Source organism: Diabrotica virgifera, chromosome 5, assembly GCF_917563875.1.
Source record: "Diabrotica virgifera virgifera chromosome 5, PGI_DIABVI_V3a".
Classification (NCBI taxonomy): Eukaryota; Metazoa; Arthropoda; class Insecta; order Coleoptera; family Chrysomelidae; genus Diabrotica; species Diabrotica virgifera.
The window spans coordinates 89,658,043-89,730,131 of record NC_065447.1 but is presented as its reverse complement, the minus strand read 5'-3'; the positions used below and the strand labels follow the sequence as shown (position 1 = coordinate 89,730,131).

The following is a 72,089-nucleotide window of genomic DNA, read 5'->3' as shown; positions in this document are numbered from 1 at the left end:
AGCAAACAGTAGCGATCAACAGGTAGCAACAAACCCGAATATGTGTGCCAAATATTCGTAATATAATAAAGAATGGCGGTACAGAGCCCAATTTCAGAAATATGTTAGTATGTGGAAATTACTCTATAACTAAATAAAATATTGAAAAAAGGAGCCTGTACCACCATTAAGAAAGACAAAAAAATACACTTTCTTCAAATAAACGTTTTTATCCCGTGCCTAGATTTTGTGTCACATTGGAACTATTAAAAATCGATTTTTTTATAACAAGAAATCAAACTTCAGTGACTCGGCAACATTTCGCGCCTATGTGTATTAAAATTATTGTTTTTGATAGTATAAACATCACTATCAGTGTCGAATTACCAATGCACTGTTGCCTCACTTTTGAAAGTTCGCAGAACTTTTGCAATCTTGGACCGTGTTTGTTGCTACCTGTTGATCGCTACTGTGTGCTCTTAAGTTTAAGCATTCCCCTTTCCCCGTAAAGTTATCAGAGTTGTTATTTATTCTTAATAAATGTGTAAAAAAATATATCTTATTTTAGGTTGTTCTTTGGGATAAAATTATTCTTAGAGGAGAAAATGCAGTATTAGACTTTAAAAGTATGAACACCAAATATTACTTCTGGGATGATGGTAATGGCCTTAAGTAAGTATTCTTTTTGGCATGATCACCAACAGAATGAAGAAATTCTTCATTCTGCCGGTTCAGATATCAGATGGTAGGTTTTTTAAACTTACCATGATCAAAATTATTTTAACATGTTTTTGGAAAAATCCTTTGTGCTGTCCTGGATGCTTTTTAATTTTTATAACTACTACCTACATTTATATTGAAATGTTCAATCTCCGACCAAGTTTTTATAAAAGAACTAGGTACATATAAGTAATCTTTTAAAATTCTAATGGGATCCTTTATGTTTGGCGACCCACCCTATGATCTTTTTTCATATTCGCGACCCATCCCTCACCCATGATGATACGCTATTCTGTACTCTGAACGCCACTCAGCTACTGTAAGAGCCACGCCGCAACCCACCTGAAATCTGTCCGTGCCCACTAGTGGGTCGCGATCCATCGGTTGGGAAACGCTGCTTTTGAGTTATTCGTGGTTGAAAATTTTCATTTAACAATGTCACCTTTTCCAACGGTTTTTTAATACCTTAAAAATTATGCAACTAACGGAAAAAACTATATAAAAAATATTTTGTAGCTTGTCTACATGTACATGTCTTCCACTACAGGAAGAAATAAAACGTAGATGTGATCTAGCAAAAGTTGCCACAGCAAAAATGACCACAATATGGAAGGACTGCCAAATTTCAAGAGCGTTAAAGATGAGGTTAATCAACTGCTTAATATTCCCAATACTGACCTGTGGATGTGAATTTTGGACCCTGAGAAAATCGGAAAGAAGAAAGATAAACGCCACTGAAATGTTCTGGTGGAGACGAATGCTACAAATTCCTTGGATCGACCATAGGACAAATAATTCAATTTTAAGAGAGCTAAAAGTTAGCCAACGGCTCTCCAGTAAAGTCCATCTCCAACAATTAAAATACTTTGGACATGTTATGAGAGCAAACGCAGAAAGCATGGAAAGGCTCATTATACAAGGAAAGATGGAAGGCCGAAGATCACGAGAAAGATCCCCAACAAGATGGATCGATCAAATTACAGGAATATGCAAAAGACCTATGCATGAGCTAATAGAAATGACCAGAGACAGAGATCTTTGGAGACGGACAATACACGACATCACGTCGACCACTACACTCCCTCCGGTGGGTCAGGATTGAAGAGAGAGAAATGAAATAAATCTTAGGAATTTATGTGAAACCCTCTCAATAGCTTGAATATGAACATTCTTGTGGTGGGACCAGACACTAGAACATTACTATAAGTGAGGCCTCACTAGTGAACAATATAATAATTTAATGGAAGGGATATTAATAAAATATTTAGCACAGCGTTTGATAAAATCCAACATTTGAAGTGACTTTGAAATAGTCACTGATATGCGTGGTATGAATGATAAAGTAGAATCAAGGACAACACCTAAATCTTTAATTTGGATTACAGACTCTAAAGGACAATAAAGGACTCTAAAGGATAATAGATCTGGTTGGTGGGGCTTCTGTTACGACTAAAGACCATTAACTGACACTTTTTAATGTTGAGTTCCATACCATTTATTTCACACCAGTGGCTCAATCGGTTCAAATCCGCTTGTAGTGGACCAAGAGCTAGCAACGTCGGGAAAACAGTGATTTTAAGACACTTGGTTTTTTAATATATATTATTCCCTATGCTTCCACACTTTACCGGCCATCTGGCTACTGAGACAGGTTGCGTTCATTACTGCGCAGCGCACCTATACAGGTAAATATATCGAATTTAAAATTATTTTAAGACGAAAAATTTTTTTGCCATTACTTTTTAAACATTATTAGAAATATGAATTATAATTGCCAGATATTTCTGTGGTTGCTAAATATGCGCCAGACGCTATTTTTTATAAATAATAATTGAAAAATCTAAATCATTTTAGTATGTCTGAAATTTTAATATTATATTATTTACACATAAATAAATGCAAAATTAATTTGCCAGGCATTAATCCGGTTGCATTCACCAGCAAGATGGATTTAAAATCATAACAATAATGTGTATTTTCAGCAAAACGATCGCTGGTTGGGTTAAGAAACTAGACAAACAAAAGATACGACAATTTCGGGGGTGAATGTTGTCCGCACATGTTATTAAGATGGGTCAGTCACAATAAATTCACAGTTTGTTAACGATTCTTGTCGAGTTTCTATTTAGTTAAAAGTAATTGTGATACAATATATGTAATGGCAAATAAAATACAATGTGTGTTTTGCAAGGAAAAAAACGAGAATGTGATAACTTTTGTGGAGGAAAAACTGTTAAAGTGTAAAGACGTTTTGAGTGCCCGTATTAAATACAATTTAAAATATAATAATGTACGTACAGTTACCGGACCAAGTGAATACCACTGATGGATACCATAAAAAATGTTACAATTCTTTTGCAGCCTTAATGGCTAATGGTAGGGGAGCCCAAGCGGGGATTTTTGCAGTTACTCGAGCGCGTCAGATTATCATATGGAGAGAAACCTGGTATCCTGCAGATGTACCTCTACCATATATTGGCTCTTAACACAGGGGAGTTCGTTAAGGGGGGCCCGAAAAAAAAAATCTATCCTTAAAAAAGCTCGAAATTGTCAGATTAAGGTAAGGTAAGTTAAGTACATGCAAAAGAGTGTATATTTCAAAAATCTGACGATATGAGCCGGGCGTAAGGAAATGGGTGAGTCCCAAAATTTCACAAGAAAAAAGCGAATATTTCGCGAAATGAATGACAGATCGAAAAACTAAAAAATATGCGCTCAATATTTTTTAAAAATCTATCGAATGATACCAAACACGACTTCCCACGGAGAGGGGTGGGGGGTAAATTTAATATTTTAAATACGAATCCCGCGATATTTCGCGAAATGAACATCAGATCGAAAAACTGTAAAATACACTTTTTTATTATTTTTAAAAAATCTATCGAATGGCACCAAACACGACCCCCTACGGAGGTGGGGTGGGGGGTTACTTTAAAATCTTAAATAGGAGCCCCTATTTTTTATTGCAGATTTGGATTCCTCACGAAAAAATAAGTAACTTTTATTGGAAACATTTTTTCGAATTATGAATAGATGGCGTTATAATCGGAAAAAACGATTGTTGGAAATGGAAAATTAAATTTAAAAATGTCAAGCGCCCACTAAAATGGAAAATTTTACTTAACTTTTTTTGGTTTTAGGACCTACTCCTCACAACCCACTAGGTCTCCAAAGCGCTCGAGTGACTGCACATTTAGCATACTTTGCTCCCCTACCATAAGTATCGTAACATATCTGACATTAATTCAGTTTTGTCAAATCTTCGTCATACATCAAGTTCTTCGCTGTCAAGTGTGAGTGACACAAGTTATATTATATAATATATATCATATTCATAAATACAAGTATAAATTTTGATACGACTTCAATTTCATTTTATCCTTTTTTTTTCTATGATTATTTAATTTGAAAACATTAATTCAAACAATTTAAATGAAAAAAATGATTCCCAGAATAAACAATATTATTTTTTATTATGTTGTTGAAAATTTCGACAATAATTTTTATGTATTAACATTTTGCATATTTAATTCTGTCATTATTAGCTAGGTTGAGATAAATAAAAATTTCTTTAAATACCGAAGGTAAATTTATTCCTGTCTCTTTCCGCCAGTCTATTCTACCGCTATCTTTCTGTAATAACTAATATATTACTGGAATACCCTACAACTTTAATTTGATCTGGCTGATGACTTCAACCGAGTTAATGTCTGGCAAATTAAATTTGCATTTATTTGTGTGTTAATAATATAATATTAAAATTACAGACATACTAAAATTATGTAAACTTTTTTATTATTATTTATAATAAATAGCGTCTGGCGCGCATTTGGCAACCACAGAAATGTCTGGCAATTAAAATTCATGTTTCTAATGATGTTTAAAAAATGACAAAAAAAATTTTCGTCTTAAACTAATTTCAAAAATATTTACCTGTATCTTTTGTTTGTCTTATTTTTTAACATAGCCAGCGTACGTTTTGCTGAAAATATATATCATTTTAAACGATTTTAAATCCATCTGACTGGTGACTGTAACCGAGTTAATGTCTGGCAAATTAATTTTGCATTTATTTATGTGTTAATAATATAATATACAAAACTACATAATACATAAAAACATGAAATCAACAGAATTCGAAACAACTGAAGGACTAAGGCAAGGAGATGTCATGAGCCCAACCCTCTTCAACATCTTTATGGACAAAATCATGATAGAGTGCACACCACAACTAAAGAAATTGCATGTAGGGTACAGGAATCTCCATAGCGTAACCATTTCGGAATGTGCATTCGCAGATGATGTAGTAGTTATCTAAGAAAAAGAAGAAGACCTGCAAAATAACCTGCAAGCATGGAATCACGCATTATGTAAACAGAGTATGAAGATAAATACACATAAGACGAACACCATGGTAATATCTCAAGAACCAGTCGTAATAAATATGCAAATTAATGAGGAGGCAATAGAACATTTCCAATACTTCGGCGTTACAATCGAAAATAATGGAAGGCAGGACAAAGATGTTGAAGAGAGGATAAGTAAAACATCAAATCTATTTCATGCAATAAAAAATAACTTCTTAAACAAAAAGGAGATCACAAGAAAAACCAAACTAACTGGATACAAGCCCTAGAAATGAAGTATTTACGAAGAGTTAGAGGAGTGACAATGAGAGACAGAATAAGAAACACAGATATACGCACAGATCTTAAGACGAAATCTGTACTTGAGTATATTGAAGAAAAACGACTAAGTTGGTGGGGACACATGAAAAGAATGAAAGACAACATACCGGTGAAGAAAATATGGGAAGCCAGGATACAAAAGAAAAGAAGTAGAGGAAGACCTAGAGAAGATTGGGATACAGTAGTCGCTAAAATCATCCAAAGGAAGGGGAAAACAATAGCAGAAGCAAGCCGATTAGCATACAGTAAGAAACAATGGTCAACATTTGTACACACGTGAAAGGATGTGCCAGTCCCGACACTGAAAAGTAAAAGGGACTCAAAAGACTATATATACAGGGTGAGGCAAATAAAGGGCCTATTAGAAATATCTCGAGAACTAAAGGCAACAGAATCATGAAAATTGAAATAAAGGGGTTTTGAAGGATGATCTATTAAATGAAAATATTTTCATCTCTTTGCAACTTCCGGTTATATCGGAAGTTGCTTATAACTTCGTTTTTGTAAATGGGACGCCCTGTATATTTATACATTTTTGGATTCTCTTCGATGTCTTCTTTCTTAAAATATGAGGTTTTGTAATATTATACAGGGTATTTTAAAAGATAATTACGTTTTTTTATTAATTGCGTAGCAAAAGTAACACCCTGTAGAATTGTAGTAGTTTGACATCTAAAACTCTACTTACTTTCAAATGATTTTTAATATACTCTACTATTGTTAAGCATCATTAGTGTAGCTAAATTTTTAATTTTAGTATACAGGGTTGGTCGAAACTCGGAAGGAGTATTTTCTTAGTTTTCTTAAATGGAACACCCTGTATTTTAGTATTGTAATGAAATGATATTTTATGGTACTTTTTTATTTCTTAAGCATTCCCTATACCTAACCGCTTTAATTTGTGCTTAATTGTTAATCGCACCAACAATCTTAACTACGTAGGTATTTTGATAGCTAAACCATTATTGGTAATTTTAAGGAGCAGTCTGGATTAATATGTATTTACTTCTGAAAAATTATTTGGGATTGAGTATTTTCACGGCCAACCTAATAAAATTCTACTTATTTTTTGTTGCAATTAATGTTTAGCTTTAATCACCAAAAGCTCACAAATTAAAGCAGTTAGGTATAGGGAATGTTTAAGAAATAAAAAAGTACTATAAAATATCATTTCACTACAATATAAAAATACAGGGTGTTCTATTTAAAAAAGCTCCGAAAATACTCATTCCAAGTTTCGACCAACCCTGTATACTAAAATTAAAAATTTAGCTATACTAACGATTCTTAACAATAGAAGAATATATTAAAAATCATTTGAAGGTAAGTAGAGTTTTAGATGTCAAACTACTACAATTCTACAGGGTGTGAATATTGCTACGAAATTAATAAAAAAACGTAGTTATCTTTTAAAATACCCTGTATAATATTACAAAACCTCATATTTTAAGAAAGAAGACGTCGAAGAGAATACAAAAATGTAAAAATATACAGGGTGTCCCATTTAAAAAAAGGAAGTTATAAGTAACTTCCGGTATAACCGGAAGTTGCAAAGAGATGAAAATATTTTCATTTAATAGATCATCCTTTATAACCCCTTTAGTCCAATTTTCATGATTCTGTTGCCTTTAGTTCTCGAGATATTTCTAATAGGCCCGTTATCTGCCTCACCCTATATATAATATAATATTAAAATTACAGACATACTAAAATGATTTAAATTTTTCTATTATTATTTATAATAAATAGCGTCCGGCGCACATTTAGCAACCACAGAAATGTCTGGCAATTGTAATTCATGTTTCTGATAATGTTTAAAAAGTAATGACAAAAAAAATTTCGTCTTAAACTAATTTCAAATATATTTAACTGTATCTTTTGTTTGTCTTATTTCTTAACCCAACCAGCGATGTTTTGCTGAAAATACACATTATTTTTATGATTTTAAATCCATCTGGCTGGTGAATGCAACCGAATTAATGTCTGGCAAATTAATTTTGCATTTATTTATGTGTTAATAATATAATATTAAAATTACAGACATACTAAAATGATTTAAAGTTTTCTATTATTATTTATAATAAATAGCGTCTGGCGCGCATTTAGCAACCACAGAAATGTCTTTCAATTGTAATTCATGTTTCTGATAATGTTTAAAAAGTTAAAAAGTAATGGCAAAAAAATTTTCGTCTTAAAATAATTTTAAATTCGATATATTTACCTGTACAGGTGTGCTGCGCGGTAATGAACGCAACCTGTTTCAGTAGCCAGATGGCCGGGAAGGTGTTCGAGGATTCATAGGGAATAATATATTAAAGAATCAGCTGTCTTAAAATAGTTGCTCGAAAACATTGATAGCCATTTAGACTATAGCGTCTGGCACGTATTTGGCAACCACAGAAATGTCTGGCAATTATAATTCATATTTCTAAGAATGTTTTACAAGCAATGGCAAAAAAATTTTTCGTCTTAAAATAATTTTAAATTCGATATATTTACCTGTACAGGTGCGCTGCGCAGTAATGAACGCAACCTGTCTCAGTAGCCAGATGGCCGGTAAGGTGTTCTAGGATGCATAGGGAATAATATATTAAAGAATCAGCTGTCTTAAAATAGTTGCTCGAAAACGTTGCTAGCTCTTAGACCATAGGACGTGGTGATAGATGTTAATGATCTTTGTATATCATTCACATAGATGTTAAAGAGAAGAGGACCTAGGTGGAACCTTGAGGTACACCAGATGGTACCTCAATCTCATTTGATTGGAAGCCTTGAATAGGCACTATTTGTAATCTTTCTGTCTAATTTTAATAAAATAAATTTCTGTTTTAGGGGCAACCAGAATATCACATTGACTCTATCCTATAATATAATTCCAAATGCTGGACTTTTACCAAACGTTTTTGCTAATGGAAACTACCTATTCAAATTCCCCGCTGAATACACAACTTCTAGGGTATAATTATTTGTATTTAAGTTTATGTACCTCTTTTTATAAATAAAAAGTGTGCACACTTAAAAAGAAGTATGTTTATTTGAATCCCTGGCAATTTTCTTTTGTTGGCATATCAATAATAAAATAAGAAAATCTACGGTTTCATTTTGATTTAAATCTGACTCCCTCCATCCTCCGATAGTACTATTTCTAGGTCTACCTGTTGTCAAGGAGGCTCTGAGGAAGACAAATTTACACCATCACGGCCGTAGTTTCTCGATATAACTTAAAACAATTTATATCGCAGTATGGTTGATGATGATGATGATGGTGATGTTTGGCATGGAAACTAGTCCATTTGCCACAGATTTTTGCATATTAATATAATCTTATTATAAGTTATTAATTATAGTATATTTACGAACTGAAACTTGACTGTTACAAATCTAAATTATATATCCGGAAGCGTCTATAGATGATTGCATACGAGTTCAAATATTGATTTCTGATTGAGTGACAGCAGATGGGTTATGTTTACTGGAAGTTGTACCTTACTTTTTACAAGGTTTTCAGAAAATATATCTGAAAGCGTTTTATTCTTAAAACATCCAAAAAGGATGTGATTAATATCACACTGGGAAATATTATCACATGAGCACTTTCCTGATTCGATAATGTTGAATCTAGCCAGGTGAGCTGGAACAGCACCGTGACTAGTTTTAGTCTAATGATAGTTGCAGCTGATCGTTTAGTTATGTTATATTGAAATATATGTGGTAATTCTTTTAAGGATGGTAACACAGGATGAATCTTATAATAATGATTATTTGAAGTATTCGCCAATACTTTCCATCTGTCTTTCCAGTTATAGTTTATTTTTTCATTATGAAATTTGGTTAGATCCGTAACAGTGAAAATATATTCTTGTATACCAGAATGCGTGGAATTCTTAGCAAGCTCGTCTACTATTTCATTACCTTTTATCCCGCTGTGACTTTTTGCCCAAATAAATGTTACATTTTTGTTTCTAATTTTATGTTTAATTTCACATATCAGCTCACAGGTCTTACGATTTAATTCAATATTATTAAGTCCGCTAAGAACTGACTTAGAGTCCGAAATAATCACTCCATCTTGTATACCCGCGTGCTCCAGCCAATCCAGAGCTTTCCCAATAGCTACTGCTTCTGCGGTGTAAATAGAGCAATGCGAATGAAGTTTTATTTTAAATGACTTGTTTTTGGAAGGAATATACACTGCAGACCCTACCTTTCCATCGTTAAGTTTAGAGCCGTCTGTGTAGATTATGGTTTTATTAGTGTATTCACTCAATATGGATTTCAATAAAGTGTTATTTATTTTAGATGATTCTGAATATTTCGGAAATATAATATTTAGTTTTTTGTAAATCGTGTCAAAATCTAATTTATAAAGTGGCTTGACATAGTTTGTTGCTAATGTAACCGGTAAATCATTGGTTTCCAGAAAAGTATCCGCTAACGGTGGAGAATTTTTAATTCTTCAGTAATTATTTACTAAATTTTGAATATATAACTCATACAGCATACTCAGTAAGTCACTTGTTCTTGCTCTCAATTATAGAACATATTTGGTTGCCAATAAATTTCTACGATTTTTTAAAGGCAGTTCATTACTTTCAGCAAGCAGCAGCGGACATGGTGTAGATTTCATAGCACCCAGAGTTATTCTCAAACTTTTAAACTGAATACGATCTATTTTTAGTAGATGCGTATTGCTTGCTGACCCGTATAATATACATCCGTAATCCAGAATCGATCGCACGTAGGTCCTGTAGAACATCAATGCTACTTTAGGATCGGCACCCCACTTTCTACCAGTGAAACATTTTAGAAGATTTATACCTCTTTCACACCTTTTTTTTACATATTGGACGTGTTGCGACCATAGTAATTTAGGGTCTAAGATCATACCAAGATATTTATACTCATGGACAACTGGTATATCATATCCTGACAGGTGTAAACTATCAGGTGTACGTATCCTATGTCTCGTAAATATCATGATGGCAGATTTTTCTGGAGATATTATTAGGTCATGGTTTTTAGTCCAGGTATCCACCAGTTTCACGATGTGTTCCAGAACCCTTACACAATCATCATATGAATCACGGATGGAATAGATGCATATATCATCGGCGTACTGGATACATTTTATGTAATCTGTAAAAATGCCGTGTATACTCGCTGAAAATATGTTGAAGAGAATCGGGCTTAATACGGACCCCTGTGGTAATCCTGTATGAGCTATTCTTGGACCATGTAACTGATTCATATGGTCTCTGATATATAAAGTTCTGTTGCTAAAAATATTTACTATATTAGCAGATAAATTTGTGGACAACCCCAGTTCGCATAACTTTGAATGCATTATTGTTAAATTAACACAGTCGTAAGCGCCTTTAAGATCTACAAAAAACACGCTAAAAATTCATTTTTAGAAAAATTGAGTTGGATATCTGTTGCTAAGTGACTTATTGTATCTAATGTACCAAGACCTGATCGAAATCCGTATTGTGTACTTGGCAAAAGATTATAGTGTTCGACGGTCCAGTTAAGACGATTTTTAATTATTCTTTCGAAAGTTTTTGTTATACACGACAATAGAGAGATGGGTCGATAAGAGGTTAAAAGAGTTTTGTCTTTGTTTGGTTTAATAAAAAGACATATAATTGTTTCTCTCATTTTGTTAATGTAATTTCCTTCCAAAAGCCATTCATTAAATATTTTTATTAAGTACTTTTTAGCCTTGTCGGGAAGGTGGTTAATTATCGTATAAGTAATATAATCTGTTCCGGGTGCAGTAGATTTTGTTGATTTAATAGCTACGTCCAACTTTTGGATGTTTATAGGATTTTCTAGTAATTTGAATTTACTAGGGTTGTATGATTTTACTTGCTTTAATTCGTCTTGGACGTATGGTGGGGCGAACTTATCAAGAAACTCTTCTATTAACTCTTTTGAGATTGGTTGTGTTTTAGAATGATAATTTTTGTTAGCTAATTTATTAACAAATGTCCATATTTTACTGAGAGGTGTATTTTGATTGATGGTATTTACAAAGTTGATCCATGAAGTTTTTTGTTTTTTTTTTTTGTGAATACAACCTTGCATTTAGCTTGTATGTGTTTAAATTTTAGATAATTTTCAAGATTTGAGAAAAGATTGTACTCCCGAAAAGCTTTTTTTCGATGTGCTATTAAATTTTTTACATTCATGGTCCCACCATACTGGAAGACAAGATTTTGGTTGGAATGATTTTTTAATACTCATGGAGGTATCTGCAGCTTCATTTATTGTTATTATTAAGTTATTAAACGTTTCCAGAGATGTAACGTCTATTGATTGAATATCGGGAAGGCATGTTTCTAAGTGATTTTGAAATAGTGACCAGTCCGCTGAAGATTTTTTCCATTTTGTTGAGGAGTGAATTGTTATCGGAGTGTAATTCAAATCTATGGTGATTTGGATAGGGATATGCATTGTACCTAATGAGTCATTAAGGGGGTTCCAGGTGGTAAGACCTGTTCAATGAGGGGATATTAATGTCAAGTCTATCATTGAAGGTCGTTCGTTCGGTCTAGATAATTTGGTAGGTCATTAAGTAGTATTAAATTGGTATTGTCTAAAGCGTCAGCTAGAATGTTTCCCTGTGCACTGTCCTGTACAGAGCCCCATCTACAGTGATGACTATTAAAATCGCCACCAATTAGAACTCTGCCTTTAATTTGACCAAATAAACTTTCCCAATCTTTGGATAAGACATTTATTTTAGGAGGTTTGTAAACGCACACTATTGATAATTTTACTTGTTCTATAAAAACTCCGCAAACCTCTATGCTTGGATTATAATTAGTTTTGAATTTTATATCTGAAAAGGAAATATTATTTGCAACTAAAACAGCAATGCCTCCATAGCCGTCACGTCGATCAAGTCTAACAATATTAAATCCTTTAATATATAAGTTTTTATTTTGTGACAACCAAGTTTCATTAAGAAGAATGATATCAATTGTATGACTTTCTAGAAAATTAAGCAAATTAGTCTTTTGTTTTATAATAGATTGACAGTTCCACTGCAGAATATTAATTGCTCTACGATTCCCCATCACTATCGTTGTCTGACAAACAAGCTAGTATGTTTTTGATTTCATTTTGAGTGACATTTTGTAATTCAGACGAGACTAGTTTGGGGTCAATTTGTTTAATTATTCTTTCTAACACAAAAGGGATTTCTTGAAGAATTTGTAACTGTAATTTTTCTTTATATGCCATAAATTCATCCCGATAAGGGTTAGGAATTATAGGGAGTGGCACTGGTTTTTTGATTGAGAAGATGAGGGAAATTGTAGAGAAGTTTTACATTAAATGGGAGATATGGCTTTTCTTTTATGAGGATTAATACTTTTTTTTAGGTTTTGGGACGTAGGAAAAGTTTCCTGTACTGTCATTTGCGACGGACGGGAGTTGAGGAAAATTATTTAAATTGCTAAGCACTTCAAATTGATTGTGTGTCGTAATTTTGGCATAAGATGGGTTTTTTGCTATAAACTCAGCTTCTTTAAACGTGGTATTCTCAATCGCCATAATTTTTTTAATATTATATTGATGTTGATACGCTGGGCATTGTTTCGTTAAAGATGTGTGTTCGTTTGTTTTACAGTATAGACAATATTTAGGATTACTACAGCTAGAGTTGTCTTCCTGATCTTTGCCACAATTTTTGCACAAGATGGATGTGGCCTTACATTGCCTCATAGTATGACCAAATTTAAAACAATTTAGGCACTGTACCACGGGGTATATATATTGTTCAACTTGAAACCTTACCAAATCTAGTGTAATATATTGAGGAATGATATTTCCTTCGAATGTTAAAATTACCATTTGTCTAGGAACAAAAACAACCTCATTATCTGAGTCGATAATTTTTCTTTTCATACGTCTTACCTCGGTAATTTTTTGATCAGAAATAATATTATCTATCATATATTTTTCGTCTAAGAACGTGTCAATCTGCCTAACGATTCCCTTTCGGTGATTAAAGAACTTTGGAATATACGCAACAAATTTATTAGAAGTAATTATATCGTGATTGACTAGACTATTTGCACATGTATGAGTTTTAAAAATAACTTTAACTTTATTACGGCCTGCCGATTTTAAATCAATTACATCATGTTTAAAAACGCTAGTAATGAATAAATAATGACCTACTCGAACTGGTGATAATTTTTTAATATTCGGATCGATGGATTCGACTAATACAAAATACGGGCCTTTATCGGATGATTTGTACCTATTATTTAGATCGAAACGAGTATTTACAGTATCCATCTTTATCTTTATCAGGGGGTGGCTTTTCGCCACCCGTAGAATCACTCATTTTAAAATATAAAGAACAATCCTACCTTTGTTTTGTAGTTTTAACTATCGAAACAACTTAACTTGGTTTACTTTTTTGTAGAACCTATTAATGAGCACTTAACGATGTGTACACTATCGATGCTAGCACACGAATGGCAGTATGGTTAGAACGCCCTCTAGTACCAATGATAGTTTCTGTGAATATTGTATAAAACTTTGGATATTGTCGATTTTTTGGATGGAAAGAAGAATTAAAAAAAAAATAAAATCTTTAGTGTTAAGTTGGATTTATAGTTTGACGTAGCGTAGACGCAACGGAGACGTAAGAAACGGACTGGAGATGTAAGAAAATAATATGTCAATTTATAATTCGAGTTAGCGGAATGTTTGCGCTTGCGCATGAGTAGAAACAATGACTTAATTCAACAACACACAGCCTATAAATTATACGAACCGTAAACAAACTTTGTGTTTATTTATTTATACTATTATTTATAAAATATTTATCTGTTTTGTGTGTTACAATGGATTAGGCAATAAACGAAGGTATGCTCCTTGCTGTCGTGGAATTTCCAACTATGTTGTTTCATTTCCTGATCTTTAAAATGTTCATTGGATTTAATTATTATCGTATGTGTGTGGATATAACCGATAACCCCGAATTAACAGGCTAATAAACAACTTATATTTATCTCAAATATTGAAATTACACTATTATATATTTTTATTAAATTAATAACTTAACACCCATTGTATTTAACAAATAATTATCAAAATTCTAATATGTTGACAAACAACAATTTTTTACAAAAGGGTTCGGGGGCGGGTCCACTTTGAGTGACAGAACGAAATTCTGCCTCATGATTGGCCCGACAAAAGAATAACGCACTGTAGAAGATGAAAGTTGGTCATCTCTTCCGTTCCGTTACGTTTTTTTTACGTTCCCTCAGGCGCTTGCGTTCATTTATAAACACGAGTACACAAAACTCGGTGTTGATCTTTTCCAGTGCGTCTCCGTTGCATCTACGTCTACGCTACGTCAAACTATAAATCCAACTTTATGCGGTCAGCCTTTATATTACTATACGCTCTGAGCTTCGCTGGTGTCGCTCCTGGCGGATTACTAATTCAACTTTCACCGGTAATTTTTAAATTTATTATTTAATTGTTATTGCTTAATATTTACAACGCTAAAAAGTAATTAAATTGTAATAGATTTTTTTAAGATTTTGCCAATCATTTTGACGTTCTATTGATGAAATATTAATTTCTTACTTCGGACACTTTCACAATTATCGTGTAGATGGCGCTAGTAAATTCAGTATTTAAAACGTAAGTATATTTAAGGTAAAAATATATACCACAGCTTTGACCAACTAATATTTTTTATAATTAATGTTTTTAATTTTAATTTTAAATTAATCACTTTGACATTTATGTCAAATTTCCGGTAAACGTTTACAGATTTGCCACTACTGGCGCTCGCGAATTTATAAATATCCCCTCTACGTACGAGCTCACAGCGTATAGCCAAAAGTGCAACAGTTACAGAAAATCTGATGATTCGTATTTAGCATTAAAAGTGGGGGGAAATTATTGAACGAAAACTATTGACATGCGATTCGAAAAAAATAGAAAAACTTGCCCGTATCTGACTATAAACTTCGGTAAGGAATTAAGATCAACCTAGAACTGCGTAGAACAGAAACGGCTCTTAGTTGCCGGCAGATCTTAGATGATCAAGGGATGCGAAGAATCCCCGGGAGGGGTAGGAATAGTCTAAATATCTTAAATAGGAACTTTAAAATTGCAACATATGGAATGTAAGCAGCCTGTTCTAAACAGGAAAACGCGCACATGCATGCCACGAGATGAAAAGTTTAGGCGTATGTACAGATATTGGGGTTGAGCGAAGTTGGATGGCCATGTTCAGGTAAAACAAAACTTTGTATTACTCTGGTCAAAGAATACATATCTCTCACAAGAACCGACACGGACGGCGATTCTTTTGTTGTTAGCATGTACTTAATTTTAGTATCGAGTTGGCAAGTGTACACGCGAGTACACTGAGAAAAGTCTCGCACATTTCTGGCGTGTATCAATAAAATTTTAGTTGCACTGAGAGAAAGGTTGCATGCAGGGCCGGCTTTTGTTGACATTCTTAATATGGTGGAATTATTTTTGATTTACAAAAGGTTGCAAATACAACACAAAGTAATGGTGAGAATTATATTGATTAAAACCATGGATAAAATACCTTTTTTATCCTGATTTTAGCATTGAAAGACCAATAATAAAATATATTATAGTGGCGTGACATTCACTAATTATTCTTTTTGGCTTATATTGATACAACGATACAAAATATAGTTTGTTGTTTTCACCAATTTTAAAAAAGTGTGAACAAGTTGGTGAGAATTTGAACGACTTGGTGTGACCTAATAGGCTGTCTGTCCGTCCGACCGCGAATATAACTCCTTCAGTCACTATACCAGGTAGAATGACAAATGAGGTGTCAAATGAAAGCTTATAATCCATGGATGGTACTCAAGGTGAGACATTTGACCTAGACTGTCTGTCCGTCCGACCGGAAATGTAACTCCTCCGTCACTATACCAGGTAGAATCACAAATGAGGTGTCGAATGAAAGCTCATAATACATGGATGGTACTAAAGGTGGGAAATTTGACCTAGGACTTCCGGTTTTAGAAATGCGACCGGAAGTACTCTTTTAAAGTCACCGCAATAGCACAAGTGATATATTATTCGACGCGCATTCGCAAGACGAGAACAAATATACAGGGTGCCCCGAAAAGAATGGTCATAAATTATACCACACATTCTGGGGTCAAAAATAGTTCGGTTGAACTTAACTTACCTTAGTACAAATGTGCTCATAAAAAAAGTTACAGCTCTTTGAAGTTACAAAATGAAAATCGATTTTTTTCAATATGTCGAAAACTCTCAAAGATTTTTTATTGAAAACGGGCATGTATCATTCTTATGACAGGCCCACCTTAAAACCAAATTATAGTGAAATTTTTCCACCCCATAAAAAATTTATGGGGATTTTGTTCCCTTGAACCCCCCCAAACTTTTGTGTACGTTCCAATTAATTCATTATTGTGGTACCATTAGTTGAACACAACGTTTTTAAAACTTTTTTGCCTCTTAGTATTTTTTCGATAAGCCAGTTTTTATCGAGATGCGGCTACTTTTTTACTATATTTACATAAAAAATTTATGGGGGTTTTGTTCCTTTAAACCCCCCAAATGTTTGTGTACGTTCCAATTAAACTATTATTGTGGTACCATTAGTTAAACACAGTGTTTTTAAAACTTTTTTGTCTCTTAGTCTTTTTTTGATAAGTCAACTTTTATCGAGATGTGGCTTCTTTTTCAAAATATGCCAACAAATTTAAGTTATAAATAAATTTTCAGATTATTAACAGGTGTCTATAATCATACTTAACCATATACAAATAGGTGGTAGATTCGACAAATATTCAAAATATCTCGATAAACACTGACTTATGAAAAAAGTACTAAGAGGCAAAAAAGTTTTAAAAATATTGTGTTTAACTAATGGTGCCACAATAATAATTTAAATGGAACGTACATAAAAGTTTGGGGGGATTTAAGGGAACAAAACCCCCATAAAATTTTTATGGGGTACACAAATTTCACTATAATTTTTTTTTAAGATGCTGCTACCATAAAGATTCCTCATGTCCATTTTCAATAAAAAACCTCTAGAAGTTTTCGATATATTAAAAAAAAATCGATTTTCATTTTGTAACTTTAAAGGGCTGTAACTTTTTTTGTGTGCACTATTGTATATAGGTAAGTGAGGTTTAATCAACCTATTTTTGACCCCAGAATCTGTTGTATAATTTATGACCAATCTTTTCGGGACACCCTGTATACTTCTGGTTTCATGACTGTCTGTCCGTCCGACCGCGAATACAACTCCTCAGTTACTACCCACATAACAATGATGTTTGTATCATGTTCTAAGCATATACTACCAACATTCGTCGGAGTATATTCTGTTTAGTATATGCGTAGTACAAGCATAGCATGTACCTTAATAAACATTCTAAATTTCATGTTCTTTGCATATACTTTAAAGTATATTCTCGTACCGAATATACTGAGTACATTCGTGTACGTAGTAATGTAGTAACTCGGAATATTCGTAAAAGTTTATTCTTAGAATATACCTTTATCGAATATTCTTAGCACATACTTATAAGTACATTCTTAACACATCCTTATAAGTAGATACTATTCTTAGAATATACCTTTATCGAATATTCTTAGCACATACTTATAAGTACATTCCTTAACACATACTTATAAGTAAATACTTTTAAAATATCTTAAAAATAATATGTATGTATAGTATAGGAAGTATGAATAATATTAGCCTTATAGATTATCAACTTCGTTATATTTTAGAATAATTAATAAAATTGATGTATGTAAGTAGTATTGGACGAATTTCATTTCAAAATTGTTGTATGGTAAAAAAGTTTAAAGATTAATTGTATTAACGTTTACATAGATACTATTAAAAATTCGTTTTCATAATTGAAATGACTTTACCATTTCGAGTTTATCATGAATCATTGAGTATTTTTATATCCTTGGAATTTGAATTTAGGTACATTCAATTCAATATGGGCCATTTCGCAGAACCAAAACGTGCCAAACTGCACAACCAAAGCAACCAAAGGCTTTGGCGTTGCCAACCGTCGAGTAAGCTTTTTCCGTCAACTTACCTTAAAAATTCCCACTTTTATAAAAAAAACTTCCCTCCTGTTTACAAAATCTGAGAAGATATGTTTAATTATTTTCAAATATTTTGATATTTTCTTAATATTTTACAATTTGGAATGGATAAGTTACCTTTTGAGTTAACTTTTTCCCTTTATCACCTTTTATGTTGAAAATTCCTGCAAAAAGGGAAATTTCTCTCCGTTTGGCAACACTGACCACCGATGTTATTCCACAATACATTCCCCCATCTGACCATTTCAATTTCTTACCTGAGTGGATCAGGGATAGGAAAAAACCGTAAAATATGAAAAAGAAAACAGGCATTATTTCATTATTTCTATCATCTATGGATCTATGCAGTGTTGAGGATGAAGACGAATGATATAGTACTAGGACTAAAGAACATACATACAATATCTTTATTGTAATATCTTTATTTTGTTTGCGGTGCTTCAAAATACATAAAATATAATCTATTTTGGTAACTCATTAAATAGGTAAGTACATATAAGTATTATATAAATTAGTTACTTATGCATAGTTTAGTTTAGCTAAATATATAATGATTTATACATATAAATAACTAAAATTTATAAATATGTACTTACTTTTTAAGTAATATTGTAGAATGTAGGTACTATAACTACATTCTCATTTGCAATTAAAATATGTAAATATAATAAGTATTTGGTAGAAACAGTAGAACCTAAGATGAGATTAGGTGATGCTGAAAGCATACTTCTAAGCAATATAGCACTTGATAGCACTTTCTTAGAATATTCTTTAAAATATATATTCTTCCCATACAAAGATGTGCGGTAGTAGGTACGTTCTAAGTATATAAATAGAAGGTTTATAGCACTTCCTTGGAATATTCTAAAAAGTACCTTCTTGGTATAAACTAAAAAGATGTGCGGTAGTATGTTCTTAGTATACACATAGAAGGTTTATAGCACGTCCTTGGAATGTTCTAAAAAGAACATTCTTGGTATATACTGAAAAGAAGTGCGGTAGTACATTCTAAGTATATACATAGAACGTTTAAGTACTGTAATGTAGTATATACTCAGTATGTGCTCTGCACATTCGCAATGGTAATTACGCATATTCTCAGTATATACTTTTTCTGAAAAGTATGTTCTATGAATCTACTAAGAACATGAAATTGTTATGTGGGTAATACAGATAGAATGACAAATGAGGTGTCGAATGAAAGCTTATAACCCATGGATGGTATTAAAGATGAGAAATTTGACATCGGACTTCGGTTTTAGAGTTACAACCGTAGGTGCTGCTTTAAAGTCACTCAAAATATGATATGAATGTAAAGCAAGATGACAAAATTAGTAAAATCGTAGATCAATCGACGCAAAGTTACACGAAGAGTTCCAATATCGACTTCCAGTTCTACTTTCGATTACTTTGGGTGAAAACCTAGGACCAATTACTTGTTTGTCGAGGTATTTCCTAATTCATTATATTCGTTATTTCGTAAAATAATCGAAAAATAACAGCCGTTGTAACCGTCACGGAATCCAATTCTTTTTGGATGACAAATGTTCGTGATCAACAACAAGAAACTGTATGTTAAAATCGAATGTCAATATTTTCAATTTTTATTGTCTTGGAAACCAGCCAAAACATTCCGTACATTCCAGCCAAAACCAGCCAGTACATTCTTTAAAGTCGAATATCGGGGTAAATAAATAAAAAACCAATAAGTATTGTACTATTTTATTTCTATAAATATAAAGATGTAATAACTGAAAAAATATATATAGTATACAATAAAAACTAATAAGCAATCGAGAAAAGAGAAATAGTATATTAAGTATGGAGAACGGTAAGGGTTTTATACCGATCGAAGACAATTGTTTATTATTGTCTGAGATCGGTTACCCTTAACGTTCGACATGCTTATAACGTTTTTTGCACGATTGATACCATTATAAATTATAAAATTAAACATTTTCGTCATATTGACTAGTTTCATTCATTTTATCAAGATAGATACTTTGGTTGTTAGGTAGTAACTAGGGTGCATAACAACAATGGAGAATTGAGTTTTTATTTAGTTGTAAATAATTTTAAGTACAATTTTGATTATTATAAATTAAAATATGAGCGAAAGTGAATTTGAAGAAATTGAACGGGCTTGGGAAGAAGGGTGTTCCGCAATTATTCCCGAAAAATCCAACATCCGTTATCAAAATACCTACCAAAGTTTTAAAAAATGAGAAGTGCGAAGGCAAGAATCTAAGAATCGAAGAAAAGACTCTATTGGCATATTTCGTTCAAAGACATATGCAGTTGAAAGCTCCTGGAAGCCTCTGGGCAGAATATTCAATGATTAAATCCACCGTTTTTCTTTATGATGGCATTGATATTTCCAAGTTTTCAACTTTGATCGCGTATTTGAAGAGAAAAAATGTTGGCTATAGGCCTAAGAAGTTTCAATATTAATAAATAATTCGTTAGTTTTCTTTATTCTTTCAAAAAATAAATTAAAATTAAGAGATTTTTTAACTCGACGGTAAGTGAATTACTTACCGTCGAGTTGGAGTACTTACTGTCGAGTTGGATTACTTACCGTCGAGTTGCTAGTAAATGTCACCTACTGACGTAAAATCTGTCACGGTAAACAGTCAAAAATGATCAATCGTGTAAAAAAGTAATTTTTTTAATTAATATATTAATTAATATATATACGCTGTGAGCTCGTACGTAGAGGGGATATTTACAAATTCGCGAGCGCCAGTAGTGGCAAGTCTGTAAACCTTTACCGGAAATTTGACATAAATATCAAAGTGATTAATTTAAAATTAAAAGTAAAAACATTAATTATAAAAAAGATTAGTTGGTCAAAGCTGTGGTATATATTTTTACCTTAAATATACTTACGTTTTAAATACAGAATTAAAGTTTTTTATTTAATGTTCAGTAATATGTAATTATAAATTAATCTTAGCGCCATCTACACGATAATTGTGAAAGTATCAGAAGTAAGAAATTCATATTTTATCAATAGAACGTCAAAATGATTAGCAAAATCTTAAAAAAATCGATTACAATTTAATTAATTTTTTGCGTTGTAAATATTAACCGATAACATTAAATAATAAATTTAAAAATTACCGGTAAAAGTTGAATTAGTAATCCGCCAGGAGCGCCACCAGCGAAGCTCAGGGTGGATATGGAAACGTTTTGATCATTATGGTCAGAAGCTTATATTCCATATGAAAGCAGCCTTTAGCTTTTTTTGTTGGAACGCAAGTATAATCAAGAGAATGTAAACCTATTATGAAGAGTGTATTGTCAATTATCAAGCATTAAGTTGATGTTGAAACAATTTCAAGTGATATTGGATCAAAATTTTTGAATTAGCTAAATTATATAATGTTACTCCTGAAAATCCTGAATTTCAAGTAGTCGGTCATAAATTGTTTTATATATTTGACCTAAGTTATTGTTTTCTACAAACTACAGAAACAATTTAATGAAACATAGTTTATTAAATTTAATTTAGGTTTGCTGATAAAAGTATTTTATGGAAGTTTTTGTGAGTATTGGATTCTCAACTTTTTAAACACATCACGTGGCTTGTGGAATGAACACATATAAAATATGACTTTGTGCTCTTCCTGCAGATGCATTTGGTACAGTAGAGGTCAAAGAAAGGTTAGAGAATTTGTATGATATTTTAGATTCAAATTCTTTGTGAAATCCCAATAAATACAAAATTTATTTTTTATATGATAGTTTATAGTTCATGAAAAAGCTTAAAATAATTAATTCACATAATCAAGATATCTCAAAAAGATTTGAATTGTATAAATGTTGGAAAATAACAATTAATAGTTGTAGGCTATATAAGAAAATATATATAGAAAATAAGTCTATACAAAATATTATGAGCTACAAACTGATACAAAAACAAAATACTAACGCCAAGCCAAGCCAAACAAACAACTGTGACAACAAACGCCGATCCTGTACAAGACAAATGTCACCAAAATTATTTGCTATTCATACAAATTGAGAAATGGCCGATCTGGCACATGCGCATAAAAATTTAGTTCATAGATAATCCGTTTGTGTCGGTTCTTGTCGTCACCAACACATTTTTCCAATTACCACCTCGAAAGCTGTACACGTGGAAATCCCCTCAAGATAAACCCGGGAGAATTATTAGAAGTCAAATAGATTACATTTTAGTAAACAAAAGATTGCGAAACAGCTTTACATCTGTCAAGACTTATCCTGGAGCAGACTAGAGACGGACCACGTTCCACTGGTGGGAGTATTTCGGGTCAAACTCAAAATAATGCAAAAAAGAAATCACAATCATACGATCTACAGTCCGTCTAATTTACTTACCGTTGCACGTCATTATCTACGTTAGAGATCTAAGTTGACATTGTTGCCCAATTACAAAAAATTCTTGAATTCATTTTAAATCGAATACGTCACACAATTTTTGCGGAAGTGGATTATACAGCAAAACAAATCAATATTCAATGTAAATAAATAAGAACTTTAGAAATATAAAACAAGAATTAAGTTATAATCTTACATTTAAGTACATAATAAAAACAGTAAATATAATAAAACAAATACTTATAGTAAAGAATATAAACAAATATGAAGTGTCATCACCGCACCTCTCAAATAAATGTTACCAATTTATGCCAAAATATCACCTTCGTTCGATTATAGTTACAGTGTATTCCGAACAAACGTGCTTCATAAAAACGCTTTATAATCCATTTATACAAATTAAATGAAACATATTATTGTGTATTTCTTTAAGTTAGCATTAATAGAAATCTTTAAATATTATTTTGTAGAGATATATAGTCTGCGTTAAAATCCTTATTAGGGAATAGACACTGTAATAAAAGAGAAGAAGTTTTTAGTTTTGTAGAAGTAGAGAGATTAAGGTTATGTAACAAGATGGTAAGAATGTTAGACACGAGGTATGAAGAATAAAGACTGTTTTTAGCATGGTATATTTTATTTAATGGTAGAAAGTAGGAAGCCGAGAGATAAACAAGAAGACCAATAAATCCTACAGGTTATGGGTACAGCAGTAATTATTGTCCCGGAGGTGCAGAATATCAGTTATAAATAAAAATATATAGAGGTTACAAGATGTCGCAAGCCGGTAAGAATTATATTATTACACCTTTAAATGGTTCCAACTATCATAATTGGAAGTTCAGGATGGAGTTAATTTTAGCAGAAAATGGTGTACAAGATTTTACAGAAAAAGAACCAGATTTGAGTAAAGCCGACGAAGTAAAAGGTGATAAAAAAGCCATGTGTTTGATAGTACAATGTGTAAATGATAATCAGTTAGAAAGTTTAAGAACATGCGAAACAGCAAGTAAAATGTGGAATGTACTGAAGAGTAAATACGAAAAAGTTGGTCTTCCTGGACAGTTATATCTAAGAAAGAAGTTATTGGGTATGAAATTAAGCGAAAATGATGATTTACTTAAATTTATAGATGAATTTGAAGAAGTAGTACGGCAATTAAAGGCAGCTAAAGCAGAAGTAAAAGATGAAGATTTAATATGTACGTTATTACTAAGTTTACCAAGCACATATGAAACTGTTGTGACAGTAATTGAAAATATTAAAGATGTAACCTATGAAATTGTAAAATCAAAACTACTAGCCGAATATGATAAACGTCAGTTGAGCAGTGCCAGTTCAAATGTAAAAAGTAGAACTCCAACAGCTTTCGCAGTACAAGATAGCTGTTTTGGATGTGGTCAAGCAGGACATTACAAACGGGACTGTACAATGAAAAATCCAAGTCAAGAAGTTTCCAGGCAATACAGAGGTGGCTTTCAAGGGAGTAACAGCGTTAGAGGGCAAGTCGAAGGAAGTTCAAGACCTTACAGAGGAGGTTTTCAACCAAATAACCGTGGTAGAGGATTTAGAAGTTTTAATAGAGGTTATGGTAATTACAGAGGCAGATTTCAAGGTAGGGGTAGATATGTAAATAATAATGTTAATCACGTAGAGGTCACAGGTGACAGTCAAGGTAATGTAGATACTTGTAATAATGATAATGCAAATGAAACATATAGGAGTGTATGTTATATGGGTGATACAACTTTAGACAAAACAAAAAATATTGTTGATGAACATGATTTAATATTTTATATTGACTCAGGGTGTACAGATCACATGGTTAATAAAAAACATTATTTTAAGAATTTAGTAATGCTTAAAGAACCTATAAAAATTGCAGTTGCAAAGGATGACAGTTATTTATTAGCCGTGGGAGTTGGTAATATTGAAGCCATGAGTATGGTGAATGATTGTAAAATTAGAAATAATATTAAAAATGTTTTATATGTACCAGATCTAAGAAAAAATTTGTTATCAGTGAAGAAGTTGGAAGCTTCAAATATTAAAGTATTATTTGATAAAGGTATGGTTAAATTGTTGGATCAGAGTAATGCTATAATTGGTTTAGGAAAAAGAAATAATTTGTATGAAATATATTTTAAAGTAAATGGGTCAGAATATTTAAATGTTCAATTAATTGATAATGATTTCATGAAGTGGCATAAACGATATGGTCATATAGGTTTTTCAGGTTTAAAAGAGATTATTAAATCAAAAATGGTTAAAGGTATAGAAAATGTAGAAGTTCAAGAAGTAGAGTTTTGTGAACCTTGTATAAAAGGTAAAATGTCTAGAATTCCTTTTAGCACTAGGAGAAAGAGTACTAGAATTTTAGAAATTATTCACTCGGATCTATGCGGTCCGATAACTCCAGAATCAATTGGTGGTAATAAATACTTCATAACTTTTATAGATGATTTTTCTAATTTCACTGTAGTTTATTTGTTAAAAATGAAAACTGAAGTTTTTGAAAAGTTTAGAGAATTTGTTAACATGGTTGAGTCAAAATTTAATAATAAAATTTCCAAGTTGCGTTGTGATAATGGATCTGAATATATATCTAATGATATAACTAGGTTATGTAGAGATAAGGGAATCATCTTAGACTATACTGTACCATATACGCCAGAGCAAAATGGTAAGGCTGAAAGAAAAAACCGTAGCTTAGTTGAGAGGAGTAGAGCAATGTTAGAAGATGCAAATATGCCTAAAGAATTTTGGGATGAAGCTATATTAACAGCAAATTATTTGATAAACAGAGGTACTACAGCAAATTTGAAAGGAGTTACACCAGCAGAAGAGTGGTATGGCACCAAGCCTGATGTAAGTAATTTAAGAATTTTTGGATGTAAGGCATATAGTCTTTTACCGAAACAGTTTAGAGGAAAATTTGATTCTAAAACTGAAGACTGTATAATGTTAGGTTATGCTCCTACAGGATACCGATTATGGAATACAAAAAAGCAAAAGATTATAATATCTAGAGATGTCAAGTTTGATGAGAATACCAGTTATTTTAAAACAGAAATTGTTAACACTACAAACAATGATTATATTCCAGAAGTAAATGAAGATGAAGAGATGAAGGACAAATCAGAGAAACAATGTGAAATTGAAGAAGACAAAGGTGATGACCAGTTAACAGGAGATAATGTTATAAATGAGAGGAAAAGAGTTTTAACAATTCCAAGAAAATTTGATGATTATGAATTATATATGGCATTTAGTGCTATGAATTTTATTAATAATGTTCCTGAAAATTTTTCAGATTTAGAAAACAGGTCAGATGGAAAATATTGGTTAAACGCTGTAGATAGAGAATTGGAGTCCATAAGAGAAAATAACACTTGGATAGAAGTGAAGAAACCAGAAAATGTTAAGATATTGGATACAAAATGGGTATTTACCTATAAGAATTTTGAGGAAAATGAATTTGACAAATATAAGGCAAGATTGGTTGTTCGAGGTTTTGCACAAAATAATGAATTATACAATGTTTACTCGCCAGTTGCAAAGATGACTACTATCAGAATACTTTTGATTATAGGAAATCAATACAAATATTTTTTCCATCAATTAGATCTAAAAACAGCTTTTTTGAACGGTAAGTTAGAGGATGATGTCTTTATCTTTCCACCACAGGGTGTAAAGTGCATGAATGGTAATGTTTTTAAACTTGAAAAGTCTCTTTATGGCTTAAAACAATCCTAGAGATGCTGGAATATTGAGATAAATGATTACTTGTTAAAATTAGCTTTTAAACGATCTGAAAATGATGTTTGATTGTACACATTGAAATTGGAAAACAAAATATTATATCTACTGATTTATGTGGATGATATTATATTGGCTGGTCCAAATTTGGAACTGATAACAGAAATAAAAAGGGTATTAATGAAAAAATTTAAAATGAAAAATAAAGGTGAATTAAAATATTTTTTAGGACTTGAAATATGTTATGATCGTAAAAGTGGTATTTTAGAGATAAATCAAAATAAATATATTGAAACTTTAATCAAACGATTTAGAATGGAAAATTGCAAAACATCATTGATACCTATAGATCCAAAATTAAAATTTGATTTATATATTGATAAGAAAGTAACTGAGAAACCTTTTCGTGAACTAGTAGGATGCTTAATGTATTTAGTTTTAGGTACTAGACCTGACATTTGCTATGCAGTTAACTATTTTAGCCGATATCAAGATAAGGCATCAGACGAAGCTTGGACTTATATTAAAAGAGTTCTCAGGTACTTGAATGGTACAAAAGATATATTTTTGAAATTTAAACGTTGTAATAATTTTGAAACAAACTTTCTTTGTTATGTTGATGCTGACTGGGCAGGAGATTGTTATGACAGAAAGTCAGTCACAGGTTTTTTATTCAAGATTTTTGATTGTACTTTTATGTGGGTGACTAAAAAGCAAAACTGTGTTTCTTTGTCGACAACAGAGGCGGAATTAGTTGCTCTTTGTGCAGCAGTGAGTGAAGGATTATGGTGTAAAAAATTGTTGAATGATTTTGATTTAAATATTAGTAAGTTAACAGTTTTTGAAGACAATCAGGGTTGTATTGCTTTGATCAGAAATCCTTTAAATAATAAAAGAGTCAAACATATAGATTTGAAATTTAACTTTATATGTGAGCATTTGCAAAAGGGATTTCTTGATTTGTGTTACATTGAATCGTGTAACAACCAGGCGGACATTTTTAAAACACTGTAGTTTGTTAGGGTTAGCTTAAGTTTTTCGTTTATATTGTTGTGAGGATTTTAACGAGGAGGGGTGTAGAGATATATAGTCTGCGTTAAAATCCTTATTAGGGAATAGACACTGTAATAAAAGAGAAGAAGTTTTTAGTTTTGTAGAAGTAGAGAGATTAAGGTTATGTAACAAGATGTAAGAATGTTAGACACGAGGTATGAAGAATAAAGACTGTTTTTAGCATGGTATATTTTATTTAATGGTAGAAAGTAGGAAGCAGCCGAGAGATAAACAAGAAGACCAATAAATCCTACATATTTCTACGCGTATATAATAAAATATGTCTAGTGGCTGTAATGCCAGTGTACTCGGCAAAGTGATTCTAAAAAAGAACACATCTACCGCCTAAATATTTCGTGTTGGTATCATGTGACGTCACGGGCTATGACGCGGATGATGTGCAACGGTAAGTAAATTAGATGGAGTATACGTATGCTAAAAGACCCTGACACGAAAATGAGGGTTCAAGCCACGTTATATTGCCATGTTTATAATAAACATGGCAATAATGAAAAGTCACATTCTAATGTTTTGACAGTTCTCTTACGTCAAAAATTTTGACCTACGTAATATCGCTTTTGTAGTAAAAATACTATATAAGCATATAATTTTAACCACATATACTACACATATAAAGGTTTAAATTTAGATATGAGTCCATCTCAGTTTTTGTTCCTTTTACAAAAATGGCGGGGATTCAAAATGGCGACTATACATATGTGACTAACAGCACGATAACTTTTGAACGAGACGTCAGATTTCAACCAAATTTGGTAGATAGGTTATTTTTTTGATGAGTAAGATCGAGGTCTTGAACCGGAGGAATCGGTTTACCAGAAGTTGTGTTTTTACTGTTTTTTTTTTATGTAAAAATATGTTGTTTCTTTTTCAATTCCTTCACCCTGTATGTATAAATTTTTCAAAAAGCCAATACCACCATTGAAAAGAGTGTCAAAATATTTTTTAGGAAATATTTTTAACTTTTTAGTTATGTTAATTATTTCATAAATGCGTAACGTATATTCACATGTACCTATGAGCGGCAGATTCATTTTGAATGCCCCCATTTTTGTAAAAGACAACATCTGAGATGGCCTCATATCTAAATTTGAATCTTTGTATGTGCCGTATGCAGTGGCGGTGCCTGGTTTAAAATATTGAGGGTGCACATATAATATTAAGATATAAAAAACCTTGAGACCCTATTTCCGCAGGTAAAATTTTTTGAGTGTCGTCAAATTGTAAAAATCAAAGGACCTTATTAAAAATTACAATAAATAATGTAGTTTATTGACTTAAAATTATAATTTAGTGTTTAAATGTTACAAGCAAGTTTTGTAACGAAAGTCAGTCGCTTTTTTTAGATAAATTATTCACAAATTCAGTAAAATTTGGAATTTTTTTAATCATTTTTTTTAATTGAAAACCTTGCGAGTGCTGTTAGTCGATCCTGGCCCATAGCTATTCTAAGGAAAGTTTTGGTACAATTCAATGCAGAGAGATATCGTTCTGTATCAAGTAATTGAAGAATTCAAATTATTTCAGAAAAATCGTCTTGTAAATTATTTTTAATCAAAAATTTAGTTAAGTGGACTGCGCCGGATAGTTAAAATCGTATCTTCTACATAGTTTATTCATTATGCTTCCTCTTCTCCAAATATGTGCTTCACACCTACACAATTTGTAAGTTTTTACACAAATCTCCATTTTAAATAATCATTTATAATCCCGACCTTTGCACTTTGGTATATTCTTAATTAACAAATTTGGTTTCGGCATTTTTAATTTTGCTTCTAAATATAATGAAGAAAATTTAATTGATTTGAAATATTCCACGCTAACATTTACATCCACAAATCCTTTAATTCTTAATATTGTTCCGAAATTCGAACTTCACGAAAGCAAAATTTAAACGTACGTGTGCCGTGCACGTTAAAAACACCATAAGATCACATCCAACTTGTGCTCTTGTGGCCATTTAATCTTGTGGGCTGTAGCGGGGCGGGTGGTGAGTTGTATTTTGTCCTATGAAAAGTCATAGGGATAGGAACCACCGTGAGCGGTGAACGAGGGGTTCTGTTTAAGGCCTCGCATCCGTGAAGTTTCTCCTTTGAAATAGAATAAAAATAATTAAATGTTACCTATTAGATACTTATAAACTCCTTGGATCTGTTATTTTGAATTTCAAATACTGTATAGTTAGATTAAAATGTTATTTATAGAATGATAAATTTTACATAATATATGAATGTTGGTGTGAAAATAATTTTGGGGGTTCACGTGCACATGTGCACTTATGGAGAAACCGCTACTGGCAATATGTGTGGTCCAAATTATATGCTTCTACCATTAAATGCACAATAATTCTTATATTATTATTTGCACGAATCTGCCGCACATAGGTACCTACATGTGAAGGTACGTTATGCATTTATTAAATGGTAATTAATATAACTAGAGTTCAAAATATTTGCTAAAAAATATTTTACGCTGTTTCAACGTCGGTATTACCTTTTTGAAAAATTGATATATACAGGGTGAAAGAATTGAAAACATAAACAACATATTTTTACCAAAAAATCAGGAAAAGCACAACTTCTGGTAAACCGATTCATCGGTTTCAAGAGCTCGATCTTACACATCAAAAAAAGAACCTATATACCAAATTTGGTTGAAATCGTTTCGTTCAAAAGTTATCGTGCTATTAGTCACATATGTATAGTCGCCAGTTTGAATGCCCGCCCTTTTTGTAAAAGGCAAAATCGGAGATGGCCTCATATCCAAATTTGAACCTTTGTATGTGTAGTATAACATGTGGTCCAAATTATATGCTTCTACCATTAAATGCACAATAATTCATATTGTAATATAGTTGGGACAACCTATATAAATTAAGTTGTAAATATCTTTATCAAAATATAATGTAGTGTATTAGCCATGCTCGAAGACGATGACTCCTGACCGTGAATTAATACGTGAGGTTTACATATTAGGTAGTGTATAAAAATGCAGCATAGGTAAATTCAAGAGTTGTTATAATTAGATACTTGATATGTACAAATGTGTGGTATAGGTAATGATTTGTATTTGTAAACAATTATGGTTGAATCACCGTTTATACGATGTAAATATAAAGTTATCCAAACAATAGAGTTTTAATTAATTGGGACCAAAAATACATTAACATCACACTATTTAATACATGGCTGATCCTGCAGATTAGAGGAGGTCTTCTGAGAGGAGCAGAGATGGCGGCAACAAATTGGAAACGGAGACGGCGAAGATGGACCAGGACGATACAGGAAACCCAGTGAAAAAAAGACACAAGTGATAAAATGTAAGTAAGAATGTCTATCTTTATTAAAAATGCTTCCCTCGTTTTTATATTTTTATTGAATATTAAATATTTATCTTTTCTGATTTTTGAATAATTTATGAAGTATCGATTTTTTTTTAAGAATATCTATGAATTTTGAAACATGAAGTGATTTTTGAATTGAATATTTTTATCAAAGTTTATTATATATGCTATTGTTGAATTTTTATTGAATTTGAATTTTTATCTATTTGAAAAATCTCTATCCGATTTCGATTTTTAGTACGGTTATTTTTGAATATTTTATGGAATATCGAATTTTTTTTTCAAAAATTTCTATCGAATTTTGAGATATAAACTTAATTTGAATATTTTTATCTAACTTTTGCATATGCTATTTTTGAATTTTTATTAGCCAGTTATCTTATTACATATTGATATTTATTGAGTATATTTAGTACATTTTCATCGATTTTGTGTTAAATTTTGTATGATATGAACCTGAATTAATAATTTTTTTTGAGTGATAAATGATATTTTTTTAATGAATAATGATTAGTGATGACATACGTTGATATAAGAGCTTTAAGACAAACATTGCTATAAGCAAGATATATATTTTTAACGAACCGACCTGATGCGTCGAGATAAATAATTTGGAGAAGAACTATATAGATAAGAAGAAGAACTAACAATATTATAAGCTAAATATTATGAGGCAACTTGAGACAATAAGAAACCCACGGCTCTTGTCAAATTGGGAAGGTACTAAGTGATTTATAGAAGCTTGAAAGCTTATTAGAGACCCACTCTGTGTTTTGAGAGTACCTATTTTATTCATGATTATTCGTGAATAAACAACGGCCTCAAAGCAAGGGATTGAGGTTGTGAAATTTGTAAAAGAATTTGATCTAGCCAACGATGTTATACCCGCTTCTGTTAAGGTAGATTGTAGAGGTTTCGTGGCTAGTATTGAGTATTATGATTGTTATATGGAATATGTAGAAGAATTGGAACTTTTCTCTCGAGTAAAGCCACTTTGATTAGTCGAACGTAGGCATTGAGGGATAAGTAAAGGAAGTGATTATTATGATGTTATATTATGAAATGATATATTGATGATTAAATGACAAATGATTATGAATTATGTGCACTGTAGAAGTGTTATATGTGGAGAAAAATGAAAAAATATATAGTGTAGTACCAGACAAGAAGAAGAAGAGAAAAAAAAGAGAATTTTAATAAAATATGTGGGAAAAATGAAAGAAGAAACATAAAAAATGCCAAAATAAACAAGCAAAATTAAGAAGATACTAAGCAAATAAGTAGCTAATCATTGAATTTTTGTCTAAGAATTAAAATTGTAATTTTTTTTTTCTAAAGTAACGTAAATTATAAATAACTTATTTTTAAATGTAGATAATGAATTCAGGTTAAATTTTCGCGGAAAATGGAAGTGTTTGAATTAAGGATAGACAATATCTTACAATAGTGTTAGTAGATAGTAAGCAAAGGGACACAGAAAGTGAAATTTTTAGACATCCAGCAACATAGATTAAATCTTTATTATAGGTACAAGAGAGTTATTAGAAGTTTTTTAGAGACACATATTAAAAGTTTTAGAGAGATTACATTTTTATTATAGGTACATTATTTTAGAGTTAGTAAGACATATATAAATAAATCAAAAGAAGACTGAAATAGGAATTATTAATAGAGTAAAGGATACATTTTTTTTACTTATTCGAGTAATATTAGCTTAGCTTAGGACTTTTAGGTAGATACGAGATTTTTAGTTAGGTATTCCCCCGCTTATATGAGATGCCTATAGGCACTAAAAGACTATTTAAAAGTTAGGATCAATTTCATTCACTGTGGACACTGTTTTGATGAAGTGAATTAGTGAACGGAAAAAAAAGGGACGAAAAGACACGACGTGAAAGTACGTGAACTAGTAATAGGTTATAAAATACCAGTTTTAGTATAGGGAAAATATGAACTTTTGTGTAAAATAGGAAAAAGAATATACATGTTTAGGGAAAAATTGATTGATCTGAAATGTACCATGTTACAGTTAGTTAGCATAGTTAGGAAATTTAATTTTTCAAAATAGTATTAGGTAACCATAAACATTTTGTAAAAGGGAAAGAGAAATATATCTCATTTTAAAACAGGGAGATGTAATATAGTTGGGACAACCTATATAAATTAAGTTGTAAATATCTTTATCAAAATATAATGTAGTGTATTAGCCATGCTCGAAGACAATGACTCCTGACCGTGAATTAATACGTGAGGTTTACATATTAGGTAGTGTATAAAAATGCAGCATAGGTAAATTCAAGAGTTGTTATAATTAGATACTTGATATGTACAAATGTGTGGTATAGGTAATGATTTGTATTTGTAAACAATTATGGTTGAATCACCGTTTATACGATGTAAATATAAAGTTATCCAAACAATAGAGTTTTAATTAATTGGGACCAAAAATACATTAACATCACACTATTTAATACAATATAATATTTGCACGAATCTGCCGCACATGTGAAAATAAGTTATGCATTTATTACATGGTAATTCACATAACTAAAAAGTTCAAAATATTTAATAAAAAGGTATTTTTACGGTCTTTTTAATGCCGGTATTACCTTTTTGAAAAATTAATATATACAGGGTGAAATAATTGAAAAAAAAATCATATTTTTGTCTAAAAATCAGGAAAACCACAACTTCTGGTAAACCGATTCTTCCTGTTCAGGAGGTCGATCTTATACATCAAAAAAGGAAACCATATACGAAATTTGGTTGAAGTCGAACGTTTCGTTTAAAAGTTATCGTACTATTAGTGACATATGTATAGTCGCCATTTTGAATGCCCACCATTTTTGTAAAAGGTAAAATTTGAGATGGCCTCATATCTAATTTTGAACCTTTATATGTGTAGTATATGTGGTCCAAATTATATGCTTCTATCATTAAATGCATAATTCTTATATTTGCACGAATCTGCCGCACTAATGCCGTTCTGCAATTTGTTGTAAAAAATCCTCCTTTCCATTCAGGTCGTTGATGTCTCCTAATACAATTAGAACATCTTTGGGTATTTTGGTAGATGAATGATTTTCGAAATATTTATTAATTTTCATTTACAATTTACTCTTCGCCATTCAAGCTTATTTGGAATATAGCCCAATAAAATAAAATAAAACCAAAATGTAATTCCGTACAGGTTGGAATAAATTTATTATTAAAGTTTAGGTCAAAACAAAAGATATTTTTACGAAAGTATATGATTCATATGAGGGGATTATTTTTTAAATAATTAAAAATTGGTAATTTTTGCAAAAAAATTACTTTTTTAACTGCTGCGGCAATGCTTATTTTTATTAAGGATTTTACAATTTTTTTCTGCAAAGATGAAGAAACAGCCTTTTACATGAGAGATACTAAATTAAATTTGACCCTTAATTTATTTAAATAATTGTAAATCAAAATTGAAAAACAAATTTCCAAAAAAATATTATTTTCAATATAAATAAGCACTATAAAATATTTTGTTTTACAGAAAAAGTTGCGCTATGACGTCACTATAAATTAACAAAAAAATTGGTTGATAAACATTGAGTAGTTTATCAGATATTTAATTTGTTTATAAAAAATTACCATTTTTTCAATTGCAAAAACGCGGTTGTTGCCGAGAGAATATACAAGTTTTAAAGGTCTCATTTTGTTTGATTTGATGTGTGTTTTCGACAAATGTATTGACAAACTAAAATTTTAATGAAACACCCCTTCAAAATGCCGTTTGCAAATTGGTGTAATTTGTTTAAAATTTGTTTTTTTAATATCATCACCAGGATTAAAAATTTTGTAATTATTTTTCGGTATTCGTGTACCTGGTAGTTTTGGACAAACGTACAAAAGAAAAAAAATTTCTAGGTCCATTTTTTGCCGAGATAGCTGTTCCAAGTTTAAAAATTCATAATTTGTCTATTTATCAATATTAACATTTTAAAGTGCGGGAGTACATCTATCAACCCTACTACTTGGCAATGTCATTTACACAGAGTTAAAATTTAAGAATATTTTAAAAAATAATGATTTTCGTAGCGACCTTAACTGAAAACTTTTTGCATGAAGAGTGGTGCAGTAGTACTTTGCAATGTTTTCTTTAATAATGGACCAATTTCAATGTTTCTTTTTAGTTTACGTTAGTAATCATCTAAATGGCACTTTTAACAATAAATATTCGTCAAATTGTTATAAACAATTTTTTTTTATTTTTTTTTTCTCTAGATGTTATAAATAAAAGTTGACACAAAAGATTTTTATAAAAAAAATAATACTGAATTAGCATTAAAATTTGTTAAAGGCTTTTTTCTTTGTACTTTGTATTAAAATATATATATATATTTTGCAGTTAATTTTATAATCTTTTTAACAGGTAATACACTAAGAATTGTGTATATATTTGTTAATTTTTATTCACTTATATACATAATATATTTATATAGAGGGTTTCCTCCATTATTTTCATATATTTAATTTTGTAGCTATTCACATTATTTTTGCGAGATTTTGACAATGATTTGTACAAAGAACAAAGTTTTTGTGATTCTTTAACGAAATTTTACTATTTTGTTAAATTTTTAAAATAAAAAATTGTTTTAATGCCCTTTTGTGATTATCTTGGATGTGAAAAACGTCGTGCAGATGTCATTATTTTTATATGCTACCCCAAATTAATAGAAAATATTGAAATTATTTTGAAGTTTTCATTTAAGGTGCTACGAATATCATCATTTTTTAAAATATTCTACAACTTTTATTATGTTTATAAATGACATTGTTAAGTATTAAGGTTAATAGATGTACTCACGTACTTTTAAATGTCAATATTGACAAATAAACAAATTATGAATTCTTAAACTGGGAAATGCTATTTCGGCCAAAAATGCTTCTAGAAAATTTTTATTTTTTTGTGGATATGTCAAAAATTACCTAAAATACGAATATCGAAAAATAATTTACAAATTTTTAATCCCAGCGATGTTATTAAAAAAATAATTTAAAAACAAATTAAGTATACTAATTTTCAAACGCCATTATGGAGGGGTGTTTAATTGAAATTTTGATTTATCAATACATTTATCGAAAATATACATAAAAGCTAAACAAATGAGACCTTAAAAATTTATATACTCTATAGGCAACAACCGCGTTTTTGCAATTGAAAAAATTGTAATTTTTTATAAACAAATTAAATATCTCATAAACTACTCAATATTTATCAACCAATTTTTTTGTCAATTTATTGTAATATTATAGCGCAACTTTTTCTGCAAAACAAAATATTTTATAGTGCTTATTTATATCGCAAATAGTCGGTCTTGACGGTCCAGTTAGCTGGGGCTCAGTCGATCGACAAGTTTAGTGGATTTGCGATTTGCGGTCGCTGGTTCGAGCCTCAGCTAGGTCATGAAATTTATAAAAGGCCAACGCCGTAGTATAAAACTCAATAGAGTCTACGGCTTGGTCTGGAATAAACTGGCGTCTGATCGACCTATGGAGGAGCGGTACGGGAAGGGATAAGGGCTTCCGGCTTGGTGATACTCCTCCATAGATCCCTACCGAAGGGCGTTGACGCCTAAGAACGGTGTATACATACATAATATTTTTTTGGAAATTTGTTTTTCAATATTGATTTACAATTATTTAAATAAATTATGGGTCAAATTTAATTTAGCATGCCTCATATAAAAGACTGTTTCTTCATATTTGCAGAAAAAAATAGTAAAATCCTTAATAAAAACACGAATTACCGTAGCAGTTAAAAAAGTAAATTTTGTGCAAAAATTACCAATTTTTAATTATTTAAACAATGATCCCCTCATATGAATCATATACTTTCTTGAAAATATCTTTTGTTTGGACCTAAAATTTGATAAAAAATTTATTCCAACCTGTACGGAATTACATCTTGATTTACATGTATTGTAATTTTATTTGATCGTTCTAATATTCTCTTTTCTCATATTATTTTATGAAAAAGTCTTTTTAGAGCACTTGCTGGTTGATTTATAGCTCTCGCATCTGATTTAGACATATAGGCCTGGATCCAAAAAGACATAACCGTACCAAAAAAAAGTTGATTTATAGCAAGCTGAAAATTGTCAATAGCTTAACGGTGTCTAGTCTGACAAACTTTGATGTATGGGACACTGGAACAGGGGAATTTTTAATTGTGGAGCGTGATTTTAATTGTGGAACGTGTCATCCTGACAAGTTTATGATTGTGAAAACTAGCAGGTTGTTTTCAAGTTTTTTCAATAGCAAACTTTACATAATATATGAAAAAATGGTTGTCCGACAAATATGTGGGGCATTTTAATAAGTTCGACACGTAGAACATAACAAATGACAGGAATTATATTGGTGGTAAACAGCAGTTTGATTTTTGCATGAGAGTTTAATGAAAGGGTAACAAATCAATTGAAAGTTCTGTCCGACAAAATACATGGGACGTTTTCGTAGTCTGATGTTCGAAACCTGTAACTTGTTCGACAGTTAAAACTTCCAGTGTTCCCGTACATCAAAGTTTGTCCGACTAGACACCGTTAAGATATTAACAAATTTTCAGCTCGCTATTAATAAACTTTTTTTGGTACGCGGGATCCAGGCCTAATATGAGTGCAAGTTGTCAGTTGTATGACGATTGATTTGATAGATCTTAATATATTGCGATATTTTGATATTATATTATTTTATATGTAGTTCATTTCAATCGTCTACAACATGCTGATAATTGAATTCTGGTCTAAGAGATAGAAACAATGTTTAATAAAAATTAACACATTTATTTTAAAGTATTCGATAAAAAATAAATATTAGTGCATTGATTATTTTATTCTTACAAAATAATATGCATATATAGTCAAAATTGAGAATGTCGAGACTTACTACAACTATTTTTTTAAGTAAAATATATTTTGAGTTATGCTGCACGAAATTTTATATTAGAGTGCCTGGTAAATACTTTTATTAGTACTAAATGAAACGTAAAAAAATGTTTTTGCAATCCGGCTCTTACTTCAATGTAACCTACTGGTATGACAACTACGATGAATGTACAATGCGTTGATTACCAAAAGCAATCGATAATAATACAAATGCTAAATGCAATTGAATCTGAGAACAAAGATCAGAAAGTAGGGAATGGAAGGACGAAGAAGAGGCGGAAAACTGTGAGGTTAAAAAAAACGTGAAGTAGGTAGAGTGCATTGTTTCTAAATACATCTGTGAAGTTAGAAGATGTTATGTCTTCATGAAACTAATGTATAGATTCGAAGCATGGACGCTTACAGATGCCTTTTCTAAAACATAGTGCTTCAAATATTATCGTAGAAGGGGTCTAGACCGTCGCAGAACTCCTTGGCTTATAAACTTACGGCAATTGTATCGATCCTGCGTAACATTGTTCAGAAAGAAGATAGAAGAAGTCCAAATAACGTTGATGAGTACCAATAGATCAATATGCCACGGCACGCTGAAAAGAACTAGAATAAATGTAAGTGGTGTCCAGATATGCTGACGATGATATGACTACTGCGGACACTAAAACTACAGGGGAAAGAAATGAAGCACATAAAATGGACATAACAGGAAGAACACCGGAAAGACAAACATCATTTGAAGTCGCCAGACGGAAAGCAGACAAGATATGTAGAAATAAAACAAGAGCTTATGAAAATGGACAAATAGAAAAAATGGAAGGAAATTTCAAAAACAACGAAATTAGAGGGGCTTACGAATACCTAAAAAAGATAAAAAGTGGATATAAACCTCAAACAAGTCTATGCAAAGATGAAAGTGGGCAAATAATCAGTGACCAACAGAAAGTCACAGAAACCTGGAAGCGTTATTTTCAGACCCTACTTGGAACACAAGTAGATATGGAAGATGAAATGGGTATGAACCACGTAGAAGAATAATGAAGTAGAAGCACCAATAGAGGAAGTTCTCGAAGTTATTAAGTCCCAGAAAAACAATAAAGCCCCGGAAGTTGACGAAATTCCGGCAGAACTGTATAAGGTAGGTGGCGACCACCTAGCAAGTCATATCCACGCGCTCATCAAAAACATATGACAAGAAGAGAAAATACCTGACGAATGGAAGAAAAGTATAGTATGCCCGATCTATAAAAATGGAGAAAACTCCAGTGCAAAAACTACCATGGAATTTCTGTACTATGTACAGCATATAAAGTTGTCACGTATATTAAAAACCAGCGGCTCCAACCACTAGCAGAAAATATTATTGAAGAGTATCAGACGGAGAAGATCGACAATGGATCAAATATTTACAGTCAAGCAGATCTTGAGCAAATCATGGAAACACGACATGGATGTTCACAACGTGTTTGTAGACTTCAAACAGGCGTACGACTCAGTCAAAAGGAACATACTATACTATATATTAGACTCATTAAAGCGACAATGGATGAAACTCCGGAATGTGTACGAATACAAAACCAGCGGACAGACTTTTTCAAAATCTCGCAGGGACTAAAGCAGTAAGATCTAGTAAGATCATTGTTTAACCTGGCACTGGACAGGAGCACAGGAAACATACACAGAGTTAAAAATCAAACGAAAAGGCTAGGTCTGGAAATTAGCACAGAAAAAAAAACAAAATAATGATACAGACGAGAAGAAATATAGTCCCACAAAACATTATACATGAAGATTACATTGGAAAGTTTACATACCTGGAAGTAGAAATATATGCCGACGGATCAGAAGATGGAGAAATACGGAATAGGTCTGGATTCCGCGTATGAAAAAAAGTTGATTAATAGCAAGCTGAAAATTTGTTAATAGCTTAAGGGTGTCTAGTCGGATAAACTTTGATATATGGGAACACTGGAACAGGGGCAGTTTTAATTGTGGAACAGGTTAAAAATTTGGAACGGTCACACCACGAAAACGGCACATTTATTTTGTCCGACAGAACAGACTTAAACTCTCCGAACAGAGATTTAACTCTCATGCAAAAATCAGACTGCTATTTATCACCTGTCATAATTTCTGTCATTTGACATATTCTACATGTTCCACTCATTAAAACGCCCATTTGGTGATAAATAGCAGTCTCTTTTTTGCATGAGAGTTTAATCTCTATTCGAAGAGTTTAAGTCTGTTCTGTCGGACAAAATAAATGTGCCGTTTTCGTGGTGTGACCGTTCCAAATTTTTAACCTCTTCCACAATTAAAACTGCCCCTGTTCCAGTGTTCCCATATATCAAAGTTTATCCGACTAGACACCCTTAAGCTATTAACAAATTTTCAGCTTGCTATTAATTAACTTTTTTTTCATACGCGGGATCCAGACCTAGAAGAGAATAACGCAGGCAAACAGAGCTTATTTTGCCCTCTACCATATATTTCGGTCTAAAAGTGTCCACCGTAATACAAACATGAGAATCTATAAAACCTTAATTCGACCAATAGCATGCTATAGCAGTGAAGCATGCGCCCTGAAAGAAACATCCAAAAACGAACTCAACACGTTCGAAAGGAAAGTACTGAGGAGAATACTAGGAATTGTGAAGGAAAACGGAATCTTCAGAATTGATACAAATAGCTTTATCAACTTTATAAGGAAATACCCCTGTCAGACTTCATTAGAATACAAAGGTTGAAATGGGCCGGACATGTGATAAGAATGGGAGAGGATAGTAGAATGTAGCGGTCACGCTACTGATCCTTTAAATTAATTACATTTACTGCCCCTTTACGAATTTCATTTTGGAGACGCCTATGGGAATCGCCCAGTTGCCTACATTCGCAACCGAGCGAGGAGAAAGCTTTCGCGCGTGAGCAGAGAGATATCGTTCTTAAATCGATCGCGAGCGTCTCACAAGGGATTTCTTGAGGGGTATTATCACTACGATTTTAATCAAATTAATGTAATTAAAGCGTAACCGCTACATTCTCCCTCATCTCCAGCAAAAAATGGAAAACTTCTCGAAGTTTCCTTGAGGATGGACATGGTAAAGGCGAAACGTTGTGGTGTAAAACCACCATGATGATAAGCTCAACAGCCATACCATTTGCTAGCTCAACAGCCATACCATTTGCTGAGGAAACGGAACAAAATCAGGGACGAAGTCGTACACACAGTATAGAGACCACGCGAGATAGATTTAATTATGTTTGCATAAAGTATAAAACAGAGAAGAGATGTGTAACTGACCAACATAAGTTATTAAAGCTTTCTCCTCGCTCCGTTGCGAATGTAGGCAACTAGACGATTCCCATAGGCGTCTCCAAAATGAAATTCGTAAATGGGCAGTAAATGTAATTAATTTAAAGGATCAGTAGCGTGATCGCTACACTACGAAAAAGAGCATTGAACGCTAGAATGCAGGGAAAGAGACCAGTTGGAAAGCCAAGAAAGCGTTGGGAAGACACAGTAAGCAGCGACGCACAAACACTTTTAGGAGTCCGTGTATGGAGAAGAGCAGCCACAGACAAGCAAGGCTGGAGGCAAAAAATAAAGGAGGCTAAGGCTCAATTTGGACTGTAGTGTCGTAGAAGAAGGACACTAAAACACATTTTAGATTAATTGGAAAATACTTGAAAAAAATTCAGAATGAAAACTGAACGTCCTATTACTTAGGCAATAAACAACACAATGGTGTAAAAGTTTATGAATATGAGTACCTATCTAAGATGCTGGATTAATTGTACATTAAATATACATGCGCACTATTGAAGTTTACAATTGTTATGCAACGTAAGTCTCGTTAGTTGTTCTCTAATCTTATTCTTGTGAGTATTTTTTTCCAAAAAGAAGAGAAAATATGAACATGACTCTAAATAATAAACGAAATTTATCAGTACAAAATTTATACATATAGTCATAATTAATGGACATGAAAAACAAAAATTTTGTAAAAAGATTATGTGACTAATCTAACAAAAACATGTAAAGATATAGAAATGGCAAATAGTTATCTATGTATATTATTAAATACATAGGTACCTACAATAATGTAATGTAACACTAATTAATTGCAGTATCATAAACAATAAATGTATATGTAATACATTGTGTGCCTTTTTTTCAATCTTTTAGACAGGACTCTCCTGACAATCGAAGACTGGAGATTCCTCAGATAATTTTAACACAATTTAACCCAATTCACTTAGTCCGAAAATGCTTCTTAAGGAACCTATAGGATTAGGGCTCTTTGAAGATCGCGCCTTGTAATTAGGTTTTATTAAATACCTCCAGAACACTTCTAATTAGAAAAACGAAAAGTGGTACGCATATTTATCTTCCAGGAATAAATCGATTTCATCAATTGCGAATTTCTAGTACCGGTCATAGGCGTCCATTTTGGATAGGGCAACGGTTATTTTATCACATATAACCTTTTTTGTGTTTTTTAAGAATTTTTGAGACAGGATTATTAAATTGTTAGGTATTCTACTACTAAAAGGTACTCTTGCTTTAAGTCGGTAGGATACACTGGTTTATAGAAAAATCGATTTGAATTGTTTTTTGAATTTGAAAAAAAAATTATCAAAAAATCGGTGTATTTTACCGACTTAAATTAGAAGTAACTTTTAGTACAAGAATACCTCATAATTGAATAAACTAGTGTCAAAAATTAAGGGTTTATACCATATACAGGGTGATTGATTAGTATGGTAAAGCTCAATATATCCGCTATAGTAATAGATAGCATTAAAAGTTAATAACAAAAATTTTAGCCACCTTTGAGCTTCACATTACAGAATTAGTTAGAATGTTACAGGGTGTTCGATAACACAGTGGCAGACCAAACTTATGTTTTTTTAAATGGAACACCCTATATTTTATTTTAAATTCGAAATCCTGTTAACTTCTCCATCACAAAAATATAAAAGTTTGTTGTACAGGGTATTTACAAAGTTTTAACCAATTTTATATGAAAATCGTAACAAGTTCAACTCCCTGTATAAATAAAAATAAGCAAAACAGCAATGGTTTATTAATGCCATATTTTTTACGTATTGTCAAAATTTTCAAGAATGATTAATATTGCTAATTTTCTTTATATCAAATACAGAGTGAGTCAAAACGCAAGTACATTACTTTCTTAGTAATTTTAAATGGAACACCCTGTATTTTATATCACTATTGAAAAGTACCATTACCGTACTTTAATTTTTAGATAACATTACCTATGTCTAAATTTATTAGTTTTCGAGATATTTTCATTTTTCAATGGACCAGCAGCGTGGCCACCCAAATCACCAGAATTGAATAAACTGGACTGATTTTTTTGGGGTTACGTTAATAATGAAGTTTATAAAATACCTCCAACAAGGGATGAGATGAAAAATAGAATACAAAGTGTATTTCGATGTGTTCATTTAAATATGCTTCGTAGAGTAAGTACTCATTCAATGATCGTTTTTAGGCGTGCATAAATGTGTTAGGAGGGAATTTTGAACACCTTATGTAATTAAATATTAAAAATATTTTTTTAAAAGTAGCTTCAAATTTTTCAAACATGTTTTTTTTGCAAAATGTATTAATGATAAATTATTTTTCGTTCTTTATTTGTTACATTGATACAGTTACATACAAAAGTAGTGTTTAATTATCTTCACAAAATGTTGTATTTTATGTTAGTGTTTTTTTTTGTAAAATTTAATACTAATTTTCTTTCTTTATTTGTTACATTTACATAAAAAGTAGTTTTTAATTGTTTCACAAATGTTGCATGTTGTTGTTGTGTTTTTGAAGTTATACTTCTTTACCGGCGATAGAGGGTGATTTTTTTATATATTAAAACCTATCAGCCCGGCGCATGCGCATTATAACTTTGTTCTGATTGGATGTTCAAATGACATGTCAAAAATTATCCGATATGGCAGCTGTGGTTTGGAGGTAAAGGTAAACAAATGTATAATATATTAGTTTTATTGTTGTGAGGACAGAAACAAAAAAGTTTATAATATTGTAGTGACTTTTAAATAGTTTTTAAAAGCAACAGGTACGTAATAATTGTTAATGTATCATGGGTATAAACCTACCTATTTGATCTGCCAAAATACATAGTATGTAATACTTTTATTTATATAATTTGATTACCATCAAAATTTCTATCAATATTCACCTAATATATTGTTTTTTACTCTATGTTTTGTTGTATTTTTTCAATTCTAAATCATTTCAATTCAAAATTAAAATAATTTGATCAATTTTCAAAATATCAAAATATCACAAGTTTAATCCGTTTAGTTAGTCGATCTTCGTAAATAATGACACATAGTGTCCGTGGCTAAGCGGAGAAGGCGAATGAATTCCAATACCAACCGCTCTTATCAGCGCTGGTTCGAGTCCCAATAGAAACTTTCTCTTTTGTTTTTTTTTAATACATTTTATGATTGTAAGTATATTTATTATATAATTGTATTTTCAGAAAATACATATTTAGTTAAAAAAATTTTCGACAATTAATGTTCAGACATCATTTGTGGCTTGTTTAATGTGTCTGTGTGTGTTTTATTCTTTTATTATTTTAATTTTTGGCACTGTTCTAATAAAAATGTTGGAGAAGTAGTAAGAATAAATTAGTTTAATATTTAAACAAAATATAAATAAAAAGTATATTAATTTCGTTTAAATCATATAATAGAAGTATAACTTCTTACGTGCGTACAAAGTACACACACACATTCTTTTTTTTTTTAGTAAAATGTATTACTAAGAAATTATTTTTATTTCTTTATTTGATACACTGTTACATTGATTACCGGATTGATAATCAGTAATCGTCAATTATTGTCAATTCAGTCATGGTTACTTAAAACTTAGATAAAGGTCATCGCACACATCTTATGGAAAATATAATGTCACTCAAATTCAATAAAATTTATACCAATAGATTCGTTTTAAATTAACGATCAAATCTTATCATTGCGCCAACTCTCTATTTTCAAAAATAAGAGCAGAAATTGATATAAATAAATCTGAAATCAAATGGGTAGGTACATAAGTTAGAGAGAGAAAAAATATTTTAAAATACCCAGATTTTCGGTACTCCATAAATCAGCGGATTAGTTTCACTAATCCGCTTAGGCCCAGCGGGATTTAAGCTGTTATGAATAGCACTCAGAGCAATAATGATTGTAAACTAACATTTTATGGACTCCAAAAATGTGATTTCGATAAACTTTAATTGCAAGTTGCGCCGTAATTAATCATAATTAAGAGTTGGCGCAATGATAAGAATTGATCGTTATATTAAAACGAATCTAATCGTATAAATTTTATTGAATTTGAGTGACATTATATTTTCCATAAGATGTGTGCGATGTCCTTTAGACACCTAAAATAATTTGCTCTGAAAAATGAAAATATCTCTAAAACTAATAAATTTGGACATAAGGAATGTTATATAAAAATTAAAGTACGGTAATGTTACTTTTCAATAAAAATAATATAAAATACAGGGTGTTCCATTTAACATTACCGAGAAAATAATGTACTTGCGTTTTGACTCACCCTGTATTTGATATAAAGAAAATTAGCAATGTCAATAATTCTTGAAAATTTTGACAATAAATAAAAAATATGGCATTAATAAACCATTGCTGTTGTGCTTATTTTTATTTATACAGGAAGTTGAACTTGTTACGATTTTCATACAAAATTGGATATAACTTTGCAAATACCCTGTATAACATAACAAATCTTTATATTTTTGTGATGGAAAAGTTAACAGGATTTCGAAAATAAAATAAAATATAGGGTGTTCCATTTAAAAAACATAAGTTTGGTCTGCCACTGTGTTATCGAACAACCTGTAACATTCTAAATAATTTTGTAATTTGAAGCTCAAAGTTGGCTACAATTTTTGTTATTAACTTTTATTGATATCTTTTACTATAGCGGATCTATTGAGCTTTACCCCACTAATCAATCACCCTGTATAGTTCTTCCACTTTATCTTTTCCCATGCATGAAATTATTCACAAATCACTTTTATACGTCCTTTTTGACTCGCAGAATCTACTATCGCAAAATTAAGTCGCTTGTCCATAGAAACCACAATAAGTTAAACAAGGAGAAACAATATGGTATGTTGATACCTTGTTCACCACGAATTTGAATGTTTATCATTTTCAATGACAGTGAAATTAGCGCATTTGTTATGTTTATTGGAATTTGTAACTTATATTGTGTTTATTTTATAAAGTTATATTGGGTTAAATATATTATAACATAGTAAAGTATAAATAATAATAATAATAATTTAGCAATAATTGTTAACAATATAACTTTATAAATTACGTCCACCGATAATAGCCATTTCCTAATTAGTATTACATTGACAGTACGTATCAATGCTATTTCACATCGACGTACGTTTCAATTAATGTTTTGATTTAACTTGTTTGAAAATGAATCATGACGTTTGGGCAAAGATAAAATGGAATAACTATATAATTGTGTGACGTTTGTATTTTTTATTGAACTAACATTTACACTCTGTCCAGCAGGGACCATGGTAAAAATTCCCCATTCAAAATACACTATATGTGTATTATTTGAAAGGAATAGTCTAAAATAGATGTGCCAGTTCTACACAAATAATGAACCCTGGCCATTGCAGAAATATCACTGTCTTACATATACGAAATACATGGCACACAATGTTAATGATTGTTAGAACAAAAATTACAAATATATTGAGCAACAAAAACTGGATAAAGATTTCATAAGTTTAAAACAATAATTTTATATAATCTTTACAGATCAAAACTTGTTACTTTTATTATAAGTCCTTTCGGTTAAAAATATATCAGCCTTATTAAATTCTTCACTAAATCTTTTTAATATTCCTTTTCATTCAGAAATAAACACTCACATGGTTCACACAAAATATTAAATATTTCACAGAAACATAACTTAACATTTGGGAAGTGGCATTTAAACCGTTCTTGTAGACAAAATGGTACGCATTTTATGGTGGAATATTGATGTAGAACAATAATCATAAATAGCTTTTAAAACTCAGTGTCCAAATTTACTAACAATAATTGGCTAATTAACCACTTAATGCACAAATTATTTTCGAGGTTACTGCAAAAAAATGATTCATTTTTTTATTTCATAATTCGAGTATGCATGTAAAAATAAAAAAAAATGATTTTGAGGGGCGCATAAATTAAATATATATTTTAAGTATTTTTACTTTAGAAAATTTAATGTTTATGCATAATTAAAAGTAAAAATATATTAGAGACGTAAAATTATAGTAAAAGCAGAAATATCAAAAATTTAAAAAAAGTTTTATTTTAAAAATTTAATCTCGTATCATAAAATGATCTCGTATCATTAATCATAAAACAAGGTGCAGCACATAGTCCTACTTTACAATTTCTGCAGTAATCAACTATTCTAAATGTGAAATAAGCCACAATTTAACTAAAAAATAATTTGATTTTTTGTAATAGAATGAACTATCTTTCAGTAAAGTCGTCCCAGGAACGCAACTCATAAATATTGGCAATATCATTTTAAAGTATTCTACTTTAAGATGTATAATATGTCTGAGTTGCCGATATAAATGAGTCAGATCAAATTAAATTATTAGAAGAATTTTTTACTAAGCAAATTCGTTATTGATCCAAAACGGCCATAAAACGTTTTAATAGCGCTGTACTACGGTCGAACGTGTTAGACACGGGAAAGTCCCGAATTTTTTCGGCAAGCCGCTCCGTATCAGACACGGCATAATTCATTAAGTGGTTAAGTTAACTTAAAACGAAAATGTGGTGTCAGTAGATGAGGAAAAGAGGTCATGACTCATGTTTATATTTTGTGTGAACTCGATAATTAGGTAATCCAATAATGTGTGATAATATATAGTACAAAAAATAAATTAAACATACATTGTAAAAAATTGAAAAACATAACAAACATTATTTTAAAACTATTTTACAAATACACAAAGAATATTTTTCAAAAAATTTATGTCTGCACTTCAGTTTGTACAAATTTATCTTCTTTTTTCAAGTTTCCGCATTTGTGAGCAATGTCCAACATTTCTCTTAGGCCCTGAAATTGACAACAACTTAATAAGCAATAAATGAATAATATTACATCGTAAGTCGAAAAAGTGCATGTGCTATTTATCATTCGACTGAATGCCTATCTTTCAAATTGTACAGAAATAGAGTATATTTTATATCGGCAACAGCGCTACGTTACGTCACTTGAAAATCTAACATAAAAAACATGGAACATTTTTATAACCCACTATTTTTAAAAACCACTATTTCCATGTTTTCGTGGTTTTCTTTCATATATACTAAATGACGCTATAGACGTGTACAGGGTGTCCCAATAAGAATGACTCTCGGCCATATCTCAGGAACCGTTTATAGTACAGCTTTGAGAAAAAAAAATTATAACAAAAGTTGCCTCGGGAAAAGCCTGGAAATTATTTTCATAATTGTAGGTCCACCGCTAGAGGGCGTGATTGAATATCAAAAATTAAAAAATCAAAATTTTACAAAATTTGCCTGATGAAAGGGCACTGAAAATCCGATTATCGTATTCTTTATAAAATTCTGCGCATATTTTAGTTCCAAAGTTTAAGACTACCTTTGCAAATAAGAGGTGGGGGTGAGTGGGAACCTTGTATGATGGTTCCTGTTTATCTGAACCATCTCAGATAATTGAGGGGTGGTTACCCCCTACCATAAGGGTTGATGAAGTAACAATACTCACTGTAGATTCATTTATTGGTACGTTGAAGTAACTACGGTAAAGAGCTGGTGGTATATTATTTAGTAACTGTGATGTTTACTCGTTGGGATCTCAAATACCAATGACTAATCTTTTCGCCATGAAAATAGAACTCAAAGTGGATTCCCCTGTTTACTATTTGGTATAAATAAAAGTGAGTGTTTAGTAAAAGTGCTGAATCGACTAGATTATAAATAACGAATACTAATTGTTATTTCAAACTGACCTTGGTCAATCGTATTTATTATAAACAAACGTATTTGTTTTACCAAAGACATTTAATTATTAAAAGAATTTGTCTTAATAGGATGATTACTGAGATGCAGTGTATCCCAATACACTTGTTATGAATAAAGGTCTGTAAGTCCGGTTTTGCTTAATCGAATTTTGCAAATTTGGTCTTGTTGAAAACAGCTCTTTTTCGTCAATGTAAGAGTTATAATTTCGAAACTGCCTAAAAGTAATATGCCAGCTAGAAGGTTTTAATTAAATTTTTTCAGAAATCTAGTTTTCTTTGGAAAATATTAAATACAAGTATGCATTTTACATGCTGTATTACAAAATTAGACCAAATTAGCAACAGAATGGCGAAAACCGCATGAAGATACCTTTGTTCTATCTCGAGATATCTTAACAAACGTGTAAATTTTGAACTTACTGTCACCGGTAAACGAAATTAAGAAAAAGTAGTGTGCTATGGAAAAAATAAAGGACCATTTTTCAGATGTCAACGCATATAATTAATAAAAACAACAATAAGACAAACAGCACTATAAAATATAATAAAGAAATAGAAACAACTACTTAAATGTTCAAATTGTTGCCCATCATTTTCGAGTAGTCTTTCAAGAGTATATTGAACAGTGGTCTTAATTTCTGCTCTCGAAATGCTTTGAATGGCGCTTCGTATTCTCTGAATCCTCTATTTTCGAGTAGTGGGCCTTGCTTCAAAAACAAGGTCTTTAATCCGTCCTCATAAAAAAGTCTAAAACAGTTAAACCTGGTTATGGTCAGATAATTAAACCCTTTATTTTCGATAATGCTATTACTGGTGAACGCTATCTATTTTTTTTAAGAAATTATGCATCTTCTTTTGCACGATGTAGCGCCAGCAGTTCGTAAGTCCATGTTGTTTCAGCACGATGGTTGTCCCGCGCATTTCTCCATAGTAGTTAGAAATTTTTTAGATGAGGCATTCGCTGATAGATGGATAGGACGTGGAAGCCTATTTTTTGGCCAAACTAGATTTAACTGTTTTAGACTTCTATTTATGGCAACGGATTAAATACCTTGTTTTTGTAGCTATAGGCCCGCTACTAGGGAAAAGATGATCCAGAGAATACGAAACGCCATTCAGAGCATTTCGAGAGCAGAAATTGAGATTGCTGTTCAATTTACTCTTGAAAGAATAAATACTTGCATCGAAAATGATGGGCAACAATTTGAACATATACATAGGTCGTCACTACTAAGTAGTTGTTTTTATTTCTTTCTTATATTTTATAGTGTTGTTTGTCTCCTTGTTTTTTAATTAATTACATACGTTGACATCTGGAAAACGTTCCTTTGTTTTTTCCATAGTATACTACTTTTTCTTAACTTCGTTTAACGGCGACATTAAGTTATATTCAAAATTTACACGTTTCTTAAGATATCTCGAGATAGAAAAAAGGTATGCACATGCGGTTTTCGCTATTCTGTTGCTAATTTGGTCTAATTTTGTAATACATCATTTAAAATGCATATTTGTATTTAATTTTTTTCAAAAAAAAAAACTAGATTTCTGAAAAAGTAAAGCCTTCTAGCTGGCATATTACTTATTAGGCTGTTTCGAAATTATAACTCTTACATTGACGAAAAAGAGCTGTTTTCAACAAGACCAAGTTTTCAAAATTCGATTAAGCAGAACCGGACTTATAGCTATTTATTCATAACAAGGTTCCCTCCCACTCACCCCCACCTCTTTTTTTGCACAGGTAGACTTAAACTTGTGAAATAAAATATGCGCAGAATTTTATGAAGAATACGATAATCAGATTTCCAGTGCCCTTTGATTAGGCAAATTTCGTAAAATTTAAATTTTTTAATTTTTGATATTCAATTACGCCCTCTAGAGGTGGACCTACAATTATGAAAATAATTTCCAGGCTTTTCCGAGGCAATTTTTGCTATTAATTTTTTTTTCTCAAAGCTGTGCAAACGGTTCCTGAGATATGGCCGAGAGCCATTCTTATTGGGACACCCGGTATATATTACCATTCGCTAATAGAACAGCCGTTAAACTAGTATTAGATGAATCAATAAACAACCTTGTCCTCTTTTCGTATTCAATACTAAACTCATTCATCTGAGAGTGAATGTTTGAGCAGTTCATAAAATCACCTTCTTGTACAAAAAACTTGGAAAATTGTTGATTTCTCTTTACGATAGTAGTAAACATTGAAAAAAAGACAATATGATACGAAAGAGAATGATCTTACCTGATTTTCTACTTGTAACATAGAAACTACTTCTTGTACCCTAGAATCCCTATCCTCATCTATCAAGGCAGCTTTATCCATCACAGCAGCCATTTCTTGAATTTTTTCTGCCTGATTTTTAATAATCTCACTATATTTTTGCTCCTGCATTGCCTTAAAATTTATTTTGGACTTGTAGATTTCTTCATTGGTATGTTCCCTATATTTAGACATCACATGCTGCAGCGTGGTATGGTAGTCTTCCAAAGCAGCCCTAAGTTCTCTATTTTCTTGTTGAATCTCCTTTAAATGCCTATTTTCTTTTTGAATATTTGCTATTAATTGTGAATGCGGACGTTGGTTGGCTACTTCATTTAACTGCTCTACTTCTTCTTGAAACTAAAAAAAATATAAAAATAGAATAAAAATTCCATTTTTATTCAGTTGCAATGCGAAGGCAAAACTTTTTTTTGTAAAAAAAAAATAAAATTTTATTTTTCAATTAGAATACGGAGCGCAGTCCAGCCCTCTGAATCGACGATTTTCGACTCTTGTTGGAGTCTCATCGGTGAGAACGTAGGCCTGCTACTCCATACTCCAATTGACCAACACCGAGAGTTTATCCCCCACACCGCAACTAACGTGTATGGACTAGGTGACTAGCGTTATCTGGCAATTGAAAGATGAAGTAGTTTTTAATCCTAATATCAACATTAATAATATTTAAAAATATTAAAATATTACTAATAGATTTTTAAATTGAAAACTTATTGGTCCGTATCCTTGGTAACACCTCCATGACTTCTAAAATTTGCAAGCCAGATGGATGCTTAAGCGAAGAAGCCAAGAGGGAATTCAAAAACTTACAATTCACGACCCCGTCTGTTCAGCTGGTAAATTCCAACAGAAAATGGACCTAGTTACTCAAAGAAGTAACGACCAATATAAAAGTAAAATAAAAATTCCATTTTTATTCAGTTGCAATGCGAAGGCAAAACAATCTTATTTTTCAATTAGAATACGGAGCGCAGTCCAGCCCTCTGAATCGATGATTTTCGACTCTTGTTGGAGTCTCATCGGAGAGAACGTAGGCCTGCTACTCAATACTCCAATTGACCAACACCGAGAGTTTATCCCCACACCGCAACTGACGTGAATGGACTAGGTGACTAGCGTCATCTGGCAATTGAAAGATGAAGTAGTTTTCAATCCTAATAGCAATATTAATAATATTTAAAAATATTAAAATATTACTAAAAGATTTTTAAATTGAAAACTTATTGGTCCGTTTCCTTGGTAACACCTCCATGAGGGAATTCAAAAACTTACAATACACGACCCCGTCTGTTCAGCTGGTAAATTCCAACAGAAAATGGACCTAGTTACTCAAAGAAGTAACGACCAATATAAAAATAAAATAAAAATTCCAGAGGGCTGGACTGCGCTCCGTATTCTAATTGAAAAATAAGATTGTTTTGCCTTCGCATTGCAACTGAATAAAAATGGAATTTTTATATTATTTTTATATTGGTCGTTACTTCTTCGAGTAACTAGGTCCATTTTCTGTTGGAATTTACCAGCTGAACAGATGGTATCGTGGATTGTAAGTTTTTGAATTCCCTCTTGTCTTCTTCGCTTCAGCATCCATCTGGCTTGGCAAATTTTAGAAGCCATGGAGGTGTTACCAAGGAAACGGACCAATAAGTTTTCAATTTAAAAATCTTTTAGTAATATTTTAATATTTTTAAATATTATTAATATTGCTATTAGGATTGAAAACTACTTCATCTTAAAAAAATATATATTTAAAAGGTCATAATAGGACATTGATATATAGGTAGAATCGTTGAGAAAATGCAAATTGGACTACATTTTGAAAATAAAATGTGTTGGATAGACGCTTGGTCAACCAGTTTAAGTTTGACATAATATGTGCGACAGTTCCATGACATCTCGTAACGCGACAGTTCGTAACCGGACAACTGGTAACGGACAATTCGTAACAGCGATAGTTCGTAACCGGACAACTGGTAACGGACAATTCGTAACAGCGACAGTTCGTAACGGCGACAGTTCGTAACTATAGAAATTCGTAACGTCTAAATTAATTATTATGTTTATTTTTGTTAACGTGGAAACTAAATTTTACAATTATAAATGAAATTATGTTTATAAATTTAACGAATCTATATAGGATAAACATTTTTAAGGCATCATATTTAAGGCAGAATATAATAAAAGTATTTAAAGTATTAGGCCCGGTTGTTCAAACGCTAATCAAGAAGTTGATTATAATTTAGTCCCCTTAAAAACCATCAAATAACAACACCCCTCATTCGTACGTCAATCAGTTGATTGTAATCAGTTATGTTAATTATCATTATGTTAATTAACATAATTTATTGATTAATTAATTATTGAATATTATTAATTAACATAACAATTATTAACATAATTGATTATTAAATCGCATAATTGTAATCAATTATGTTTTCAGCAACCCAAACAAAGTTGACATTGACAGTTATTGACAGTAATTAAATATTTAATTAAGCCCACCACTGGCCAGGTTGAGACAAAAAGTGTTTTTAAAAATAATTAATAAAAAAAAGTAAGTACATAGTTTGTGATTACAAAAGCTATTTTTGTTTGATTATAAATAGATTCAATAATTTCATTTTGAACTAAAAAAATGATTAATAAAGAATATCATCAAAAATATGAAAAATGTCTCAACATGGCCCACTCTGCCCTACTGCATATCACTCATATTCCACTCACATTTTGCATATGCTATCCTTGTCTGGGGTCATGCAGCTGACACTTACAGAGTATTTGGTCTGCAAAGAAAGGTAGTGAGGGTCCTTGCTGGTTTGAGATTTAGGGACGCCTGCAATCAGGCTTATAAAAGATTGGGAATTCTTTTCTTTTTAGAATATTCTTACTGTACCAACACAGTACATTTTAGAAAACCTTCGATTCATGAAAAGGAATATCAATCTTCATAGAAATCATGAAGATAAGCACAGTTACAATACTATACATAAGCAGAATATGATACCAGCATATTGGCATTTGAAAAGGTGTCAAAATGGACCAGGTTATTGGGCAATAAAATGTTTTAATGTTCTGCCTGAGAATATCAGAGGAATTTGACAATACAATTTAAAAAAATGTTAATAAAAAATCCTTTACTTTACACTATTAAGGAATATTTAGATCTAGAATATAATTTTAATTTTGATTGAATTTTTTGTAAATATAATTTGACATGTGTAAGATATTTTATATTACTAATGGCCAGTTTCACCAACGACAAATAGTAGTTTACTCTATGAATAAAGTTATTCGACCAATAAACTGACATTTCTCCATTTTACTAACGTCATATAAGACTGATTTTACTAATTTATCAAATAAATTATTACTCTTCGAATAAATTGGCAAGTTAATCTCGCTGTAAATGTTTATAAAAAAGTAAATTCGCAAGTTTAACTTTAAATTATCAAAATTATATTGAAACAAAATATAAATATAAACGTCTAATAAATTTTTGTTCGATGAATGGCTATTCATTGATTTATTTGTTGTTGATGAAACTGGACCTAAGTAACATGAATAAACAGTATTGAGTACTCCATCTTTTGAGCGGTCTCTTGCTATTTTGACTACATGTGTCTCCCACATTCTGCTTATGTGGTTATTAAATTATTTTTTCTATGTAGTGTCCATTCTTTATACACTGTATGTTACATTGTCTTCTAATGTCTTCACTCCTCTTTCGATCTCTCAGCGTATTTCCTGTAATTCTTGTGTTGGGGCTGTATCAGGCCTTGTTTCTGATGCATACATTTATGTCATTATTGGTTTTACTGGCTGTATAAATTCTTGACTTCATCTTAGTGTTAATGTCAGTTTCTCCATCTAGTAAGACATGCTGTCAGTATATTTGCTTTTTGTACTTTATTTCTCACTTCTTTGTCCAGATTAAACATGACTGAGCATTGAAATTCAATCACTCTTAATAGCTATTAATAAATTTTTTAATGTACTAAGAAACTTAGTCAAAATCAATATTTTTGACTGAAGACAGTTTTACTTATCAGTACATAAACACAGGGGCGTAACAAAGGCCCCCGCAGCATGAAGCTTGCAGGGGGCATGCTGCGGGGGCGGCCCCCATCGATCAGGGGCCCCATCTGGTCGTCTGCTATTATGTAGAAACCTCTTATTGTTATATTATTTTACGTTGTGTGTTTTAATTTAAGAATGTAAATTTCTAAATAGATAGGCATATTCAGCAAGTGAATCATCTCATCTCTAGAAACTTAACCCCTTCCGGTCTCCCGAACTTTATCGTGACGGCAATAAACCATAATGCTTTGTATGTCACTTATTGAAAGATTTGAGAATTGCAATTTTGGGAACTTTATATCAATATTTCTAAATCTAGAATTAGTATTTCGATACAATTGTCGGCTGTAGGTTCATCTATTAATTTGTTTGGTTGTTTGCATTTTCTGCTTTTTGTTTTAAAGCTACAGTTGCATCAGTTTGGTACGCATTTATTTATCAATTTATTAACGACTTTTCTTGTATAGTCATTGAACAATCTTTCAACAGATAAATGATAAGATAAGGAAATTATAACACTTACACTTCAGGGGGGTCAATGTAGATCGAAAACTTGCATTGTTTTGGAAAAAATCAAACAATCTTATATTTTTTTGACTTAACATTTTTTGATAGTTTATATACCTATTTTATTTTAAAGTAAAAAGTTCTACTCACAGATTTAGCCTCTAATTGTTTATTAATTGTTTAAAAAATAAAACTGTTTTGTATAAATAATTTTAAAAATATCGGTGAATTCATCATTTTACTTTGATCAAAAATGTTTTTATTTTCTTTTTGATTATGCTGAATCCGAATATGACATTACAATTTGAAAATTCCAAAAAATGTTTTTGAGCACTTTGCAAAAGCAAAAACGTTATTCTTTATAAAAAGCTCTGCATTGTCTCAAAACTAAGATTCAATCGGAATATATCACATTTTATCAACTTTATATGAGGTAGGTATGTCGAAAAACATGAATTTTGCTCAAGTGTAAAGTACCTTGATATTTTACAATGTTTCAACTAGAATGATATACTTAATTGCATGTTTAAACATAGTTTTTAATTGCAAAAAGGTTTTTATAATAAAATTTTTCATCATCATCATCATCATCATCATCATCATCATCATCACTGGCTCGACAACCCTTTCTGGGTCTTGGCCTGTTCCAGGATTCTTCTCCATTCTGATCTGTTTCCTGCTTTTTTTCTCCCGTTTTTTATTTTTAAGGTTATTATATCATTTTCTATTTGTTCTAAATATCTCAGCTTTGGTCTTCCTCTTGTTCTTTTTCCTACTGGCATCTGTTTGAATATTTTGTTTGGTATTTCGCCTTCTTCCATTCCTTCTACATGTTCCATCCATCGCAACCGTCCTATTTTAATGAATGTTATGATATCCGGATCCTGGTATATTTTGTATAGTAATAAAATTTTTCAATATTGTAAAATATAAAGGTACTTTACTATCGAGCAAAATTAATATTTTTTGACATACCTCGTATAAAATCGATATTATGTAATATCTGATGATTGGAACTTAGATTCTATACCATGCAGAGCATTTTATGAAGAATAACTTTTTTCGTAAAATTGATAATAAAAAATTTTCCCATAGGTTACAAATTACGCTAACACACTGTATAAGAGCTCAAGAAAACAATTTTTTTTTAATATATACTATTTTTAAAGCTTGTTATTAAATGTATTGTAGGCAATTTGTACAGAAAACAACAAATTTTTATGACTTTCTATAAACATTAAAGCCATCCAACCTCAAGCTGCATACATCCAGTGTACATCTCATCATTTAAATTTGGTGTTGCAGGATGCAAGCAATAATTATTAGAAGTCGGGGATTACACCATAGAAAATATTTATAATTTTTTGGCAAAAGTATTAAAAGATGGGATCATTTGAAGAGTCGGCGGGAAAAACGATGAAACTCCATTTTTGGGCGAAAATGAGTTTTTGCAATAGAAATCCATTGGGAAAAACGCTTAGACTCACGAGATATCCACTGAAAAATAAACTCGCTGTGGGAAAATTACGATGAGGTTCCTAGCATGGGTGCAAAGAACGGTGAAGTTCCAATAATCCCAGTAATTGCCGGCAGTATATTGGTCATCGTGACAGTCAACTTTTGATATTTATTAGTGTGGTTTATTATTAGATTCATAAAAAAACTGCAAACAAGAAATCGGGTAAAAGACTTCAAAATAACACAAAAGTAGCCAAAGAGACGCCAAAGTCAGCCAAAGAAAATAAGAGAAAGGCAGAAAAGAAAACAAACAAATAAAACTATCAAATTAGTGTTACAATCTATGTATTCTTAATTTTATTAAAATGTTTAATACAACTCTGTAATAATATAAAAGCCTTTAATTTTATAAAAGTTGAAAAAATAATGTCTAAGACACTCCCTCTGTCGACTGAATCTGTGGAACTTCATCGTTTTCCCCCTTAAAAACTAAAGTTTCATTGAATTTTTAGTTTTTAATAAAAAACTAATAGTGCTTTTTATATCAATATTAATAGATGTGTTCATTTTGAATCCGATTCGCTCCAATATAATTTTTATATTTTTTGAACATTTTCTAAGTAGTAGGTGTAAGTTTAAAGTATAAAAAATGCTCTGGAGCAATTTATGAAATTTGCGACGTTCATTGTTTTTCCCGCCAACTCTTCATTTGCTAACAATGCCGAAACGTCCAACCAAAATCGCTTACACTAAAAACGTTATCAGTGACTAGGTGGTCATCCAGCTTTCAAACTGTGCCTGGCAAAACACTGTCTAAAATAATAAGTACCTCAGATCGTAAGGAGAGAGTGACAGGTAATAATTTAAAAAGTAAAATGGAGCAGTTTGAATTTGTTTTCCTAACTATTTTACAAAATAAAGTTTTAGAATCTATAAATTTTGCTGTTACTCTTTTACAGTCCAAAAATATGGATCTCTCATGCGCAACAGTACTTTTACCTAACTGTAAAGAACTTTTATCAAATCGTAGGCAAAACTATAGGTCACGACAGCTAGTTCAGAGAGATCTTTTTCTAAACTTAAGGTACTAGTACACTTTAGAAGACCAAAAATAAGCATTTTTTCAAGATTTTTTTTCTCAGAACATTTATTAGAAATGAGCATAAAACTTTTTACATATTAATATCTAACTCTTGGAGAATACAAAAAATATATCATTTTTCATTTATGCACGTACACTAATATTGTAGAGGGCGCCAAAGTCGAGGCCTCGAAAGAAAGTAGTTCCGATGGCAGACAGTTAATCTCAGGATTGGGATCTCTGAAACAAAAAAATCGTACGGCATTTGAAAAAGGAAGGTTTCTTACGTGACAATTTACCACCGTTAGTGAAAAATTCCGCAAAGAAAAGATTTTACGGAAATTTGAAAAATTTTTGTGAAAAAATCACCCGTTTTTCTTCAGTTTTCTATGGTTAAAAAATATTTATTTTTTATTTTTTGGTGAAATTGTGGTAAATTGTCACGTAAGAAACCTTCCTTTTTCAAATGCAGTACGATTTTTTTGTTTCAGATATCCCAATCCTGAGATTAATTGTCGGCCATCATTTTTCGAGGCCTCTACTTTTGTGCCCTCTACAATATTAGTTTACGTGCATAAATGAAAAAATATATATTTTTTGTACCCTCTAAGAGTTATATTATATTAATATGTAAAAAGTTATATGTTCATTTCTAATAGGGGTTCTGCGAAAAAAATTCTTGAAAAGAATGATTATTTTTAGTCTTCTAAAGTGTACTAGTACCTTAAATTAATAAAATGATATTTTCCTAGTACAATGACAGAAGCACGGTTATCTTCTCTAGCGCTTATATTATAGCGCTAGATATTAATAAAATTGTAGATATATTAGCTGATACAGTCGAACCCGCTTATTAGAATACTGGTTAAAGGAATATCCAGGTTTAAGGAATAGAAATTTGAGGTCCCAAAACGTTTTTACTAGGCTTATATGATCGGTTATTAGAATATCCCTGTTATAGGAATACTTTTTCCTGGCATGACAGCTATTCCAATAAGCGGGTTCGACTGTAGTAGTGCACGAAGAAAGTTGTTCATCTCATAGAATAATACCTACTATGTAATAATGTGATCTTTTATTAATTATTGTTCTATTTTATTCTATAATTATATACCGATAAGATTGCATTATTACCCTAACACAAATAAGTTTTTGTTACACAAGTAGTATTTAGTAATTGTTTAAAGGGGGCCCCATTTGCAATTCTGCAAGGGGACCCCGACGGAGTTTGTTACACCAATACAAGAATTTATTATAGAAAGTAGTAGGTATGCAAGTATTTTTAACAAAGGATTAGCTATTTATGGATATAACCTTTAAACAGTTACATATAATCTATGTCTCTAATTTTCACCTTATCAATGATAATTTGGGATATTAAGGATAATGTTAGTTATATCAACACATAACAAGCAACTACTACATTTAAAAAACAGTGTTAATATACATCCAAGACAATAATGATTAGATAAAGCTTCTTTTGTTATCAAAAACTAACAACCTTCATGTAAAAAAGTATTAAATGTAGAATATACAATTGTGATAGGAAGATTTTATTTTAACTGTAATAACAAGGGAAATGATAACAACTTTATTAACTACTTTACTCCAAAAACTGTGCTTACATACCTGTTTCATTGCATCAATTTTTTTATTAATTGCGTGGGTTTCATTTAACAGTGTATCAGCTACTTCATCTCGATCCTTTAAACGATTGGCAAGTCGTTTTGCATCAGTAATGATTTGTTGAATTGTGAGAGACATATTTATTGGTTAACTGTAATTTCTCAATGTATATTAAACCAGCTGTGCTCACTTGGAAATTGTGTTTGAATATGTTATGAATTATGTGGTAGAACATAGGATAACACAACGTAAATTCAATAGTTGCAACTTATTTAGCATTTCCTTTTAGTTGCAGACATAATTTAATTGTCACAAGTTTCCAAAATAAATTAAAACGTCAAAGTCAATACTTCCACTTCCACTTCTTTTTTTTGGCTTGCATACAAGTGCATCTGCCAGCACATTTCTTTCGTGTTGCAGTTGTCTTGCTCTTAGCAATACTGCAGCACTCTAAAGACAAACAAGAAGATTCTACGCTTTTTTTTGACAATTACTTAATATGATAGGTTATGTTTCGGCTAACGGATTTTAGTATTTTATTTCCTGTTTCTTTATTCTTAAATATTAAAATCATTTCTTTAGACGTTCATAATATCTAACAAATTTATACGTATAGAAATATACCCTGTGATGAGAGATGTTAGTTTAGACAAATAGAACAACATAGGGATAAAACTCTTCTCGCTCCGGGGTAACGGCAGAGCTTTCACAACCCGAAATGTTACCTCGGTTAGACTAGAACCCAGGAAAGGATAGGATAAAGAAATATGGGACAATTGAGTTTGTATTTCACAAATTGACCTTGTTAATATTTAAATGAGTAACAATTAATTTTAGTTGATCAAAAGTTAGATTGCAAAGAATATCTTGTATATTAAAACTAACTGGGACCCCTAGTTTTTTTAGTTCATCTCTAAGATCAAACTGTGTACCTTTTCTTATGGGACATTGCAAAAGAATATGGTCTATATTCTCCTCTCTTCCACATTCACAGAATGGATGATCTTTTATTTTTAGTCGATATAGATGTGATCCTGTGCAACAGTGCCCTGTCCTCATCCTTATTATATTAGTCAGGTGTCTTCGGTCTATATAGGGAAATTTTTTAAACCAGGGTTTATCTGGAAATGAGGGTTGAATTCCAGAATACCATCTCCCTTTAGTCTGTGTCTGTGATTTCCAGCATATGTCATGTTCCCTCCTTATTTTACTTTTCAATATTGGCCAAACATCTGTGTAGTTTATTTTCATACTTTGTGGGACATTAAGTACTCTCCCAATATTTGCCAACTTATCAGCATATTCGTTTCCCTCTATTCCTGAATGACCGGGGATCCAGCACAATTTATATTTTTTGTTATCTGAGTTTGCCTCTACTAATAGCTGTTTCGTTTCTAATGTGGTATGATCATTATTTGCATTTATGCCAACTTTTGTTAGTTTCTGTATAGCACTTCTGGAGTCGGTAAAGACAATACAATCAGTAATACCTCGATTCAGACATTCCTTTACCCCCTTGCCAATAGCCACTATTTCTGCTGTGCATATATTCAATGCTGATGGTAATCTAGATGAGTATGAATAGTTGATATTGGGAATGTATACACCGTAGCCTGTCTCTGCGTCCTTAGCATTCCCACTTTTTGATGCATCAGTATAGATAAATAGGTAGTTTTCACTTAATTTCTCTGTTGCTGCTTTGAATATCATATTTTGATGATGATCTGACTTGCTGATTTTTAATTGCACTGTGGGAAGTCGTGTGTATTGTATGTCCATGTTGAACGAGAAGCAGGGTATCACATTTGCTGTGTGAATTATACTTTTGTATGGTTCTAGTTGGTCAAGTGCCTCCACTAGGTATGGTCTCTCTCTTTGTTTCCAATATCCTATCTTATAAGTACACGCTTGTTTAATATCTTTGATTACCTTTAAAATCGGATTATCTTGAATGCTGTACATTTTTGTCATAAATTTCGTTGCCAACCATTTTCTTCGAAATTCTAGTGCCATCTCTGCAGTTTCTGCCAGCAATGCTGTTGTAGGAGTTGACTTCATGCATCCGAGGATAACCCTTAGGGCTTGAAATTGTACTGTATCTAGCTTACGCAAGCTGTTTTTGTTTGATGGTTTTATGAATATGCTGCCGAAGTCCAAATGGGATCTCACCAGACCATAATATACCAGTAGTAAAGTGGCAGGGTCCCCACCCCACCAAACTTTCCCTATTGCCCTCATTACGTTAATACCTTTAATAGCCTTACTTCTTATGTTTTCTATGTGGGGGTTCCAGTTAAGGTTTTCTGTGAGGGTGACTCCTAAATATTTAATTTCTTTTTTACGAGGGATGATCTGCTGATCCATAACGATTTCTGGATATATGTAGCTATTACTAGTTTTTGCAAACCATACTACTTCACTCTTGTTTACTGAAATAGAGAAGCTGTGTTTCGCTAGCCATTCACTTATGTCTGCAAGAATTAAATTTGATCCTATTGCTGCTTGGATTGGGTTTTGATGTTTGTTTAGCAGTACTAGATCATCTGCATATGACAATAAAATGCATTCCTCTGGTATTATTTCATAAATCGAATGTATATAGATGTTAAATAGTAACGGACTGAGTGGTGATCCTTGTGCTAAACCTTGTGTTGTAAAGGTCGGACCTATGAGATTTTCTTCCTCATCTTTGACATATATTTTCCTGTTATGAAGAAGCTTGAATGTAAGGTTAGTTAGTTCTATTGGGAGATTTAAATCTAACATTTTTTTATAAAGTATATAAATGTTTACATGATCATAGGCGGCTTTTATATCTAGGAAAATTCCCAACACACTTTTATTCTCTGAAAATGCTGCCTGAATATAAGATGTAAGAAAAGCAATATTAGTCTGAATTCCCATACCTTTTCTAAACCCTGATTGGAAGCTGTTGAATGTATGGTTATTTTCCAATATCCATTCCAGTCTGTTTTTAATAAAGTGTTCCATTATTTTGCCTACACATGATGAGAGGGCTATGGCTCTATAACTATCTACGAGTTGCGGATTTCTGGTAGGTTTGAGAAACGGGAGTATTATTTGTGTTTTCCAGCTCTCAGGAATCTCTTTTCCCTCTAGTGCCTTATTGTACATATGAAGTAAGCTTTTTAAGGCTGCCTCTGGTAAATATTTGATCATTGAATAAGTGATTGCATCAATGCCCGTTGCTGTGTCCTTTTTATTGTTTATACCTTGTTTCAGTTCACTCATGGAGAAAGGATTCTGGATGCTGTTGTTTGCCACTATCGTAAATTCTGGATCTATGTTGCATACTGATAGATTTGTTAAGATACTTTCACTGATTTGTGTGTTGGGTAGTTTTTTTTTATACCCCTGTTGTGAATTATAGAATTTTTTAACTGTACTCCATACGTAGCTCATATCGGAGTTTCTATTTAGCGTTGCACAGAACTTTCTAAAACTGTCTCTTTTTTTCTCCCTTAGAAACTTTTTTGTTGCTGCTATCATTTTTTTGGCGTGGACATAGTTTTCAACTGTGAATTGTGTCTTGAGCCTTAAAATTGCTTCTTTCCTGTCTCTTATTTTTTGTGAGCATTCCTGATCCCACCAGATGCATCCTATTCTTCTCTTTGTTCGATTTTTCATTGGAATTGTCATATTGGCTGCTCTCTCCATTGTTTGAATTAACTCTCTATATTCCAGCTGTTCTATATTTGCTGTTCGGTTTAATATGTCCTGGTACTCTTCCCAGTTGGCTCTTTTATAATTTTTCATTCCCCGATTGATGTTTTCCGGATTAATGTTTATGGAATTTTGTATAACTAGTTTTGTGGGGTAGTGGTCACTGAAGCCCAGGTCGTTTATTACTGTCCAATCACATTTGTGGGCTTGATTACTGGAGGTCATCGTCAGGTCTACTGCACTTCTCCTTTGTCCTGGTCTGGTGAGTCTTGTTGGAGTCCCATCGTTATGTATAAAAAAATTGTATTCATCAACAAATTCTTCTATATTGTTACCATTTGTGTCAGATATTTCACATCCCCAAGCAACATGATGGGCATTGAAATCTCCCAAAATGATGATCGGTCCTTGTAGCACCTTAATTAGGTTAGATAGTTTGTTTTTTGTTATTTTATTGGTGGGATGAGAGTATATATTTACTATATTATATTTTTGAATTTTAATTATTATTATTCTAAATTTGTTGGTTTCTAGGTTATTTCCACATTTTAAAATTTCGTACTTTAGATTTTTTTTAATTAGTGTTGCTATACTAGTACCTTCATTCATATCATTTCTGACTATATTATAGGTTTTAATGTTAAATTTATGTACCGGTTTTAGAAAGGTTTCATTGAGTAAAATGACATCTGGTTCCTCATCTCTGATTAGTGATATTAAATTACTAAAATTAGAGTTTACACTACGTATGTTCCATTGAATAATGTTAAGGTTTGTGTTATCCATTTTTATACTAATGTGTTAGTTACTTGCAGATGAGAACTGCATTTTTTGTTGATCTGATTATATAACTTGTTATTTTGATTACTTTTCTGGCCTATCCAAATCTTCCGAAGATTTGGACAACTCAAAGTATGTATTAATTAGATCCCTAATTTGACATTTATGTTCTATTGGTGTAATTAAAAATTTTTTATAATATTCTTCAACTCTGTTCAGATTATTTGACTCTATTGACTGTGTACCTGACCCAGCAGGATCTTCTTCTCTATCTATGTTTCTATATGGACTAGATTGAAAATTTTGAAATTGTGGCCTGTGTTCTGCCCTTTCCTGTCTTCCATTGGGGTATGATAATACTCTGTTATGTGCTGTTTTGCCAAAACTGACTCTCTTTGTTGGAGGAGAGGCGTTTGTCGTTGATACATTTGCGTATGTTCTTTTTGACTTGACAATGTTACTGCTATTGATATAAGATCTTCTTTGATTTATCTGTATATGATTGTCCGATTGTTGCCCCTTGTTTTGTGGACTGGGGAATTCTGTTTGCAAGAATCTAAATGTTTGTGCTGTATTGGATGTATTAGGTACATATGACTTAGGGTGCAAAAAATTGGCCTCATAATGTGTTATATTTTCGTATACCATGGTCTTTTTAATGTTGCATTGCCTTTCATACTCGGGACATTTTCTGCTGGTAGCCTGGTGTTCTGTCGATTTGCAGAAGTAACAAGATATTCTACATGTCTGTTGTGCATTTTCTTCGGTTTCATGTGGGTTGCCACAGTTGTGACATTTTTTTATGCTTTTACACTGCATTTTTGTGTGTCCAAAAGCCAGGCAATTGAAACATTGGGTGACTCGTGGTATGTAGGGAATTAGCGGAATTGATAAGTAACATAATTTTATATTTCTAGGGATTATTACCCCTTCAAATGTTATTAAGATGGTCCCCGTTGGAGAGTACTCGATTGTTCCGTCTTCATTGGCTTTTTTCGTGGTAAATCTTTTTACATCTAATATCTTAAAAGGGCTTTCGCCCATATTTTTGATGTTTTCTTCTGTAAATATTGGGTTTATATTCCTAGCTATTGCTTTACAAGTTACCGAGTTTCTTGGTATATATATTTTGTATTTGTCATTTAGTTTATTATTTTTAACAAAGTTATTTGCTGCTGATGCAGATTGAAATATTATTCCTAATTTGTTTTTACCTTTTTCTTTAACCTCTAAAACATCTTTAAGTTTTAATTGAAAAATATCTTTAGCAATTTTTAGATGATTATAGCGACCTACAGCATGCCCTTTTTCAATTCCTTCAATAATTACAATAAATGGCCCTATAGCAGAATTATTATAACTTAAATTAGTTAAAAAAGTCTCCGTTTTATTATTTGTATCTTTTTGTTCGGTTTTTTTATTCGTATCCATTAAGTTCATATCAACATCTTGACTATTAAAACCAGCAAAACCTTCAAGGTCAGGAGGGACTGTCCCCCCGGAATCCTCGGTCATTATTAATTACCTTAAATATTTTATACTCTTATCTAAGCGTGTTAATAAATACAAATGAAATTTAAGAATATAAATGTAATATACCAATAATATTAAAAAAGAAAAGGTTTATTAACAGAGGAAAGGTTAGTAGATCTCACCACAGGTTTCAAATTTGCCTCCTGATGCGAATCACATCCGTCACCTTTCACTGCCACCGAAAGAATCAAAAAGTCAATACTAAAATTTATAGGTTACAAATGTTGCCACAGAACACCAGGATTGACACAATTTTCATAAAATTTGACTGATGTGGGTCACTGGATGGAATAGGGCTTTTCATTCACAGTCCTTTGTTTCGAGCTTCTGTCACATCCGTATATATCTTAGACAAGGAAAGAGAGAGGACGAGTAATCCTATGACCAAAAGTGAAGCCAAACTGACACCAGCTGTGGGATCACGATCAGTAGAATGGTAGAATGCTGACGTCACAAAAATAATTCTACAATCGACAATAATTTTGGTATCACGTTAACACGCTTGGGAAAGTAGAATCGGTGCTCGGCAATGTTCGGATATTCTACTAGCAGTGTTAAAAATATCGCTTCTTCTTCTTAAAAATATTGCTGTTTGACGTGTGGTTGTCTTTATTTTGTGGTGGTTGTATTCAAAAAGCTAACCTAAAGAAAGATTATTATTTGTGATTATTTTTAATTTGTATATTTTTGTCTTGGGTTGTTTGGAACTATTTTATTAGAAATCACTAAATTTTTGAATTTTACCTGTGACTAGGGAACATTGTTATATTAAGGTATTTTTATGTAGGTATTTTTTCTATAAATTCCTGTTACTGTAAAGGAAAAATAACACAATAAGTTGTAGGTTCATATCACTTATTAATTATTATTAATATATTTTGATGTTTATATTAAATACCGATATAGTTCGACGTTCAGATGCTTCCTGCTCGGATACTTGGTCATATACAAAGAAATTAGCAATTAAGAAATGAAATAAATAGGTATAATATAGAGGAGAATAATGAGAAGGGAAAGTGATGCAGTTACTTTAGGAGTTTGTAGATCTATTTATATCAACAACAGACATAGTGAACTATTTAATTATTAATTATTATTAATATATTTTGATGTTTATATTAAATACTGATATAGTTTGACGTTTAGATGCTTCCTGCTCATATACAAAGAAATGAGCAATTAAGAAACGAAATAAATAGGTATAATATAGAGGAGAATAATGAGAAGGGAAAGTGGTGCATTTACTTTAGGAGTTTGTAGATTTATTTATATTAACAACAGACATGGTGAACTATTTTTTTGAGAGGCTTATACCTCATAATATGTGATAATCCGTTCATCCAAGCAGTGTTGAGCCTTCACTGTAAATTTTTACCTCACTTATTTTTATGCAATAAGTTCCTATCAAAGAGTAGTCGGTCAGAGCTATCAGTTATTTTTCGTCCGCTATAACTTTTCCCACGTGTAGCGATTCATTTTCAAACAAATTAAGTCAAAACATAAAGTGAAATGAACGTTGATGTGTATATACATTTTGTATACTAATATACTAAGCACATCGGCGTACGTTTCACTTTATGCCTATTCGGGTGGTCCTTATTTATAAGGAAAAAAATTTTTTTTCGAATTTTTTAGAAATTATTTGCCAGAATGTACCTTTACATAAGACATGAAAATATAACAAATTTCAGCTCAATCGGTTAATATTAACACGTGCCGCATCGACGCTAAAGTTGTGAGATTCAATGTAAGGCAGTTATTACCTATAAGAACGACAATGTACGCGTACGCTCGACTGTAAACATAAAATTACGCATTTTTTTTAAACTTTAGTATAAAAACATACTAATTAAAATGAAAACGTAAAATAAAGATATAGTTTATCCTAATACTATATTTTTTATTTATTGAAATGATACATCCACTTCAGATACATATTTTGGATTTAAGTAAGCCTCCTTTTGTGGCGACTGGGAACTCTCTCCGGTACTCCTGAACAACCTGAATAAAAAAAAATAATATTGAATGTGTTTTCTGAACCTAGCCTATATAATGTGTTCAAGAAAAAAATAACAAAAAATTAAATTTATCTACTCTACGTCATATTATGTATCAGTTTTTAGTTTGTGAAAACTGTCATTATAGATAGCAGTTCGTGAAGGATTTAAAGTGTGCGTGAAGTACCTGTGTATTTTAAATGGGACTAACTGCTAAGAAAAAAATAACAAAAAATTAAATTTATCTACTCTACGTCATATTATGTATCAGTTTTTAGTTTGTGAAAACTGTCATTATAGATAGCAGTTCGTGAAGGATTTAAAGTGTGCGTGAAGTACCTGTGTATTTTAAATGGGACTAACTTTTTCACACACTTTCAATGGGTTTTTCACACACTTTCATATAATCAAATATCCTTAACTTTCGCGTTGTCATGGTGATGACATAATGAGCAATAAATTACAACAAAAATTTTGACAGTTTTGTGGTTTGAAAGAAATTAGAATTTTTAAATGTCAAAGTTCTAAAAATTGTAAATAGAATTGAAATGAATTCCAGTGACGAAGAGTTACAGTTTTTTGATTTATTTATCGTAGAGTAGATAAAATATTGTATGAAACTGTGCGTGAAGTACTTTTTGCGAACTTACGCGATGTAGAGCACTCGCTATCGCTCGTACTCTAAGTATCGCGTGCGTTCGCAAAAAGCATACTTCACGAACTGTTTCATAAATAACTATTGTTTATACATACTACATACCTGTATCAAAAATTGTTTTTGATGTTCATTTTTCGTCATTTTTTCATTGTAATCCTCAATCAACTTGACTCCTCTTTCTGCAATATCATTTGTACATTTTAAGGTTGAAATGATATTTTTTCCTGTGCGATAATCCTCTCTGTTTTCCCAATTCAGCGGATCGTCCTGAAGAAATTCAACACAAATACCGAATCGTTTAAATAACTGAAGTGAATTGGCGGACAATAATTCAGTTGGTAGATCTTTTTGAACAAAATTTTGGACATCTCGGATTTGCAACGATAGTTTTTTCTCAATGACTTCTGTCTCTTCATTTTCTTCTTCTTTTTCATTCACAGTCTCTATGTTTTTACTTGCACATTCCATAATTTTTTGAGCCATTCTAATTTTTTCAACTCTCTCAATTCTATCGTCAAATATTGCCATGGCAGCACACTCTTCACTTAGATACCATAAATGGTTTAAAAATTTTGTTATTGCAATGGTTGCAATGTTTTCATTAATATTTTTAAATATAACCAATTTTCTCAAAAAATATATATCATTTAGGGGAGCTCCTGTAGTATTCGTTGCTGAAAACCAGGCCTCTACATAACAGTATACAACGAAAACGCAAATTTCTGCATTCAGTTTGGAATTATCCTTTCTCATTTTCATTTGATCGCGAAATAAAAAAAGTTTTAAACAATAAATCGCTTTAGCCATCCATCTCGCTAAATGATATGCACCGGGGGCCCTAAAACTCACATTTGTTTTATCTCCCAAAAAAATGAGCGTCAATTGCAAAAACTCTTTGTAGTCATCACGTGGTTGCTCTTCTGCAAGTTTCTGTTTCACAAAATAAATAATTTCGGGCGCTACATCTTTCAGTGCATTATAAACGGCTTCATCGCTGGTATAATCTAAAAATTTCATTTTATCAATATTCTTCCAGTTTTCTTTAAGTGCTTTGAATTGAGCAATTTCAGGGCCGGATGTTACAATTGCTTTTGTCCTCGTGAATACACCAGCCAAAACGACCTCAAATATATGGTGTCGGCATGGAAGCCACAAAATATCTCGCCCTAACCTTTGTTGAAGCAGAACTGCAGCTCCTTTTATACGTCCAGTGTTTGATGCTGTAGTATTAAAACAAAAGGCTTGAATTTTTTCGGTTAAATTCCATTCATCAGTGATATGGAACACAGCAGAGCAAACTTCCGATCCTGCTGATGATGCAATTCCAGGTACTCCTAATAATTGTTCAAAATCTAAACCAACCGCGATCACAGGAAGCCGATCAATTTTCTCATTTTTTGTGATATCAGGCAATAATTTGGAATCCCAATGCACTTCAATAAAATTTGCATCATTTCCTACCGATTTTATTGATGAATATTTTATTTTCCGCAAAATCTCTCTATTTCTTTTGATAGACGATCTATTGAGAACAAACTCGGTGATATCTATATTAAGAGCTTCTAGGACGGCAGAAATAATATGCATTGCATCCCTGTCACTCACTTTACATTTGTCCAAGGCAGCGGCCAGGCGAGGTGTCATTAACGTCTTTCGTCCTCTCTTGTTTGAAGATGGACCCTGTTGAGATTCCGATATGAAATATATGTCATCTTCACTGTTGTCTTGATTTATCACTTTTTTCTGTGAATCTTCGTGTTCTTTATCTTCCATTTCAAAATGTCCAATCGAACAACTAGAATTTTCCAACAAATCTTCTTTTCTTTTCAACTCTGCAGCTGTGCGTTCTTCTTTCCGCTTTTCCTTACGTAATAATTTGATATCTACTCCCAACATACAACCTACTCTACCTTTCTCCCTTTGCTTAATTAAAAATTCTCTATCTTCGGCGATTTTAATCTCATTTAACGCATTTAAGGTGGCAATATCGAAAAGGTTGTCTAAAGCTTCTTTAAAATCATTTTCTTTTTCTCTCTGCCGTTCAGTATCTCTATTTTTAGATTTTTCTAAATTTCTGACATTATCGTACAAAGATTTTAATTTCAAAATACAGTTTGAACGGTTTTGAACTGGGATTCTTGCTTTTTTCCAAAAAACGACCACTTCATCAATAACTAAAGCACTGCTGTCATTAAGATTTAAATTTACCACTCTCATGTTATAAAAAAGTACACTCAAAACATCTCGTTTACATGGTAATTTACTACCGCAGATTTGATTTTTCATCACTCCAACTAGATAAATATTGTTCCGCAAAGTGGACATTTCAGCACTTTTATCAATTACTTATATAGCACGTCTTTTCTTATGCACTTCAAGTACGAAACTAAAACGAATGTAGCATTGAACAAATAATATGTAAAAACAAAATTGACTTGTCGAGACTTGTAGTCGCGCTTGTAGCGAATTCGAACGCACTTGGCGCCGACTCGTCGTAGCATGTTAGACAGTCAGATGCATGAAACTTCAAGGCCAATGCGGCACGTGTTAATATTATCGGATTGAGCTGAAATTTTGTATTTTTAATGTTTTGGTGTAACTGAACAAAATTACAAATAATTTTGAAAAAATATGAACTTTCGAAAATAAGGACCACCCTAATGCCTATATATAACTACTATATCAATTGCCTAAAATACTGTTAGCATCCGTTTAAATGATGTAACAAATTTAACAATTGAACATCTAAGTGAAGAGTCGATTATCTTTCCTACTACATTCGTTCAAAAAGAGAATTTTAAAAGAAAATTTATGCAGAAGTTTAACTTTCCTGGCTGTGTAGGGGCCATAGTTTGCACATATGTTGCTATAATTGCTCCAACGGAACGGGAACATAACTATCTTAATAGAAAAGTTATCTTTCTAAAAATATAGAAATCGTAACACTCGTTATATAACACTACTTACTTGTAATATTATATTATGTACTATATGCTGCCAATAATCAATTTATAAAAATAATGTATTATCACATAATATATTATATTGCAAATATCATAAAAGTTTGTAGTATTTGTTAATATTTGTGTTGAAAAAACTTTGACTAACAAAATAAAGAATAAGTAAAAAATTACAATCTTTTAGGCGTGTGATCCAGACTTAAAAATTTTAAACATCGATGCTAGATGGGGAGGTGCAACACATGATGTGGAGAAACTCAAATGTAAAACTTTTTTGCAGCAGATCGTTTAAAATAGAGATCAAAGCATTTTCCATTTCTATTCTGGCAAAGATTACTTTCACTTCTTAGTTATCTTTGCTGGACGGTGAAGCTT

The 72,089-nt window shown here is 31.6% G+C and overlaps 3 protein-coding genes across 4 annotated transcripts in view; 1 reads left to right on the top strand and 2 right to left on the bottom strand.

Annotated features, from left to right (window-relative positions):
* LOC114340841 (signal peptidase complex subunit 3) overlaps positions 1–8,412 on the top strand; it is a 12,253-nt gene extending 3,841 nt beyond the window's left edge. Inside the window, exons 3-4 of the mRNA XM_028291621.2 lie at positions 548–651; positions 8,220–8,412. Of these exons, the coding sequence (XP_028147422.1) occupies positions 548–651; positions 8,220–8,349 (234 nt within the window). The 3' untranslated portion in view covers positions 8,350–8,412. The remainder of the gene's footprint in view (positions 1–547; positions 652–8,219) is intronic.
* Positions 8,413–37,856: 29,444 nt separating this feature from the next.
* Positions 37,857–66,458, bottom strand: LOC114340843 (FGFR1 oncogene partner 2 homolog). 2 transcript variants are annotated; one of them, XM_050650217.1, is made up of 4 exons: positions 66,222–66,458; positions 60,106–60,697; positions 51,318–51,695; positions 37,857–48,144 (listed from the first exon to the last, which is right to left on the bottom strand). In XM_050650217.1, exons 2-4 carry the CDS (start codon positions 60,238–60,240, stop codon positions 48,058–48,060), a joined length of 600 nt encoding a protein of 199 aa, XP_050506174.1. In that variant the 5' UTR covers positions 60,241–60,697; positions 66,222–66,458; the 3' UTR covers positions 37,857–48,057. The 2 variants fall into 2 exon arrangements, with proteins under 2 accessions (XP_050506174.1, XP_050506175.1); XM_050650218.1 differs by having other exon boundaries at positions 60,106–60,552.
* Positions 66,459–67,973: 1,515 nt separating this feature from the next.
* On the bottom strand, positions 67,974–70,971 carry LOC114340844 (uncharacterized). Its single transcript, XM_028291624.2, has 2 exons — positions 68,857–70,971; positions 67,974–68,100 (listed from the first exon to the last, which is right to left on the bottom strand). Exons 1-2 carry the CDS (start codon positions 70,969–70,971, stop codon positions 68,026–68,028), a joined length of 2,190 nt encoding a protein of 729 aa, XP_028147425.2. The 3' UTR covers positions 67,974–68,025.
* Between the last annotated feature and the right edge of the window lie 1,118 nt (positions 70,972–72,089).

Bases quoted from the DNA above. Each gene is read 5' to 3' on its own strand.
- LOC114340844 (XM_028291624.2), bottom strand. From the start codon at position 70,971: ATGAGAGTGGTAAATTTAAATCTTAATGACAGCAGTGCTTTAGTTATT. The intron at 68,101-68,856 runs GTATGTAGTATG...TTTTTTATTCAG, and splicing joins AAAAACAATTTTTGATACAG to GTTGTTCAGGAGTACCGGAG.
- LOC114340843 (XM_050650217.1), bottom strand. From the start codon at position 60,240: ATGTCTCTCACAATTCAACAAATCATTACTGATGCAAAACGACTTGCC. The intron at 51,696-60,105 runs GTATGTAAGCAC...TATTTTTTTTAG, and splicing joins AAATTGATGCAATGAAACAG to TTTCAAGAAGAAGTAGAGCA. The intron at 48,145-51,317 runs GTAAGATCATTC...TGTCAATTTCAG, and splicing joins TGTTACAAGTAGAAAATCAG to GGCCTAAGAGAAATGTTGGA.